Source organism: Toxotes jaculatrix, chromosome 14 (genome assembly GCF_017976425.1).
Source record: "Toxotes jaculatrix isolate fToxJac2 chromosome 14, fToxJac2.pri, whole genome shotgun sequence".
In the NCBI taxonomy this organism is placed as follows: domain Eukaryota; kingdom Metazoa; phylum Chordata; class Actinopteri; family Toxotidae; genus Toxotes; species Toxotes jaculatrix.
The window spans coordinates 3,330,054-3,402,142 of record NC_054407.1 but is presented as its reverse complement, the minus strand read 5'-3'; the positions used below and the strand labels follow the sequence as shown (position 1 = coordinate 3,402,142).

The 72,089-nt window shown below is 38.7% G+C and overlaps 4 protein-coding genes across 5 annotated transcripts; 1 reads left to right on the top strand and 3 right to left on the bottom strand.

Annotated features, from left to right (window-relative positions):
* Window positions 1–33,157: 33,157 nt before the first annotated feature.
* Window positions 33,158–39,575, top strand: bpnt2 (3'(2'), 5'-bisphosphate nucleotidase 2). The gene is made up of 8 exons (XM_041055521.1): window positions 33,158–33,756; window positions 34,662–34,734; window positions 35,183–35,329; window positions 36,068–36,227; window positions 36,422–36,517; window positions 36,755–36,913; window positions 37,609–37,743; window positions 38,052–39,575. Exons 1-8 carry the CDS (start codon window positions 33,638–33,640, stop codon window positions 38,192–38,194), a joined length of 1,032 nt encoding a protein of 343 aa, XP_040911455.1. The 5' UTR covers window positions 33,158–33,637; the 3' UTR covers window positions 38,195–39,575.
* Window positions 37,679–43,146, bottom strand: ankrd45 (ankyrin repeat domain 45). Of its 2 annotated transcripts, XM_041055524.1 has the most exons (6): window positions 42,492–43,146; window positions 42,201–42,368; window positions 42,011–42,096; window positions 41,738–41,870; window positions 40,541–40,619; window positions 37,704–37,808 (listed from the first exon to the last, which is right to left on the bottom strand). In XM_041055524.1, the coding sequence occupies exons 1-5, from the start codon at window positions 42,724–42,726 to the stop codon at window positions 40,588–40,590; spliced, it is 654 nt and encodes a 217-aa protein (XP_040911458.1). In that variant the 5' UTR covers window positions 42,727–43,146; the 3' UTR covers window positions 37,704–37,808; window positions 40,541–40,587. The 2 variants fall into 2 exon arrangements, with proteins under 2 accessions (XP_040911457.1, XP_040911458.1); XM_041055523.1 differs by lacking the exon at window positions 40,541–40,619 and having other exon boundaries at window positions 37,679–37,808.
* A 107-nt stretch (window positions 43,147–43,253) lies between these two features.
* On the bottom strand, window positions 43,254–45,645 carry tmem70 (transmembrane protein 70). The gene is made up of 3 exons (XM_041055522.1): window positions 45,383–45,645; window positions 44,391–44,484; window positions 43,254–43,873 (listed from the first exon to the last, which is right to left on the bottom strand). Exons 1-3 carry the CDS (start codon window positions 45,557–45,559, stop codon window positions 43,428–43,430), a joined length of 717 nt encoding a protein of 238 aa, XP_040911456.1. The 5' UTR covers window positions 45,560–45,645; the 3' UTR covers window positions 43,254–43,427.
* Window positions 45,646–51,311: 5,666 nt separating this feature from the next.
* On the bottom strand, window positions 51,312–59,461 carry LOC121193744 (cytochrome P450 7A1). The gene is made up of 8 exons (XM_041056197.1): window positions 59,104–59,461; window positions 57,579–57,819; window positions 57,245–57,454; window positions 56,785–56,979; window positions 56,413–56,612; window positions 55,165–55,295; window positions 54,822–55,000; window positions 51,312–54,712 (listed from the first exon to the last, which is right to left on the bottom strand). The coding sequence occupies exons 1-8, from the start codon at window positions 59,184–59,186 to the stop codon at window positions 54,410–54,412; spliced, it is 1,542 nt and encodes a 513-aa protein (XP_040912131.1). The 5' UTR covers window positions 59,187–59,461; the 3' UTR covers window positions 51,312–54,409.
* Between the last annotated feature and the right edge of the window lie 12,628 nt (window positions 59,462–72,089).

The window sequence follows — 72,089 nt, the reverse complement described above, 5'->3', positions numbered from 1 at the left end:
GTATGACTTTTTTTGGCCCATTTTGACGCCATACTATACTATGACGTTTTTTGGCACATTTTGAGGCCATACTAAAGTATGACTTTTTTTGGCCCATTTTGACGCCATACTATACTATGACGTTTTTTGGCACATTTTGAGGCCATACTAAAGTATGACTTTTTTTGGCCCATTTTGACGCCATACTATACTATGAAGTTTTTTGCCACATTTTGAGGCCATACTAAAGTATGACTTTTTTTGGCCCATTTTGACGCCATACTATACTATGACGTTTTTTGGCACATTTTGAGGCCATACTAAAGTATGACTTTTTTTGGCCCATTTTGACGCCATACTATACTATGACGTTTTTTGGCACATTTTGAGGCCATACTAAAGTATGACTTTTTTTGGCCCATTTTGACGCCATACTATACTATGACGTTTTTTATGACATTTTGAGGCCATACTAAAGTATGACTTTTTTTGGCCCATTTTGACGCCATACTATACTATGACGTTTTTTATGACATTTTGAGACCATACTAAAGTATGACTTTTTTTGGCCCATTTTGACGCCATACTATACTATGACGTTTTTTGGCACATTTTGAGGCCATACTAAAGTATGACTTTTTTTGGCCCATTTTGACGCCATACTATACTATGACGTTTTTTATGACATTTTGAGGCCATACTAAAGTATGACTTTTTTTGGCCCATTTTGACGCCATACTATACTATGACGTTTTTTATGACATTTTGAGACCATACTAAAGTATGACTTTTTTGGCCCATTTTGACGCCATACTATACTATGACGTTTTTTGGCACATTTTGAGGCCATACTAAAGTATGACTTTTTTTGGCCCATTTTGACGCCATACTATACTATGACGTTTTTTGGCACATTTTGAGGCCATACTAAAGTATGACTTTTTTTGGCCCATTTTGACGCCATACTATACTATGACGTTTTTTGGCACATTTTGAGGGCCATACTAAAGTATGACTTTTTTTGGCCCATTTTGACGCCATACTATACTATGACGTTTTTTGGCACATTTTGAGGCCATACTAAAGTATGACTTTTTTTGGCCCATTTTGACGCCATACTATACTATGACGTTTTTTATGACATTTTGAGGCCATACTAAAGTATGACTTTTTTTGGCCCATTTTGACGCCATACTATACTATGACGTTTTTTATGACATTTTGAGACCATACTAAAGTATGACTTTTTTTGGCCCATTTTGACGCCATACTATACTATGACGTTTTTTGGCACATTTTGAGGCCATACTAAAGTATGACTTTTTTTGGCCCATTTTGACGCCATACTATACTATGACGTTTTTTATGACATTTTGAGGCCATACTAAAGTATGACTTTTTTTGGCCCATTTTGACGCCATACTATACTATGACGTTTTTTATGACATTTTGAGACCATACTAAAGTATGACTTATTTTGGCCCATTTTGACGCCATACTATACTATGACGTTTTTTGGCACATTTTGAGGCCATACTAAAGTATGACTTTTTTTGGCCCATTTTGACGCCATACTATACTATGACGTTTTTTATGACATTTTGACGCCATACTATACTATGACGTTTTTTGGCACATTTTGAGGCCATACTAAAGTATGACTTTTTTTGGCCCATTTTGACGCCATACTATACTATGACGTTTTTTATGACATTTTGAGGCCATACTAAAGTATGACTTTTTTTGGCCCATTTTGACGCCATACTATACTATGACGTTTTATGGCACATTTTGAGGCCATACTAAAGTATGACTTTTTTTGGCCGATTTTGACGCCATACTATACTATGACGTTTTTTATGACATTTTGAGGCCATACTAAAGTATGACTTTTTTTGGCCCATTTTGACGCCATACTATACTATGACGTTTTTTGGCACATTTTGAGGCCATACTAAAGTATGACTTTTTTTGGCCCATTTTGACGCCATACTATACTATGACGTTTTTTACGACATTTTGAGGCCATACTAAAGTATGACTTTTTTTGGCCCATTTTGACGCCATACTATACTATGACCTTTTTTGGCAAATTTTGAGGCCATACTAAAGTATGATTTTTTTGGCCCATTTTGACGCCATACTATACTATGACGTTTTTTATGACATTTTGAGGCCATACTGAGGTATGACTTTTTTTGGCCCATTTTGACGCCATACTATACTATGACGTTTTTTATGACATTTTGAAGCCATACTAAAGTATGACTTTTTTTGGCCCATTTTGACGCCATACTATACTATGACGTTTTTTGGCACATTTTGAGGCCATACTAAAGTATGACTTTTTTTGGCCCATTTTAACGCCATACTATACTATGACGTTTTTTATGACATTTTGAGGCCAAACTAAAGTATGACTTTTTTTGGCCCATTTTGACGCCATACTATACTATGACGTTTTTTGGCACATTTTGAGGCCATACTAAAGTATGACTTTTTTTGGCCCATTTTGACGCCATACTATACTATGACGTTTTTTGGCACATTTTGAGGCCATACTAAAGTATGACTTTTTTTGGCCCATTTTGACGCCATACTATACTATGACGTTTTTTATGACATTTTGAGGCCATACTAAAGTATGACTTTTTTTGGCCCATTTTGACGCCATACTATACTATGACGTTTTTTGGCACATTTTGAGGCCATACTAAAGTATGACTTTTTTTGGCCCATTTTGACGCCATACTATACTATGACATTTTTTATGACATTTTGAGGCCATACTAAAGTATGACTTTTTTTGGCCCATTTTGACGCCATACTATACTATGACGTTTTTTATGACATTTTGAGGCCATACTAAAGTATGACTTTTTTTGGCCCATTTTGACGCCATACTATACTATGACGTTTTTTTGGCACATTTTGAGGCCATACTAAAGTATGACTTTTTTTGGCCAATTTTGACGCCATACTATACTATGACGTTTTTTATGACATTTTGAGGCCATACTAAAGTATGACTTTTTTTGGCCCATTTTGACGCCATACTATACTATGACGTTTTTTATGACATTTTGAGGCCATACTAAAGTATGATTTTTTTTGGCCCATTTTGACGCCATACTATACTATGACGTTTTTTGGCACATTTTGAGGCCATACTAAAGTATGATTTTTTTTGGCCCATTTTGACGCCATACTATACTATGACGTTTTTTATGACATTTTGAGGCCAAACTAAAGTATGACTTTTTTTGGCCCATTTTGACGCCATACTATACTATGACGTTTTTTGGCACATTTTGAGGCCATACTAAAGTATGACTTTTTTTGGCCCATTTTGACGCCATACTATACTATGACGTTTTTTGGCACATTTTGAGGCCATACTAAAGTATGACTTTTTTTGGCCCATTTTGACGCCATACTATACTATGACGTTTTTTATGACATTTTGAGGCCATACTAAAGTATGACTTTTTTTGGCCCATTTTGACGCCATACTATACTATGACGTTTTTTGGCACATTTTGAGGCCATACTAAAGTATGACTTTTTTTGGCCCATTTTGACGCCATACTATACTATGACGTTTTTTATGACATTTTGAGGCCATACTAAAGTATGACTTTTTTTGGCCCATTTTGACGCCATACTATACTATGACGTTTTTTGGCACATTTTGAGGCCATACTAAAGTATGACTTTTTTTGGCCCATTTTGACGCCATACTATACTATGACGTTTTTTATGACATTTTGAGGCCATACTAAAGTATGACTTTTTTTGGCCCATTTTGACGCCATACTATACTATGACGTTTTTTGGCACATTTTGAGGCCATACTAAAGTATGACTTTTTTTGGCCCATTTTGACGCCATACTATACTATGACGTTTTTTATGACATTTTGAGGCCATACTAAAGTATGACTTTTTTTGGCCCATTTTGACGCCATACTATACTATGACGTTTTTTGGCACATTTTGAGGCCATACTAAAGTATGACTTTTTTTGGCCCATTTTGACGCCATACTATACTATGACGTTTTTTATGACATTTTGAGGCCATACTAAAGTATGACTTTTTTTGGCCCATTTTGACGCCATACTATACTATGACGTTTTTTATGACATTTTGAGGCCATACTAAAGTATGACTTTTTTTGGCCCATTTTGACGCCATACTATACTATGACGTTTTTTATGACATTTTGACGCCATACTATACTATGACGTTTTTTGGCACATTTTGAGGCCATACTAAAGTATGACTTTTTTTGGCCCATTTTGACGCCATACTATACTATGACGTTTTTTGGCACATTTTGAGGCCATACTAAAGTATGACTTTTTTTGGCCCATTTTGACGCCATACTATACTATGATGTTTTTTATGACATTTTGACGCCATACTATACTATGACGTTTTTTGGCACATTTTGAGGCCATACTAAAGTATGACTTTTTTTGGCCCATTTTGACGCCATACTATACTATGATGTTTTTTATGACATTTTGACGCCATACTATACTATGACGTTTTTTGGCACATTTTGAGGCCATACTAAAGTATGACTTTTTTTGGCCCATTTTGACGCCATACTATACTATGACGTTTTTTATGACATTTTGAGGCCATACTAAAGTATGACTTTTTTTGGCCCATTTTGACGCCATACTATACTATGACGTTTTTTATGACATTTTGAGGCCATACTGAGGTATGACTTTTTTTGGCCCATTTTGACGCCATACCATACTATGACGTTTTTTATGACATTTTGAAGCCATACTAAAGTATGACTTTTTTTGGCCCATTTTGACGCCATACTATACTATGACGTTTTTTGGCACATTTTGAGGCCATACTAAAGTATGACTTTTTTTGGCCCATTTTGACGCCATACTATACTATGACGTTTTTTGGCACATTTTGAGGCCATACTAAAGTATGACTTTTTTTGGCCCATTTTGACGCCATACTATACTATGACGTTTTTTATGACATTATGAGGCCATACTAAAGTATGATTTTTTTTGGCCCATTTTGACGCCATACTATACTATGACGTTTTTTATGACATTTTGAGGCCATACTAAAGTATGACTTTTTTTGGCCCATTTTGACGCCATACTATACTATGACGTTTTTTATGACATTTTGAGGCCATACTAAAGTATGACATTTTTTGGCCCATTTTGACGCCATACTATACTATGACGTTTTTTGGCACATTTTGAGGCCATACTAAAGTATGACTTTTTTTGGCCCATTTTGACGCCATACTATACTATGACGTTTTTTATGACATTTTGAGGCCATACTAAAGTATGACTTTTTTTGGCCCATTTTGACGCCATACTATACTATGACGTTTTTTATGACATTTTGAGGCCATACTAAAGTATGACTTTTTTTGGCCCATTTTGACGCCATACTATACTATGACGTTTTATGGCACATTTTGAGGCCATACTAAAGTATGACTTTTTTTGGCCCATTTTGACGCCATACTATACTATGACGTTTTTTATGACATTTTGAGGCCATACTAAAGTATGACTTTTTTTGGCCCATTTTGACGCCATACTATACTATGACGTTTTTTGGCACATTTTGAGGCCATACTAAAGTATGACTTTTTTTGGCCCATTTTGACGCCATACTATACTATGACGTTTTTTGGCACATTTTGAGGCCATACTAAAGTATGACTTTTTTTGGCCCATTTTGACGCCATACTATACTATGACGTTTTTTGGCACATTTTGAGGCCATACTAAAGTATGACTTTTTTTGGCCCATTTTGACGCCATACTATACTATGACGTTTTTTGGCACATTTTGAGGCCATACTAAAGTATGACTTTTTTTGGCCCATTTTGACGCCATACTATACTATGACGTTTTTTATGACATTTTGAGGCCATACTAAAGTATGATTTTTTTTGGCCCATTTTGACGCCATACTATACTATGACGTTTTTTGGCACATTTTGAGGCCATACTAAAGTATGACTTTTTTTGGCCCATTTTGACGCCATACTATACTATGACGTTTTTTATGACATTTTGAGGCCAAACTAAAGTATGACTTTTTTTGGCCCATTTTGACGCCATACTATACTATGACGTTTTTTGGCACATTTTGAGGCCATACTAAAGTATGACTTTTTTTGGCCCATTTTGACGCCATACTATACTATGACGTTTTTTGGCACATTTTGAGGCCATACTAAAGTATGACTTTTTTTGGCCCATTTTGACGCCATACTATACTATGACGTTTTTTGGCACATTTTGAGGCCATACTAAAGTATGACTTTTTTTGGCCCATTTTGACGCCATACTATACTATGACGTTTTTTGGCACATTTTGAGGCCATACTAAAGTATGACTTTTTTTGGCCCATTTTGACGCCATACTATACTATGACGTTTTTTATGACATTTTGAGGCCATACTAAAGTATGACTTTTTTTGGCCCATTTTGACGCCATACTATACTATGACGTTTTTTATGACATTTTGAGACCATACTAAAGTATGACTTTTTTTGGCCCATTTTGACGCCATACTATACTATGACGTTTTTTGGCACATTTTGAGGCCATACTAAAGTATGACTTTTTTTGGCCCATTTTGACGCCATACTATACTATGACGTTTTTTATGACATTTTGAGGCCATACTAAAGTATGACTTTTTTTGGCCCATTTTGACGCCATACTATACTATGACGTTTTATGGCACATTTTGAGGCCATACTAAAGTATGACTTTTTTTGGCCGATTTTGACGCCATACTATACTATGACGTTTTTTATGACATTTTGAGGCCATACTAAAGTATGACTTTTTTTGGCCCATTTTGACGCCATACTATACTATGACGTTTTTTGGCACATTTTGAGGCCATACTAAAGTATGACTTTTTTTGGCCCATTTTGACGCCATACTATACTATGACGTTTTTTATGACATTTTGACGCCATACTATACTATGACCTTTTTTGGCACATTTTGAGGCCATACTAAAGTATGACTTTTTTTGGCCCATTTTGACGCCATACTATACTATGACGTTTTTTATGACATTTTGAGGCCATACTAAAGTATGACTTTTTTTGGCCCATTTTGACGCCATACTATACTATGACGTTTTTTATGACATTTTGACGCCATACTATACTATGACGTTTTTTGGCACATTTTGAGGCCATACTAAAGTATGACTTTTTTTGGCCCATTTTGACGCCATACTATACTATGACGTTTTTTATGACATTTTGAGGCCATACTAAAGTATGACTTTTTTTGGCCCATTTTGACGCCATACTATACTATGACGTTTTTTGGCACATTTTGAGGCCATACTAAAGTATGACTTTTTTTGGCCCATTTTGACGCCATACTATACTATGACGTTTTTTATGACATTTTGAGGCCATACTAAAGTATGATTTTTTTTGGCCCATTTTGACGCCATACTATACTATGACGTTTTTTGGCACATTTTGAGGCCATACTAAAGTATGACTTTTTTTGGCCCATTTTGACGCCATACTATACTATGACGTTTTTTATGACATTTTGACGCCATACTATACTATGACCTTTTTTGGCACATTTTGAGGCCATACTAAAGTATGACTTTTTTTGGCCCATTTTGACGCCATACTATACTATGACGTTTTTTATGACATTTTGAGGCCATACTAAAGTATGACTTTTTTTGGCCCATTTTGACGCCATACTATACTATGACGTTTTTTATGACATTTTGACGCCATACTATACTATGACGTTTTTTGGCACATTTTGAGGCCATACTAAAGTATGACTTTTTTTGGCCCATTTTGACGCCATACTATACTATGACGTTTTTTATGACATTTTGAGGCCATACTGAGGTATGACTTTTTTTGGCCCATTTTGACGCCATACTATACTATGACGTTTTTTATGACATTTTGAAGCCATACTAAAGTATGACTTTTTTTGGCCCATTTTGACGCCATACTATACTATGACGTTTTTTGGCACATTTTGAGGCCATACTAAAGTATGACTTTTTTTGGCCCATTTTGACGCCATACTATACTATGACGTTTTTTGGCACATTTTGAGGCCATACTAAAGTATGACTTTTTTTGGCCCATTTTGACGCCATACTATACTATGACGTTTTTTATGACATTTTGAGGCCATACTAAAGTATGATTTTTTTTGGCCCATTTTGACGCCATACTATACTATGACGTTTTTTGGCACATTTTGAGGCCATACTAAAGTATGACTTTTTTTGGCCCATTTTGACGCCATACTATACTATGACGTTTTTTATGACATTTTGAGGCCAAACTAAAGTATGACTTTTTTTGGCCCATTTTGACGCCATACTATACTATGACGTTTTTTGGCACATTTTGAGGCCATACTAAAGTATGACTTTTTTTGGCCCATTTTGACGCCATACTATACTATGACGTTTTTTGGCACATTTTGAGGCCATACTAAAGTATGACTTTTTTTGGCCCATTTTGACGCCATACTATACTATGAAGTTTTTTGCCACATTTTGAGGCCATACTAAAGTATGACTTTTTTTGGCCCATTTTGACGCCATACTATACTATGACGTTTTTTGGCACATTTTGAGGCCATACTAAAGTATGACTTTTTTTGGCCCATTTTGACGCCATACTATACTATGACGTTTTTTGGCACATTTTGAGGCCATACTAAAGTATGACTTTTTTTGGCCCATTTTGACGCCATACTATACTATGACGTTTTTTATGACATTTTGAGGCCATACTAAAGTATGACTTTTTTTGGCCCATTTTGACGCCATACTATACTATGACGTTTTTTATGACATTTTGAGACCATACTAAAGTATGACTTTTTTTGGCCCATTTTGACGCCATACTATACTATGACGTTTTTTGGCACATTTTGAGGCCATACTAAAGTATGACTTTTTTTGGCCCATTTTGACGCCATACTATACTATGACGTTTTTTATGACATTTTGAGGCCATACTAAAGTATGACTTTTTTTGGCCCATTTTGACGCCATACTATACTATGACGTTTTTTATGACATTTTGAGACCATACTAAAGTATGACTTTTTTGGCCCATTTTGACGCCATACTATACTATGACGTTTTTTGGCACATTTTGAGGCCATACTAAAGTATGACTTTTTTTGGCCCATTTTGACGCCATACTATACTATGACGTTTTTTGGCACATTTTGAGGCCATACTAAAGTATGACTTTTTTTGGCCCATTTTGACGCCATACTATACTATGACGTTTTTTGGCACATTTTGAGGCCATACTAAAGTATGACTTTTTTTGGCCCATTTTGACGCCATACTATACTATGACCTTTTTTGGCAAATTTTGAGGCCATACTAAAGTATGATTTTTTTGGCCCATTTTGACGCCATACTATACTATGACGTTTTTTATGACATTTTGAGGCCATACTGAGGTATGACTTTTTTTGGCCCATTTTGACGCCATACTATACTATGACGTTTTTTATGACATTTTGAAGCCATACTAAAGTATGACTTTTTTTGGCCCATTTTGACGCCATACTATACTATGACGTTTTTTGGCACATTTTGAGGCCATACTAAAGTATGACTTTTTTTGGCCCATTTTGACGCCATACTATACTATGACGTTTTTTATGACATTTTGAGGCCAAACTAAAGTATGACTTTTTTTGGCCCATTTTGACGCCATACTATACTATGACGTTTTTTGGCACATTTTGAGGCCATACTAAAGTATGACTTTTTTTGGCCCATTTTGACGCCATACTATACTATGACGTTTTTTTGGCACATTTTGAGGCCATACTAAAGTATGACTTTTTTTGGCCCATTTTGACGCCATACTATACTATGACGTTTTTTATGACATTTTGAGGCCATACTAAAGTATGACTTTTTTTGGCCCATTTTGACGCCATACTATACTATGACGTTTTTTGGCACATTTTGAGGCCATACTAAAGTATGACTTTTTTTGGCCCATTTTGACGCCATACTATACTATGACGTTTTTTATGACATTTTGAGGCCATACTAAAGTATGACTTTTTTTGGCCCATTTTGACGCCATACTATACTATGACGTTTTTTATGACATTTTGAGGCCATACTAAAGTATGACTTTTTTTGGCCCATTTTGACGCCATACTATACTATGACGTTTTTTGGCACATTTTGAGGCCATACTAAAGTATGACTTTTTTTGGCCAATTTTGACGCCATACTATACTATGACGTTTTTTATGACATTTTGAGGCCATACTAAAGTATGACTTTTTTTGGCCCATTTTGACGCCATACTATACTATGACGTTTTTTATGACATTTTGAGGCCATACTAAAGTATGATTTTTTTTGGCCCATTTTGACGCCATACTATACTATGACGTTTTTTGGCACATTTTGAGGCCATACTAAAGTATGATTTTTTTTGGCCCATTTTGACGCCATACTATACTATGACGTTTTTTATGACATTTTGAGGCCAAACTAAAGTATGACTTTTTTTGGCCCATTTTGACGCCATACTATACTATGACGTTTTTTGGCACATTTTGAGGCCATACTAAAGTATGACTTTTTTTGGCCCATTTTGACGCCATACTATACTATGACGTTTTTTGGCACATTTTGAGGCCATACTAAAGTATGACTTTTTTTGGCCCATTTTGACGCCATACTATACTATGACGTTTTTTATGACATTTTGAGGCCATACTAAAGTATGACTTTTTTTGGCCCATTTTGACGCCATACTATACTATGACGTTTTTTGGCACATTTTGAGGCCATACTAAAGTATGACTTTTTTTGGCCCATTTTGACGCCATACTATACTATGACGTTTTTTATGACATTTTGAGGCCATACTAAAGTATGACTTTTTTTGGCCCATTTTGACGCCATACTATACTATGACGTTTTTTGGCACATTTTGAGGCCATACTAAAGTATGACTTTTTTTGGCCCATTTTGACGCCATACTATACTATGACGTTTTTTATGACATTTTGAGGCCATACTAAAGTATGACTTTTTTTGGCCCATTTTGACGCCATACTATACTATGACGTTTTTTGGCACATTTTGAGGCCATACTAAAGTATGACTTTTTTTGGCCCATTTTGACGCCATACTATACTATGACGTTTTTTATGACATTTTGAGGCCATACTAAAGTATGACTTTTTTTGGCCCATTTTGACGCCATACTATACTATGACGTTTTTTGGCACATTTTGAGGCCATACTAAAGTATGACTTTTTTTGGCCCATTTTGACGCCATACTATACTATGACGTTTTTTATGACATTTTGAGGCCATACTAAAGTATGACTTTTTTTGGCCCATTTTGACGCCATACTATACTATGACGTTTTTTATGACATTTTGAGGCCATACTAAAGTATGACTTTTTTTGGCCCATTTTGACGCCATACTATACTATGACGTTTTTTATGACATTTTGACGCCATACTATACTATGACGTTTTTTGGCACATTTTGAGGCCATACTAAAGTATGACTTTTTTTGGCCCATTTTGACGCCATACTATACTATGACGTTTTTTGGCACATTTTGAGGCCATACTAAAGTATGACTTTTTTTGGCCCATTTTGACGCCATACTATACTATGATGTTTTTTATGACATTTTGACGCCATACTATACTATGACGTTTTTTGGCACATTTTGAGGCCATACTAAAGTATGACTTTTTTTGGCCCATTTTGACGCCATACTATACTATGATGTTTTTTATGACATTTTGACGCCATACTATACTATGACGTTTTTTGGCACATTTTGAGGCCATACTAAAGTATGACTTTTTTTGGCCCATTTTGACGCCATACTATACTATGACGTTTTTTATGACATTTTGAGGCCATACTAAAGTATGACTTTTTTTGGCCCATTTTGACGCCATACTATACTATGACGTTTTTTATGACATTTTGAGGCCATACTGAGGTATGACTTTTTTTGGCCCATTTTGACGCCATACCATACTATGACGTTTTTTATGACATTTTGAAGCCATACTAAAGTATGACTTTTTTTGGCCCATTTTGACGCCATACTATACTATGACGTTTTTTGGCACATTTTGAGGCCATACTAAAGTATGACTTTTTTTGGCCCATTTTGACGCCATACTATACTATGACGTTTTTTGGCACATTTTGAGGCCATACTAAAGTATGACTTTTTTTGGCCCATTTTGACGCCATACTATACTATGACGTTTTTTATGACATTATGAGGCCATACTAAAGTATGATTTTTTTTGGCCCATTTTGACGCCATACTATACTATGACGTTTTTTATGACATTTTGAGGCCATACTAAAGTATGACTTTTTTTGGCCCATTTTGACGCCATACTATACTATGACGTTTTTTATGACATTTTGAGGCCATACTAAAGTATGACATTTTTTGGCCCATTTTGACGCCATACTATACTATGACGTTTTTTGGCACATTTTGAGGCCATACTAAAGTATGACTTTTTTTGGCCCATTTTGACGCCATACTATACTATGACGTTTTTTATGACATTTTGAGGCCATACTAAAGTATGACTTTTTTTGGCCCATTTTGACGCCATACTATACTATGACGTTTTTTATGACATTTTGAGGCCATACTAAAGTATGACTTTTTTTGGCCCATTTTGACGCCATACTATACTATGACGTTTTATGGCACATTTTGAGGCCATACTAAAGTATGACTTTTTTTGGCCCATTTTGACGCCATACTATACTATGACGTTTTTTATGACATTTTGAGGCCATACTAAAGTATGACTTTTTTTGGCCCATTTTGACGCCATACTATACTATGACGTTTTTTGGCACATTTTGAGGCCATACTAAAGTATGACTTTTTTTGGCCCATTTTGACGCCATACTATACTATGACGTTTTTTGGCACATTTTGAGGCCATACTAAAGTATGACTTTTTTTGGCCCATTTTGACGCCATACTATACTATGACGTTTTTTGGCACATTTTGAGGCCATACTAAAGTATGACTTTTTTTGGCCCATTTTGACGCCATACTATACTATGACGTTTTTTGGCACATTTTGAGGCCATACTAAAGTATGACTTTTTTTGGCCCATTTTGACGCCATACTATACTATGACGTTTTTTATGACATTTTGAGGCCATACTAAAGTATGATTTTTTTTGGCCCATTTTGACGCCATACTATACTATGACGTTTTTTGGCACATTTTGAGGCCATACTAAAGTATGACTTTTTTTGGCCCATTTTGACGCCATACTATACTATGACGTTTTTTATGACATTTTGAGGCCAAACTAAAGTATGACTTTTTTTGGCCCATTTTGACGCCATACTATACTATGACGTTTTTTGGCACATTTTGAGGCCATACTAAAGTATGACTTTTTTTGGCCCATTTTGACGCCATACTATACTATGACGTTTTTTGGCACATTTTGAGGCCATACTAAAGTATGACTTTTTTTGGCCCATTTTGACGCCATACTATACTATGACGTTTTTTGGCACATTTTGAGGCCATACTAAAGTATGACTTTTTTTGGCCCATTTTGACGCCATACTATACTATGACGTTTTTTGGCACATTTTGAGGCCATACTAAAGTATGACTTTTTTTGGCCCATTTTGACGCCATACTATACTATGACGTTTTTTATGACATTTTGAGGCCATACTAAAGTATGACTTTTTTTGGCCCATTTTGACGCCATACTATACTATGACGTTTTTTATGACATTTTGAGACCATACTAAAGTATGACTTTTTTTGGCCCATTTTGACGCCATACTATACTATGACGTTTTTTGGCACATTTTGAGGCCATACTAAAGTATGACTTTTTTTGGCCCATTTTGACGCCATACTATACTATGACGTTTTTTATGACATTTTGAGGCCATACTAAAGTATGACTTTTTTTGGCCCATTTTGACGCCATACTATACTATGACGTTTTATGGCACATTTTGAGGCCATACTAAAGTATGACTTTTTTTGGCCGATTTTGACGCCATACTATACTATGATGTTTTTTATGACATTTTGAGGCCATACTAAAGTATGACTTTTTTTGGCCCATTTTGACGCCATACTATACTATGACGTTTTATGGCACATTTTGAGGCCATACTAAAGTATGACTTTTTTTGGCCGATTTTGACGCCATACTATACTATGACGTTTTTTATGATATTTTGAGGCCATACTAAAGTATGACTTTTTTTGGCCCATTTTGACGCCATACTATACTATGACGTTTTTTATGACATTTTGAGGCCATACTAAAGTATGACTTTTTTTGGCCCATTTTGACGCCATACTATACTATGACGTTTTTTGGCACATTTTGAGGCCATACTAAAGTATGACTTTTTTTGGCCCATTTTGACGCCATACTATACTATGACGTTTTTTATGACATTTTGAGGCCATACTAAAGTATGACTTTTTTTGGCCCATTTTGACGCCATACTATACTATGACGTTTTATGGCACATTTTGAGGCCATACTAAAGTATGACTTTTTTTGGCCCATTTTGACGCCATACTATACTATGACGTTTTTTATGACATTTTGAGGCCATACTAAAGTATGACTTTTTTTGGCCCATTTTGACGCCATACTATACTATGACGTTTTTTATGACATTTTGACGCCATACTATACTAAGACGTTTTTTGGCACATTTTGAGGCCATACTAAAGTATGACTTTTTTTGGCCCATTTTGACGCCATACTATACTATGACGTTTTTTATGACATTTTGAGGCCATACTAAAGTATGACTTTTTTTGGCCCATTTTGACGCCATACTATACTATGACGTTTTTTGGCACATTTTGAGGCCATACTAAAGTATGACTTTTTTTGGCCCATTTTGACGCCATACTATACTATGACGTTTTTTATGACATTTTAAGGCCATACTAAAGTGTGACTTTTTTTGGCCCATTTTGACGCCATACTATACTATGACGTTTTTTGGCACATTTTGAGGCCATACTAAAGTATGACTTTTTTTGGCCCATTTTGACGCCATACTATACTATGACGATTTTTGGCACATTTTGAGGCCATACTAAAGTATGACTTTTTTTGGCCCATTTTGACGCCATACTATACTATGACGTTTTTTGGCACATTTTGAGGCCATACTAAAGTATGACTTTTTTTGGCCCATTTTGACGCCATACTATACTATGACGTTTTTTATGACATTTTGAGGCCATACTAAAGTATGACGTTTTTTGGCACATTTTGAGGCCATACTAAAGTATGACTTTTTTTGGCCCATTTTGACGCCATACTATACTATGACGTTTTTTATGACATTTTGAGGCCATACTAAAGTATGACTTTTTTTGGCGCATTTTGACGCCATACTATACTATGACGTTTTTTGGCACATTTTGAGGCCATACTAAAGTATGACTTTTTTTGGCCCATTTTGATGCCATACTATACTATGACGTTTTTTATGACATTTTGACGCCATACTATACTATGACGTTTTTTGGCACATTTTGAGGCCATACTAAAGTATGACTTTTTTTGGCCCATTTTGACGCCATACTATACTATGACGTTTTTTATGACATTTTGAGGCCATACTAAAGTATGACTTTTTTTGACCCATTTTGACGCCATACTATACTATGACGTTTTTTGGCACATTTTGAGGCCATACTAAAGTATGACTTTTTTTGGCCCATTTTGACGCCATACTATACTATGACGTTTTTTATGACATTTTGAGGCCATACTAAAGTATGACTTTTTTTGGCCCATTTTGACGCCATACTATACTATGACGTTTTTTATGACATTTTGAGGCCATACTAAAGTATGACTTTTTTTGGCCCATTGTGACGCCATACTATACTATGACGTTTTTTATGACATTTTGAGGCCATACTGAAGTATGACTTTTTTTGGCCCATTTTGACGCCATACTATACTATGACGTTTTTTATGACATTTTGAGGCCATACTGAAGTATGACTTTTTTTGGCCCATTTTGACGCCATACTATACTATGACGTTTTTTGGCACATTTTGAGGCCATACTAAAGTATGACTTTTTTTGGCCCATTTTGACGCCATACTATACTATGACGTTTTTTGGCACATTTTGAGGCCATACTAAAGTATGACTTTTTTTGGCCCATTTTGACGCCATACTATACTATGACGTTTTTTATGACATTTTGAGGCCATACTGAAGTATGACTTTTTTTGGCCCATTTTGACGCCATACTATACTATGACGTTTTTTGGCACATTTTGAGGCCATACTAAAGTATGACTTTTTTTGGCCCATTTTGACGCCATACTATACTATGACGTTTTTTGGCACATTTTGAGGCCATACTAAAGTATGACTTTTTTTGGCCCATTTTGACGCCATACTATACTATGACGTTTTTTGGCACATTTTGAGGCCATACTAAAGTATGACTTTTTTTGGCCCATTTTGACGCCATACTATACTATGACGTTTTTTGGCACATTTTGAGGCCATACTAAAGTATGACTTTTTTTGGCCCATTTTGACGCCATACTATACTATGACGTTTTTTATGACATTTTGACGCCATACTATACTATGACGTTTTTTGGCACATTTTGAGGCCATACTAAAGTATGACGTTTTTTATGACATTTTGAGGCCATACTAAAGTATGACTTTTTTTGGCCCATTGTGACGCCATACTATACTATGACGTTTTTTGGCACATTTTGAGGCCATACTGAAGTATGACTTTTTTTGGCCCATTTTGACGCCATACTATACTATGACGTTTTTTATGACATTTTGAGGCCATACTAAAGTATGATTTTTTTTGGCCCATTTTGACGCCATACTATACTATGACGTTTTTTGGCACATTTTGAGGCCATACTAAAGTATGACTTTTTTTGGCCCATTTTGACGCCATACTATACTATGACGTTTTTTGGCACAATTTGAGGCCATACTAAAGTATGACTTTTTTTGGCCCATTTTGACGCCATACTATACTATGACGTTTTTTATGACATTTTGAGGCCATACTAAAGTATGACTTTTTTTGGCCCATTTTGACGCCATACTATACTATGACGATTTTTGGCACATTTTGAGGCCATACTAAATTATGACTTTTTTTGGCCCATTTTGACGCCATACTATACTATGATGTTTTTTGGCACATTTTGAGGCCATACTAAAGTATGACTTTTTTTGGCCCATTTTGACGCCATACTATACTATGACGTTTTTTGGCACATTTTGAGGCCATACTAAAGTATGACTTTTTTTGGCCCATTTTGACGCCATACTATACTATGACGTTTTTTATGACATTTTGACGCCATACTATACTATGACGTTTTTTGGCACATTTTGAGGCCATACTAAAGTATGACTTTTTTTTGGCCCATTTTGACGCCATACTATACTATGACGTTTTTTATGACATTTTGAGGCCATACTAAAGTATGACTTTTTTTGGCCCATTTTGACGCCATACTATACTATGACGTTTTTTTGGCACATTTTGAGGCCATACTAAAGTATGACTTTTTTTGGCCCATTTTGACGCCATACTATACTATGACGTTTTTTATGACATTTTGAGGCCATACTAAAGTATGACTTTTTTTGGCCCATTTTGACGCCATACTATACTATGATGTTTTTTGGCACATTTTGAGGCCATACTAAAGTATGACTTTTTTTGGCCCATTTTGACGCCATACTATACTATGACGTTTTTTGGCACATTTTGAGGCCATACTAAAGTATGACTTTTTTTGGCCCATTTTGACGCCATACTATACTATGGCGTTTTTTGGCACATTTTGAGGCCATACTACAGTATGACTTTTTTTGGCCCATTTTGACGCCATACTATACTATGACGTTTTTTATGACATTTTGAGGCCATACTAAAGTATGACTTTTTTTGGCCCATTTTGACGCCATACTATACTATGACGTTTTTTGGCACATTTTGAGGCCATACTAAAGTATGACTTTTTTTGGCCCATTTTGACGCCATACTATACTATGACGTTTTTTATGACATTTTGAGGCCATACTAAAGTATGACTTTTTTTGGCCCATTTTGACGCCATACTATACTATGACGTTTTTTGGCACATTTTGAGGCCATACTAAAGTATGACTTTTTTTGGCCCATTTTGACGCCATACTATACTATGACGTTTTTTGGCACATTTTGAGGCCATACTAAAGTATGACTTTTTTTGGCCCATTTTGACGCCATACTATACTATGACGATTTTTGGCACATTTTGAGGCCATACTAAAGTATGACTTTTTTTGGCCCATTTTGACGCCATACTATACTATGACGTTTTTTTGGCACATTTTGAGGCCATACTAAAGTATGACTTTTTTTGGCCCATTTTGACGCCATACTATACTATGACGTTTTTTATGACATTTTGACGCCATACTATACTATGGCGTTTTTTGGCACATTTTGAGGCCATACTAAAGTATGACTTTTTTTGGCCCATTTTGACGCCATACTATACTATGACGTTTTTTATGACATTTTGAGGCCATACTAAAGTATGACTTTTTTTGACCCATTTTGACGCCATACTATACTATGACGTTTTTTGGCACATTTTGAGGCCATACTAAAGTATGACTTTTTTTGACCCATTTTGACGCCATACTATACTATGACGTTTTTTGGCACATTTTGAGGCCATACTAAAGTATGACTTTTTTTGGCCCATTTTGACGCCATACTATACTATGACGTTTTTTATGACATTTTGAGGCCATACTAAAGTATGACTTTTTTTGGCCCATTTTGACGCCATGCTATACTATGACGTTTTTTGGCACATTTTGAGGCCATACTAAAGTATGACTTTTTTTGGCCCATTTTGACGCCATGCTATACTATGACGTTTTTTATGACATTTTGAGGCCATACTAAAGTATGACTTTTTTTGGCCCATTTTGACGCCATACTATACTATGACGTTTTTTGGCACATTTTGAGGCCGTACTAAAGTATGACTTTTTTTGGCCCATTTTGACGCCATACTATACTATGACGTTTTTTGGCACATTTTGAGGCCATACTAAAGTATGACTTTTTTTGGCCCATTTTGACGCCATACTATACTATGACGTTTTTTATGACATTTTGAGGCCATACTAAAGTATGACTTTTTTTGGCCCATTTTGACGCCACACTATACTATGACGTTTTTTATGACATTTTGAGACCATACTAAAGTATGACTTTTTTTGGCCCATTTTGACGCCATACTATACTACGATGTTTTTTGGCACATTTTGAGGCCATACTAAAGTATGACTTTTTTTGGCCCATTTTGACGCCATGCTATACTATGACGTTTTTTGGCACATTTTGAGGCCATACTAAAGTATGACTTTTTTTGGCCCATTTTGACGCCATGCTATACTATGACGTTTTTTATGACATTTTGAGGCCATACTAAAGTATGACTTTTTTTGGCCCATTTTGACGCCATACTATACTATGACGTTTTTTATGACATTTTGAGGCCATACTAAAGTATGACTTTTTTTGGCCCATTTTGACGCCATACTATACTATGATGTTTTTTGGCACATTTTGAGGCCATACTAAAGTATGACTTTTTTTGGCCCATTTTGACGCCATACTATACTATGACGTTTTTTGGCACATTTTGAGGCCATACTAAAGTATGACTTTTTTTGGCCCATTTTGACGCCATACTATACTATGACGTTTTTTGGCACATTTTGAGGCCATACTAAAGTATGACTTTTTTTGGCCCATTTTGACGCCATACTATACTATGACGTTTTTTGGCACAATTTGAGGCCATACTAAAGTATGACTTTTTTTGGCCCATTTTGACGCCATACTATACTATGACGTTTTTTATGACATTTTGAGGCCATACTAAAGTATGACTTTTTTTGGCCCATTTTGACGCCATACTATACTATGACGTTTTTTATGACATTTTGAGACCATACTAAAGTATGACTTTTTTTGGCCCATTTTGACGCCATACTATACTATGACGTTTTTTATGACATTTTGAGGCCATACTAAAGTATGACTTTTTTTGGCCCATTTTGACGCCATACTATACTATGATGTTTTTTGGCACAATTTGAGGCCATACTAAAGTATGACTTTTTTTGGCCCATTTTGACGCCATACTATACTATGACGTTTTTTATGACATTTTGAGGCCATACTAAAGTATGACTTTTTTTGGCCCATTTTGACGCCATACTATACTATGACGTTTTTTGGCACATTTTGAGGCCATACTAAAGTATGACTTTTTTTGGCCCATTTTGACGCCATACTATACTATGACGTTTTTTATGACATTTTGAGGCCATACTAAAGTATGACTTTCTTTGGCCGATTTTGAAGCCTTACTATATTATGACGTTTTTTGGCACGTTTTGAGGCCATACTAAAGTATGGCTTTTTTTGGCCGATTTTGAAGCCTTACTATACTATGACGTTTTTTGGCACATTTTGAGGCCATACTAAAGTATGACTTTTTTTGGCCCATTTTGACGCCATACTATACTATGACGTTTTTTATGACATTTTGAGGCCATACTAAAGTATGACTTTTTTTGGCCCATTTTGACGCCATACTATACTATGACGTTTTTTGGCACATTTTGAGGCCATACTAAAGTATGACTTTTTTTGGCCCATTTTGACGCCATACTATACTATGACGTTTTTTGGCACATTTTGAGGCCATACTAAAGTATGACTTTTTTTGGCCCATTTTGACGCCATACTATACTATGACGTTTTTTATGACATTTTGAGGCCATACTAAAGTATGTCTTTTTTTGGCCCATTTTGACGCCATACTATACTATGACGTTTTTTGGCACATTTTGAGGCCATACTAAAGTATGACTTTTTTTGGCCCATTTTGACGCCATACTATACTATGACGTTTTTTGGCACATTTTGAGGCCATACTAAAGTATGACTTTTTTTGGCCCATTTTGACGCCATACTATACTATGACGATTTTTGGCACATTTTGAGGCCATACTAAAGTATGACTTTTTTTGGCCCATTTTGACGCCATACTATACTATGACGTTTTTTGGCACATTTTGAGGCCATACTAAAGTATGACTTTTTTTGGCCCATTTTGACGCCATACTATACTATGACGTTTTTTGGCACATTTTGAGGCCATACTAAAGTATGACTTTTTTTGGCCCATTTTGACGCCATACTATACTATGACGTTTTTTGGCACAATTTGAGGCCATACTAAAGTATGACTTTTTTTGGCCCATTTTGACGCCATACTATACTATGACGTTTTTTATGACATTTTGAGGCCATACTAAAGTATGACTTTTTTTGGCCCATTTTGACGCCATACTATACTATGACGTTTTTTGGCACATTTTGAGGCCATACTAAAGTATGACTTTTTTTGGCCCATTTTGACGCCATACCTATGACGTTTTTTATGACATTTTGAGGCCATACTAAAGTATGACTTTTTTTGGCCCATTTTGACGCCATACTATACTATGACGTTTTTTGGCACATTTTGAGGCCATACTAAAGTATGACTTTTTTTGGCCCATTTTGACGCCATACTATACTATGACGTTTTTTGGCACATTTTGAGGCCATACTAAAGTATGACTTTTTTTGGCCCATTTTGACGCCATACTATACTATGACGTTTTTTATGACATTTTGAGGCCATACTAAAGTATGACTTTTTTTGGCCCATTTTGACGCCATACTATACTATGACGTTTTTTGGCACATTTTGAGGCCATACTAAAGTATGACTTTTTTTGGCCCATTTTGACGCCATACTATACTATGACGTTTTTTGGCACATTTTGAGGCCATACTAAAGTATGACTTTTTTTGGCCCATTTTGACGCCATACTATACTATGACGATTTTTGGCACATTTTGAGGCCATACTAAAGTATGACTTTTTTTGGCCCATTTTGACGCCATACTATACTATGACGTTTTTTGGCACATTTTGAGGCCATACTAAAGTATGACTTTTTTTGGCCCATTTTGACGCCATACTATACTATGACGTTTTTTATGACATTTTGAGGCCATACTAAAGTATGACTTTTTTTGGCCCATTTTGACGCCATACTATACTATGACGTTTTTTATGACATTTTGACGCCATACTATACCATGACGTTTTTTGGCACATTTTGAGGCCATACTAAAGTATGACTTTTTTTGGCCCATTTTGACGCCATACTATACTATGACGTTTTTTATGACATTTTGAGGCCATACTAAAGTATGACTTTTTTTGGCCGATTTTGACGCCATACTATACTATGACGTTTTTTATGACATTTTGAGGCCATACTAAAGTATGACTTTTTTTGGCCCATTTTGACGCCATACTATACTATGACGTTTTTTGGCACATTTTGAGGCCATACTAAAGTATGACTTTTTTTGGCCCATTTTGACGCCATACTATACTATGACGTTTTTTATGACATTTTGACGCCATACTATACTATGACGTTTTTTATGACATTTTGAGGCTATGCTAAATTATGACTTTTTTTGGCCCATTTTGACGCCATACTATACTATGACGTTTTTTATGACATTTTGACGCTATACTATACTATGACGTTTTTTGGCACATTTTGACGCCATACTATACTATGACGTTTTTTGGCACATTTTGAGGCCATACTAAAGTATGACTTTTTTTGGCCCATTTTGACGCCATACTATACTATGACGTTTTTTATGACATTTTGACGCTATACTATACTATGACGTTTTTTGGCACATTTTGAGGCCATACTAAAGTATGACTTTTTTTGGCCCATTTTGACGCCATACTATACTATGACGTTTTTTATGACATTTTGAGGCCATACTAAAGTATGACTTTTTTTGGCCCATTTTGACGCCATACTATACTATGACGTTTTTTGGCACATTTTGAGGCCATACTAAAGTATGACTTTTTTTTGGCCCATTTTGACGCCATACTATACTATGACGTTTTTTATGACATTTTGACGCCATACTATACTATGACGTTTTTTGGCACATTTTGAGGCCATACTAAAGTATGACTTTTTTTGGCCCATTTTGACGCCATACTATACTATGACGTTTTTTATGACATTTTGAGGCCATACTAAAGTATGACTTTTTTTGGCCCATTTTGACGCCATACTATACTATGACGTTTTTTGGCACATTTTGAGGCCATACTAAAGTATGACTTTTTTTGGCCCATTTTGATGCTATACTATACTATGACGTTTTTTATGACATTTTGAGGCCATACTAAAGTATGACTTTTTTTGGCCCATTTTGACGCCATACTATACTATGATGTTTTTTGGCACATTTTGAGGCCATACTAAAGTATGACTTTTTTTGGCCCATTTTGACGCCATACTATACTATGACGTTTTTTGGCACATTTTGAGGCCATACTAAAGTATGACTTTTTTTGGCCCATTTTGACGCCATACTATACTATGACGTTTTTTGGCACATTTTGAGGCCATACTAAAGTATGACTTTTTTTGGCCCATTTTGACGCCATACTATACTATGACGTTTTTTATGACATTTTGAGGCCATACTAAAGTATGACTTTTTTTGGCCCATTTTGACGCCATACTATACTATGACGTTTTTTGGCACATTTTGAGGCCATACTAAAGTATGACTTTTTTTGGCCCATTTTGACGCCATACTATACTATGACGTTTTTTATGACATTTTGAGGCCATACTAAAGTATGACTTTTTTTGGCCCATTTTGACGCCATACTATACTATGACGTTTTTTGGCACATTTTGAGGCCATACTAAAGTATGACTTTTTTTGGCCCATTTTGACGCCATACTATACTATGACGTTTTTTATGACATTTTGAGGCCATACTAAAGTATGACTTTTTTTGGCCCATTTTGACGCCATACTATACTATGACGTTTTTTGGCACATTTTGAGGCCATACTAAAGTATGACTTTTTTTGGCCCATTTTGACGCCATACTATACTATGACGTTTTTTGGCACATTTTGAGGCCATACTAAAGTATGACTTTTTTTGGCCCATTTTGACGCCATACTATACTATGACGTTTTTTATGACATTTTGAGGCCATACTAAAGTATGACTTTTTTTGGCCCATTTTGACGCCATACTATACTATGACGTTTTTTGGCACATTTTGAGGCCATACTAAAGTATGACTTTTTTTGGCCCATTTTGACGCCATACTATACTATGACGTTTTTTGGCACATTTTGAGGCCATACTAAAGTATGACTTTTTTTGGCCCATTTTGACGCCATACTATACTATGACGATTTTTGGCACATTTTGAGGCCATACTAAAGTATGACTTTTTTTGGCCCATTTTGACGCCATACTATACTATGACGTTTTTTGGCACATTTTGAGGCCATACTAAAGTATGACTTTTTTTGGCCCATTTTGACGCCATACTATACTATGACGTTTTTTGGCACATTTTGAGGCCATACTAAAGTATGACTTTTTTTGGCCCATTTTGACGCCATACTATACTATGACGTTTTTTATGACATTTTGACGCCATACTATACTATGACGTTTTTTGGCACATTTTGAGGCCATACTAAAGTATGACTTTTTTTGGCCCATTTTGACGCCATACTATACTATGACGTTTTTTATGACATTTTGAGGCCATACTAAAGTATGACTTTTTTTGGCCCATTTTGACGCCATACTATACTATGATGTTTTTTGGCACATTTTGAGGCCATACTAAAGTATGACTTTTTTTGGCCCATTTTGACGCCATACTATACTATGACGTTTTTTATGACATTTTGAAGCCATACTAAAGTATGACTTTTTTTGGCCCATTTTGACGCCATACTATACTATGACGTTTTTTGGCACATTTTGAGGCCATACTAAAGTATGACTTTTTTTGGCCCATTTTGACGCCATACTATACTATGACGTTTTTTGGCACATTTTGAGGCCATACTAAAGTATGACTTTTTTTGGCCCATTTTGACGCCATACTATACTATGACGTTTTTTATGACATTTTGAGGCCATTCTAAAGTATGACTTTTTTTGGCCCATTTTGACCCCATACTATACTATGACGTTTTTTATGACATTTTGAGGCCATACTAAAGTATGACTTTTTTTGGCCGATTTTGACGCCATACTATACTATGACGTTTTTTATGACATTTTGAGGCCATACTAAAGTATGACTTTTTTTGGCCCATTTTGACGCCATACTATACTATGACGTTTTTTGGCACATTTTGAGGCCATACTAAAGTATGACTTTTTTTGGCCCATTTTGACGCCATACTATACTATGACGTTTTTTATGACATTTTGACGCCATACTATACTATGACGTTTTTTGGCACATTTTGAGGCCATACTAAAGTATGACTTTTTTTGGCCCATTTTGACGCCATACTATACTATGACGTTTTTTATGACATTTTGAGGCCATACTAAAGTATGACTTTTTTTGGCCCATTTTGACGCCATACTATACTATGACGTTTTTTATGACATTTTGAGGCCATTCTAAAGTATGACTTTTTTTGGCCCATTTTGACCCCATACTATACTATGACGTTTTTTATGACATTTTGAGGCCATACTAAAGTATGACTTTTTTTGGCCCATTTTGACGCCATACTATACTATGACGTTTTTTATGACATTTTGAGGCCATACTAAAGTATGACTTTTTTTGGCCCATTTTGACGCCATACTATACTATGACGTTTTTTGGCACATTTTGAGGCCATACTAAAGTATGACTTTTTTTGGCCCATTTTGACGCCATACTATACTATGACGTTTTTTATGACATTTTGAGGCTATGCTAAATTATGACTTTTTTTGGCCCATTTTGACGCCATACTATACTATGACGTTTTTTGGCACATTTTGAGGCCATACTAAAGTATAACTTTTTTTGGCCCATTTTGACGCCATACTATACTATGACGTTTTTTGGCACATTTTGAGGCCATACTAAAGTATGACTTTTTTTGGCCCATTTTGACGCCATACTATACTATGACGTTTTTTATGACATTTTGACGCTATACTATACTATGACGTTTTTTGGCACATTTTGAGGCCATACTAAAGTATGACTTTTTTTGGCCCATTTTGACGCCATACTATACTATGACGTTTTTTATGACATTTTGAGGCCATACTAAAGTATGACTTTTTTTGGCCCATTTTGACGCCATACTATACTATGACGTTTTTTGGCACATTTTGAGGCCATACTAAAGTATGACTTTTTTTTGGCCCATTTTGACGCCATACTATACTATGACGTTTTTTATGACATTTTGACGCCATACTATACTATGACGTTTTTTGGCACATTTTGAGGCCATACTAAAGTATGACTTTTTTTGGCCCATTTTGACGCCATACTATACTATGACGTTTTTTGGCACATTTTGAGGCCATACTAAAGTATGACTTTTTTTGGCCCATTTTGATGCCATACTATACTATGACGTTTTTTATGACATTTTGAGGCCATACTAAAGTATGACTTTTTTTGGCCCATTTTGACGCCATACTATACTATGATGTTTTTTGGCACATTTTGAGGCCATACTAAAGTATGACTTTTTTTGGCCCATTTTGACGCCATACTATACTATGACGTTTTTTGGCACATTTTGAGGCCATACTAAAGTATGACTTTTTTTGGCCCATTTTGACGCCATACTATACTATGACGTTTTTTGGCACATTTTGAGGCCATACTAAAGTATGACTTTTTTTGGCCCATTTTGACGCCATACTATACTATGACGTTTTTTATGACATTTTGAGGCCATACTAAAGTATGACTTTTTTTGGCCCATTTTGACGCCATACTATACTATGACGTTTTTTGGCACATTTTGAGGCCATACTAAAGTATGACTTTTTTTGGCCCATTTTGACGCCATACTATACTATGACGTTTTTTATGACATTTTGAGGCCATACTAAAGTATGACTTTTTTTGGCCCATTTTGACGCCATACTATACTATGACGTTTTTTGGCACATTTTGAGGCCATACTAAAGTATGACTTTTTTTGGCCCATTTTGACGCCATACTATACTATGACGTTTTTTATGACATTTTGAGGCCATACTAAAGTATGATTTTTTTTGGCCCATTTTGACGCCATACTATACTATGACGTTTTTTGGCACATTTTGAGGCCATACTAAAGTATGACTTTTTTTGGCCCATTTTGACGCCATACCTATGACGTTTTTTATGACATTTTGAGGCCATACTAAAGTATGACTTTTTTTGGCCCATTTTGACGCCATACTATACTATGACGTTTTTTGGCACATTTTGAGGCCATACTAAAGTATGACTTTTTTTTGGCCCATTTTGACGCCATACTATACTATGACGTTTTTTGGCACATTTTGAGGCCATACTAAAGTATGACTTTTTTTGGCCCATTTTGACGCCATACTATACTATGACGTTTTTTGGCACATTTTGAGGCCATACTAAAGTATGACTTTTTTTGGCCCATTTTGACGCCATACTATACTATGACGTTTTTTGGCACATTTTGAGGCCATACTAAAGTATGACTTTTTTTGGCCCATTTTGACGCCATACTATACTATGACGTTTTTTGGCACATTTTGAGGCCATACTAAAGTATGACTTTTTTTGGCCCATTTTGACGCCATACTATACTATGACGTTTTTTATGACATTTTGAGGCCATACTAAAGTATGACTTTTTTTGGCCCATTTTGACGCCATACTATACTATGACGTTTTTTATGACATTTTGAGGCCATTCTAAAGTATGACTTTTTTTGGCCCATTTTGACCCCATACTATACTATGACGTTTTTTATGACATTTTGAGGCCATACTAAAGTATGACTTTTTTTGGCCCATTTTGACGCCATACTATACTATGACGTTTTTTATGACATTTTGAGGCCATACTAAAGTATGACTTTTTTTGGCCCATTTTGACGCCATACTATACTATGACGTTTTTTGGCACATTTTGAGGCCATACTAAAGTATGACTTTTTTTGGCCCATTTTGACGCCATACTATACTATGACGTTTTTTATGACATTTTGACGCCATACTATACTATGACGTTTTTTGGCACATTTTGAGGCCATACTAAAGTATGACTTTTTTTGGCCCATTTTGACGCCATACTATACTATGACGTTTTTTATGACATTTTGAGGCCATACTAAAGTATGACTTTTTTTGGCCCATTTTGACGCCATACTATACTATGACGTTTTTTATGACATTTTGAGGCCATTCTAAAGTATGACTTTTTTTGGCCCATTTTGACCCCATACTATACTATGACGTTTTTTATGACATTTTGAGGCCATACTAAAGTATGACTTTTTTTGGCCCATTTTGACGCCATACTATACTATGACGTTTTTTATGACATTTTGAGGCCATACTAAAGTATGACTTTTTTTGGCCCATTTTGACGCCATACTATACTATGACGTTTTTTGGCACATTTTGAGGCCATACTAAAGTATGACTTTTTTTGGCCCATTTTGACGCCATACTATACTATGACGTTTTTTATGACATTTTGACGCCATACTATACTATGACGTTTTTTATGACATTTTGAGGCTATGCTAAAGTATGACTTTTTTTGGCCGATTTTGACGCCATACTATACTATGACGTTTTTTGGCACATTTTGAGGCCATACTAAAGTATGACTTTTTTTGGCCCATTTTGACGCCATACTATACTATGACGTTTTTTATGACATTTTGAAGCCATACTAAAGTATGACTTTTTTTGGCCCATTTTGACGCCATACTATACTATGACGTTTTTTGGCACATTTTGAGGCCATACTAAAGTATGACTTTTTTTGGCCCATTTTGACGCCATACTATACTATGACGTTTTTTATGACATTTTGAGGCCATACTAAAGTATGACTTTTTTTGGCCCATTTTGACGCCATACTATACTATGACGTTTTTTGGCACATTTTGAGGCCATACTAAAGTATGACTTTTTTTGGCCCATTTTGATGCCATACTATACTATGACGTTTTTTATGACATTTTGAGGCCATACTAAAGTATGACTTTTTTTGGCCCATTTTGACGCCATACTATACTATGATGTTTTTTGGCACATTTTGAGGCCATACTAAAGTATGACTTTTTTTGGCCCATTTTGACGCCATACTATACTATGACGTTTTTTGGCACATTTTGAGGCCATACTAAAGTATGACTTTTTTTGGCCCATTTTGACGCCATACTATACTATGACGTTTTTTGGCACATTTTGAGGCCATACTAAAGTATGACTTTTTTTGGCCCATTTTGACGCCATACTATACTATGACGTTTTTTATGACATTTTGAGGCCATACTAAAGTATGACTTTTTTTGGCCCATTTTGACGCCATACTATACTATGACGTTTTTTGGCACATTTTGAGGCCATACTAAAGTATGACTTTTTTTGGCCCATTTTGACGCCATACTATACTATGACGTTTTTTATGACATTTTGAGGCCATACTAAAGTATGACTTTTTTTGGCCCATTTTGACGCCATACTATACTATGACGTTTTTTGGCACATTTTGAGGCCATACTAAAGTATGACTTTTTTTGGCCCATTTTGACGCCATACTATACTATGACGTTTTTTATGACATTTTGACGCCATACTATACTATGACGTTTTTTATGACATTTTGAGGCTATGCTAAAGTATGACTTTTTTTGGCCGATTTTGACGCCATACTATACTATGACGTTTTTTGGCACATTTTGAGGCCATACTAAAGTATGACTTTTTTTGGCCCATTTTGACGCCATACTATACTATGACGTTTTTTATGACATTTTGAAGCCATACTAAAGTATGACTTTTTTTGGCCCATTTTGACGCCATACTATACTATGACGTTTTTTGGCACATTTTGAGGCCATACTAAAGTATGACTTTTTTTGGCCCATTTTGACGCCATACTATACTATGACGTTTTTTATGACATTTTGAGGCCATACTAAAGTATGACTTTTTTTGGCCCATTTTGACGCCATACTATACTATGACGTTTTTTATGACATTTTGAGGCCATACTAAAGTATGACTTTTTTTGGCCCATTTTGACGCCATACTATACTATGACGTTTTTTGGCACATTTTGAGGCCATACTAAAGTATGACTTTTTTTGGCCCATTTTGACGCCATACTATACTATGACGTTTTTTATGACATTTTGAGGCCATACTAAAGTATGACTTTTTTTGGCCCATTTTGAGGCCATACTATACTATGACGTTTTTTGGCACATTTTGAGGCCATACTAAAGTATGACTTTTTTTGGCCCATTTTGACGCCGTACTATACTATGACGTTTTTTATGACAGTTTGAGGCCATACTAAAGTATGACTTATTTTGGCCGATTTTGACGCCATACTATACGATGACGTTTTTTATGACATTTTGAGGCCATACTAAAGTATGACTTTCTTTGGCCGATTTTGAAGCCTTACTATATTATGACGTTTTTTGGCACGTTTTGAGGCCATACTAAAGTATGGCTTTTTTTGGCCGATTTTGAAGCCTTACTATACTATGACGTTTTTTTTTTTTTGCATATTTTGAGGCCATACTAAAGTATGACTTTTTTTGGCCGATTTTGAAGCCTTACTATACTATGACGTTTTTTATGACATTTTGAGGCCATACTAAAGTATGACTTTTTTTGGCCCATTTTGACGCCATACTATACTATGACGTTTTTTATGACATTTTGACGCCATACTATACTATGACGTTTTTTGGCACATTTTGAGGCCATACTAAAGTATGACTTTTTTTGGCCCATTTTGACGCCATACTATACTATGACGTTTTTTATGACATTTTGAGGCCATACTAAAGTATGACTTTTTTTGACCCATTTTGACGCCATACTATACTATGACGTTTTTTGGCACATTTTGAGGCCATACTAAAGTATGACTTTTTTTGGCCCATTTTGACGCCATACTATACTATGACGTTTTTTATGACATTTTGAGGCCATACTAAAGTATGACTTTTTTTGGCCCATTGTGACGCCATACTATACTATGACATTTTTTATGACATTTTGAGGCCATACTGAAGTATGACTTTTTTTGGCCGATTTTGACGCCATACTATACTATGACGTTTTTTGGCACATTTTGAGGCCATACTAAAGTATGACTTTTTTTGGCCGATTTTAACGCCATACTATACTATGACGTTTTTTGGCACATTTTGAGGCCATACTAAAGTATGACTTTTTTTGGCCCATTTTGACGCCATACTATACTATGACGTTTTTTGGCACATTTTGAGGCCATACTAAAGTATGACTTTTTTTGGCCCATTTTGACGCCATACTATACTATGACGTTTTTTGGCACATTTTGAGGCCATACTAAAGTATGACTTTTTTTGGCCGATTTTGACGCCATACTATACTATGACGTTTTTTATGACATTTTGAGGCCATACTAAAGTATGATTTTTTTTTGGCCGATTTTGACGCCATACTATACTATGACGTTTTTTATGACATTTTGAGGCCATACTAAAGTATGACTTCTTTTGGCCGATTTTGAAGCCTTACTATACTATGACGTTTTTTGGCATATTTTGAGGCCATACTAAAGTATGACTTTCTTTGGCCGATTTTGAAGCCTTACTATACTATGACGTTTTTTGGCACGTTTTGAGGCCATACTAAAGTATGGCTTTTTTTGGCTGATTTTGAAGCCTTACTATACTATGACGTTTTTTTTTGCATATTTTGAGGCCATACTAAAGTATGACTTTTTTTGGCCGATTTTGAAGCCTTACTATACTATGACGTTTTTTATGACATTTTGAGGCCATACTAAAGTATGACTTTTTTTTTTTTACCTATTTTGAAGCCTTACCATACGATGACATTTTTTATGACATTTTGAGGCCATACTAAAGTATGACTTTTTTTGGCCGATTTTGAAGCCTTACTATAGTATGACGTTTTTTATGACATTTTGAGGCCATACTAAAGTATGAGTTTTTTTTTTTTTTACCTATTTTGAAGCCTTACTATACTATGACGTTTTTTATGACATTTTGAGGCCATACTAAAGTATGACTTCTTTTGGCCGATTTTGATGCTTTACTATACTATGACATTTTTTATGATATTTTGAGGCCATACTAAAGTATGACTTTTTTTGGCAGATTTTTAAGCCTTACTATACTATGACGTTTTTTATGACATTTTGAGGCCATAATAAAAGTATGACTTTTTTGGCCGATTTTGAAACTTTACTATACTATGACGTTTTTCATGACTTTTTGAGGCCATAATAAAGTATGACCTTTTTTGGCCGATTTGGACGCCTAACTATACTATGATGTTTTTTATGACATTTTGAGGCCATACTAAAGTATGACTTTTTTTAGCCGATTTTGACGCCATACTACACTATGTGCATTTTTGGCACATTTTGAGGCCATACTAAAGTATAACTTTTTTTGGCGTATTTTGATACCTTACTATACTATGACGTTTTTTGGCACATTTTGAGGCCATACTAAAGAATGACTTTTTTTGGCCTATTTTGGATCTCTCTGCCCCTCCTGCCCTCCTGTTCATGTGCTACTGCTGCTGGCCCTCCCCCCTCTACTCAGCGCAAACACAGGCCGCAAACACATATTGATCAATCACGTTTGGCTGGAAGAAAAAAGAGAAAATTAAAAAAAAAACGGCTCCCAATCAGGATCCGGCTCCCGTCGTTCACTTGAAAGAGCCGGCTCTAAGAGCCGTTTCATTCGTGTCCAACACATCACTAATGATGATGATGATGATAACCCGGAAGTGAAGCGCTGAGCGCAGTGACCTCTGAGCTGTGCACGTAGAGAGGAGAGATGACTTAACAGAGGTGTGATTGTTTCGTTCTGCCTTCGACAGCCGTGAACACTCGGCTCGTTTCGTCGAGTTAACCAGGAGCAGGAGGACCAGTCAGACTGTCCAAAGAGACGTAATGTCTTTACAAACAGAGGCGACAGTCTGTTACTGCGCGAAGACGTCGGACGATGCTAAACGGCCCGTCCACTAACCGAAATTAGCCCGTGTGTGTGTGGCCCCAGTGGCGGCTCCTTTCTGTCCGCCGTTCGGCTGCTCGCTTGGTGACAGTCGACCTTTTTTATCCGGAACTCAGAAGCCGGGTGAGCAGCAGCCTGTTAGCTGTTTTTTCTGGGACTCCTCGGTGTCGGTGACAGCCACGTCAGCTAGCTTATATCTCTGTAGTGTGTCGTGTTGCGAGCACTGCTGAGCTCCGGACTTTGCGTGTTCTAAGTATTTAACTTAGAGGGTCTTTCTGCGGCCATGGCTCCGATGGGTATCCGGCTGTCACCGCTCGGTGTGGCGGTGTTTTGCCTTCTTGGAGTCGGTGTCATCTATCACCTGTACGCCGGGGTCATCTCCAGCCGCTTGGCTGCTTTCAGGTCAGACTCTGGTCTCATTATCTGGATTAGGAAATACTCACTTGAGAAACAGGTTGAAGATCTTATTATTATTATTTTTTTTTTTTATCACGGAGGATTGTAAGGAGAGTTGCTGACAGTTGTGAGAATACCTTCAAAACAGCAGGAAGCATTTTTTTGCTCTATAATCTCTGAATAAAAGTCAGTGGCTGCTGAATCAGAACTAGCTATTTAACCTCCATAGTTTTTCCAGCTTAGATGTGTCCCAAGTATCAAAGTATAAAGTACACAAAGCTGCCACTGGATGCCTGGTTAGATTTGTCATTTTTTTTGCTTATATTTGATCAGATTCTTCCTGATTTAACCCTGTGAGCCCGTACGTATCATATATGATACCCACATTTCTGGGACTCATTGCATCACCATCAAGCATAAACTTTGCATTTAACCCTTTTAGATGAACTCTTATGCTCGTATACTGACTCCTGGTAGACACTCCTCACTTTTCTAAATGTTTTGACATGTGTGATACAAACAAAAAATATACTTAGAATTTTTTTTTTTTAATTTTTTTTTTTTACATTTTGTCAAAGGGACAAATAAAGAGTTCATATTTGAAAAATTAGAATTTTCTGACCATTCTTTCATAGTTCAGGTCTCACAGGGTTAAAAACATTTTACCACTGAAAACTCTGACTTCTTTTATTAAATAAAAATAATGGGTTTAGAAAGATATCTCAGGTGATACTAAGCCTTACTGCTGACCTCATAAGATCACCATTATCTGGTTTTGTCCAAAACTTGCCTTCTCACTCAGCTTCCAAAGGCTGATAACAGTGTCATCGTGTTCAGTGTGAAGAAAGGTTTTTTCAGTCAGGGCTGTTTAGAACCAAACACATTCTTCTTCTGTTCCTCCGTCCCTGCAGACAGAGGAGAAAAGTGGACCTGAGGGACCTGCTGGCGGTCTCAGTGGAGGCTGCAGTTCTTGGAGGTAGAGAGGTAAAAACATCTTTGTCAGCTCAGTGATCACACGTTAAATCAGCTCTCCATTGTATTATCTTTACTGTTGCTTTTGAAATCTTAGCAAAAATAGAAAATTATCTTTTCTACCCAGGGTCATGAGAACATCCGGGATGTGTGTGTTTTCAGTTTATCCTTTAAACTATACTAATGTTAATCATGCCACCTCTAACACCCTGTTTCTTATTACCACAGAAACAGCTGTCACATGACTTAATTAAGGGTCATTTCAACTGGATCACAAATAACACATTTCTCATCTCACTTTCCTGTATTAACCACAAAGACTCCTGAGAGTAATCTGCTGGTGTCTTTGTGAGAAAGTGAAACTACTTTCAGAAATAGAAATAGATGATATAGTTATTAACCTGTGCTGTGTTATGTCTTATATACAAACCTCTGACATTGTCGTGTCTTTCCTCCCCAGGTGAAGAAGGTGCGTGATGAAAATGGCCTGAAGGAGAAGTCGAAGGGCAAGACGAAGGAGGGAGCCACTGAGCTTCTGACCATGGGAGACCTGAAGTCTCACAGAAAGATGTACAACCTGATAAAGAGCACCTTCCCTGACATCGTGGTGAGCGTGACCTCTGTAGCTGTTGTACAAGTTTCTGAGATTCTGCACATTGTATTGTTGCTGCAGTGGTCCTGCTCTTTTTCAGTCATTAATATTCTGTTGTGGATGTTACTGAGTATTTGTTTGCGAGGTGCAGATATCAGAGTCCTGCCACGGTTCAGTTTTGGAGGCCCGTAAACACCCTGTTTGAAACTGACCCATTAAACTCAATTATCTCTAAATCAAATCCTGACCTGTTTATAAGTCCCGTAACCAGACCATTTCAAACTCATCCACACTATATTCATGCAGGGCTTCTGACCATGAGTCATAGTTTGTATTTGGAGTGTGACTTTGTTGGTGCTGTTCTTCCTCCCTGCCTGAGGGCGGTGCTGTTCTCCTGTTGTGTGTATGTCCTCTCAGGATGCTGAGTTGGACATGGTGGCTTCTGATTGGACAGATATTGATGGCGCTTACTTTAAATTCCCAACCAGACCATGCTGTACTTATAAGTATCTTGTAAATGAGCTGTACTGGTAGCTGATGGTGTGTTAGAGGTCGTCCTTGGGAGTGTGGAAGCAACATGTAGTTCATTTGTACCTGTCCCTGTGAATTTACAGAACCAAAGCTTTAGTCTGTGATGTTAGAGGTGGATGCAGAGGAAAGCTGCAGTGCAAAACGCCACCACACATTGTTTAAAGTTTAAAGTAAGCCTGAGGCACAGGCCGTATAATTCTGTCTGCATGTGTTTGTTTTCAGGTGAACAGTGAGGAACATGACAACGTTGTGGAGGAGCCAGCAGTCTGGAGCCGGGACATTCCAGCAGACATACTAGACAAGATAGAGGGACACAAGGATGTTCCTGCTGAGAGCCTCACAGTGTGGATCGATCCTCTAGATGCCACACAGGAATATACAGGTGTGCATGTTACCTAAGGTCCACCATCTTAATTTCAGTGGTTAGGCTAATGGCAAATAGTTATCAACAAGCTGTAAGGAAGGTTGGCTGTATGTTGCACTCCTATTGCTACTGTATTTGTCCTCTGACTGTCTCTGTCCTTTTCCATCTGTCTTCTCCACCCTGCCCATCTGCTCATCCCTCTCTCTCCGTAGAGAACCTCTTGAAGTATGTGACTACAATGGTATGTGTGGCTGTAGATGGTAAACCAGTCATCGGGGTCATACACCAGCCTTTCTCTGGGTTCACTGGTAAGCATGTGTGGCTCCACAGCTTTTGCTTGTTAAACAAGATCTAATGTCTCTCCTGTATCTTGGTGTAAATGGATCGTAATACTGCTCTCCTTACATTCCTATATATGGGAACAAAGTGTTAAGTTGGCTTAGCCGAGCTTTACTAGTTAAAATGTTGGAAAAATATTGGATTTTTCTGCCTCTGTAACCCCGTCTTCCCTTTGTCTCTCTGCTTCTCTGTCATATCTCCTCCAGCCTGGGCGTTTGTGGGCCAGGGGTCAAATATGCATCCGCGGTCGTCCTATAGTCTCAGCCCTCCGAACGTGATTGTATCACGTTCCCACTCTGGAAAAGTCAAAAGTTTTGTTCATAATGCTTTTGGAAATAATACAATCATAGAGGCAGGTGGAGCAGGTGAGTAGAGCATTCTTTTACACTTATGTATTTATGTGCATCTAAATGTTATACAAGTACACCTGAAGCTCAGATGCTGTTTATAACTATAATATCAAGTAAAAACTAATTTTTCCTCTCAGTAATTGTACACACATGCATAACTGGAACTTCTCATACAATCTTCACTGTGGACCACTGGGCCAATGGGAATCATTTAGCAAGAGGACAGAGTTTCTTTGTCTTTGTCTTAGAGAAGTCAGAGTGTGAAATTAGACCTTAAAGGCTGCTTCACTCCTTTTTTTTCCACTCCTTATTTTTATAATTTCTTCAGTGGTTTCATGGTGTATTTACCATGTTTAGCCATAATGATCTGTTATTTCTCACCTGACTTGCACTAGCTGGTTAAATGTTGCATCATACTTGCTGCACCTACAGTCTGATAAAGAATAACTGAGCATCAGTACCTGGCTTTGCATTAGTAAAATGTAGGAGGTTTAAAGGATGAAAAGGAGCTCACAGTATGATAGTACGTTTCTCACAGTATCACACTTTACATGTCAAACACAGGAGCTGCTGATAGGTGAGACCTGGCAGGGCAGCCAGCCTGCAAAGAGGTTTATGCAAAATGCCTGGCTGAATTCACAGGATGATGTGTGATTAAGAGGCAACCAGTCGTACCAAGCATGGTTTAATTCTCCCTCTCCCTCTCTCAGGATATAAGGTGCTGTCACTCTTGGAGATGCCGGCGACTGAAACGGGTTCCATGGAGCAGGCAGATGTTTACATCCACATCACCTTCATTAAGAAGTGGGACATCTGTGCTGGAGCGGCGCTGCTGAATGCAATGGGTAATGCGACGTGGATTATTTTCCGCTGTTTGGTGTCATATTCAGTTTCATACTCTCCATTTTTCCTGTTGAGAAAAGCACAAACAGAAATGATGTTCCACACACTGTGTTCCTGTAGAGAGAGTAAATACAGTCTTAGTAAGAAGCTGATGGAAAAGAAAACAGGTTCTCTATATTCTTTCAGCTAAATACTAGTACATCATTGATACGTGTTGGAAAAATACTGAGAGACATCTCTTAGTCCAGAGGCAGTTTTTTTTGTGTGTAGTGCACTGTACCAATGACAGGTAATCCACTGTGTTTTGCAGGGGGCCATATGACAACCCTAAAGGGAGAGGACATTGACTACAGCGGGACACCTCTCAACAAAGGAGGACTGGTGGCCACTGTGGGGGTGGACCACAAGGCCATCCTGGAGAGACTACCAAACTGGGACCCTGAAAAACACTGAAGGACCCAAACACAGAGCCATTGGTTGTGTGGTCAGTGGTTGTGATAAGGGCATCATGTGGCAGCCCCTTCTCTATAACTAAGAGTAGTGTGCAGACATCACCAGGCCTGCATGACGTCATCATCGTGGGACGCCAGACATCTGTCAGTCAGATGGATTGGATTCACTGTCACTGGCGTCGGCCCCTGAGCAGGACTGTGGAACCAACATAGCTGCAAACTGGAAACTGCGATGGCTGACTTAATGGCTCTGACTACACACTGTGGGAGAAATGGTACATCTCCCTCTTCATGTGTATATATACACACGCTCACAGTGAACACTGGACAACAGCTGCCACGCCTGAATCCCCTTCCTTCATCTTCAGAGCACAACCGGATAACTCTAATGTGAAATGCTATAAACTGAGGAGCACAACTCTGAGCGTTACAGTGAAAACCCGCAGAGCGACTGGCATCGTTTACTTTCATCATCTCAAGTCCCATCTTCATCACACAACGTTCCTAACATCAGCTTAGCACAGTTAGTGAAAGATCATCATCGTCATTTGCCACTTGATTTAACAACAAACCCTCTATTCACCAGCATCATTATACCACAGTGGCTCACTTCACACTGTCTGACTTCAAAGTTGTCATCTGAGGTGGCTCTGAGATGGAGCAGTTCAGCTCTGGATTAGCACTACATACTCTAAGAATGGAGCCTCAGCTCCACTACAAAGCACGGCACTGTCATTTACACTTCCATACGGGCGCTCTTCATTTCTGTTCTGGGACTTCATTGGCCTTTGCTCACACTGTACACGCTCATCTCTCAAACTCTGGGTCAGGACTCCAGTAGTGTATTTTAAAGAGCCAGGGCTTCAGTGTAAGTACACTGATTTGGTCTTTGCTTGAAAAAAGGTAAGAAAACCTCCTTTTTTTTTTTTTAAATCTTATTTGGCTCCAAAATTGAGGCAAATGAAAGATTTTTGTAAAGCAGTCCCACCTCAGTGAACACAGCAGTGTTTGCCAAGAAGAACTCACCACATATTTCATTTCTGTTGACGTGTTAGTCTGAGGAAGTAATTGCAAAAAGGTGAACTGCAAAAATTATGCAAATTAACTCAACTACAGTAAGGGGGCGATCAGGGGGCGATCAGATTTACTGAAGTACTAATTAACTTGTTACTAACAGCCCCCCTGCAACAAAATGTTTTCTTACAAATTCATTAAGATTAAATGAAATAGGAAAACTGAGGGAATATTTAAGGAAAAGTTGTTTGTTTTCCCATGTAGTGATGAGATGATGTGTTGTTTTCTTTTCTTGATTCAGTATATGATATGTGGTTTGGATTCCATCATGATACAATTAAAAGTTCAATGACGAACAGTTGATGATTTCAGAATACTTGTACTTTATGTCTTTTTCCCCTTTCTTGTATTGGTTTGAGTTAATATAAATTCATTAAAAATTGATATAATATAAAATAAATTCTCAAAACAAATAGAATCTGTACTTACACAAGACAAAACTGAAAATGAGAAACAAATGGTCTAAACTCCACTTTCAAAACATAGCTGCCAGTTAGTCATGCGTTTTCAAACTGATCCAGTGCAGGCTTTACAAAACAGCTGAGCCGAACAATTAAAACTGCGTCTCTGTATCTGTGCCCTCTTTAAGAAAAGTCAGTTCCATGTTGTGCATGATGAAGGCAGCTGCGCCCTCTGCAGAACAAAGTGAGGAACGGGTGAGGAGTAACATGCATGGCTGGCTACAGATGGCTAATGACTATTTCATGATGTTTTATATCACAATATATCAAAGTTACAACCTATTAGCTGAGAGAACTTTGGCTGATTAAATCTACTCTCAGGTGACTGATGCTTCCCTGACTCTCCCGTTATAAGAGGTGATACACATGCAAACACAGCACAATATAATAACTTAGGAAGAACAGAAGCAGCAAAGCTGAAGGGATGCTGCGTGGCAAAGTGTTTCATGAACAAGCATGACATTTCCATTTGCCGTTGATCAAATGCGACATCATGTAAATACACCATTCATGAGCCGGACCTGAAACAACTTCACAGTCTGGTACTCCACATACCACCACCACCCCCACCACCACCTCTCCAGTACAAACAGTATTGGTTGGACTATGAGGTTTCTCAGTGAATTAAGATCAAAGGATCTCTTACAGGTCCTGTGGCAGTGTGGTCTCCCATCCAACACATTCAGTCTCAGACTTTAAAAAAGACCAGAAGAAAATCATCTGTGTTTCAGAACACTAAGACCTGGATTAAGTAAAACCAAGTCCAAGGGACACGACATGTTAAGGACTGACAAATCTGGAATGAATCTGACCTGAGCTGGACTGGTACGTTTCTCGTCTCTGTTGCCAACTTTTTGTGCTACTGAATAACGTACTGTGTGCTGTCACAACCTGTAAAAAACAAAACAAAACAAAAAAAAAAAACAGCGAAAAATATGAACTCAGCCTCTTGAAGACAGATGTGACCTGTTTTATGTTCTGTTTGTCTCTGCAGCCTTCGTCTTGTTGATAACCTTGTATAGATTAAAAAATAAATAAATAAATAAACATGTATACAACATGTTCTGCCACAGACTGAAGACAGTAATAGAAGATAATGATTAGGAGGAGCTGTTAGAGGGTTAAAGGCCTGTACGGATGATGTGCTGATGACATTAATGAGGCAGCTCAGTTGTCAGTCTTAAAGCTTAGAGCTGTTATACATTTTAGGGGTCAGGCCTTCGTGTGCTGCATTTCAGCTTTATGATTTGAGTTAGTTTAATCTGCACAAGACAACATTTTCAATGGATGATAGACCACAGCACTCAGCATGATTTCTGTGTGACAACGATGCCTGATATGCAGCAGTGATGCTGTAATAGAAATGAAACTGATTACAGTAACATGGAAGTCACATACTATTGTTTGAATGGACATTTGAATGCTCTGGTATAAAAGAACATTTTTAAGTGAATTTGAGTAAGAAGTAATGATTAAAGGGAAATCCACCTATTTTACACATCACAGTCTGTTTACAGGTTTTGCTGAGTACTAAAGCTGGACTAAAGGTTTTGTGTCTGATAAATATCCTACAAGTACAAGTTTGTAAACGAATAAATAAATAAAGTCTGATGTTAGAGAAAAAAAAAAGGTTGCCAGACCTCTGCAGACTGAGTGCAACAATATTTTAGGAAGTCTTTACTAAATCTCACTTGAAGGGTAAAGATGGTTAAAACTACCTTTTTTTTTATTTATTAAAAACCTCTGCTTTAAACCTTTGTTGCTGGTTTAACTTTTTCAGCTGCTGCAAAGAGAAATACGACGATCCGTTGGTATAATAAAAAAAATGCAGTTACACGCTTAACAAACCATACACGACGATACAAGAGATTCAGCCCAGCATCTCAAATATAGTTTTATGTAAACCCAAAGACGACTACACCTGCAGTGGTACACATTTACAGTTATCTGCGTTCCCCAGAAAAACTGCAGCCTTATGCCACAATAACAACACTAACACTCACACTGACCTGACAGCTTGTTGAGGATAGGCTGGAGAGAGTCCTCTGTGTCTTTCCTCTGGGCTGTGACGTCTGAGACCGTTGGGTTTTTGACAGTCTGGATCCAGTCTGACTTGGCAGAGCACACACGCATACAGATGTTCTGTGAAGAGATTTACAGAAGAGACAGAGGAGTTAGGAGCACTAGACGCAACATTTTCTACATGACATTTATCATTTATTTACCCTTTAACAAATAGTCTTTAACTTCAATGTCAGTCCTGATGTAAAGAAATGCGTTACCTTGTCCTCCTTGGTGAGATTCTTCTCTGAATCAGAAATAAAGTCTTTCACGAAGGCCAGATAAGACATTAAGTCCTGCTTAGCTTCTGTATGGACAGAAACATACATACAGGTTAGCAAATACAGGATATGGATCTCTACTAATAGGTTACTGAAGACAATGCTATAACATCCATTATATCAGCCACACCTGCCTGCATGAGACACTCAACACAGTCTGTCTTGGAGTATCTCCTGGCCAGGTCTACAGGTCTCTCCCCTCTGAAGGTCTTAGCTTGTATGTCAGCTTCCAGTTCGAGCAGAGTCCTCACTGTCTCCAAGTGGCCCCAGCAAGCAGCGAGGTGCAGCGGTGAATAACCTGGGCAACAGAGAGTCTCAGGGACAGGTGGGACAGCAGCTGAAGACACATACATCCTACTGTGAGAGTATTTAAATTGCCATTAAAATCCGTCTTAGGTCTCATAATGTCCAGCACACTCACCCCTGACAGTCTGCTCGTTGACCGGCGCCCCGTGTCGGACCAGCTCTCGGGCGATGGCGCTCCTTCCCAGCATGCAGGCGGTCAACAAGGCGCTTCTCCCAAACCCGTCCTTCTTTCCGAAGAAATCCTCTTCCCTCGACTCCTCTGAGACAAGCTCGTCTTCAAAGCGCTGCTTCATGGTCTCCACGTCCCCAGACAACACGCACCTGAACACTTCCTCCTGTATCGATGCCATTTTGCTCGCACTATCTTTGCCGTCCGTCTCGCGCAGACGGGAAGTGGACGGTTGCCATGGTTACAGCGTCACCCGCTCTGAGCAGGTCGTTGAAGGTCATTTAAACTTCAATGTAAACTGTTACAGCCTAAATTTCTTTAGCTTTGTGAATATAAAGACCATTAATAAAACACCCAGTGTGCTCCTCTGTAATTTAACTCATCGCGCCAGTACCAGGCGCCTCATTACATTTAACACTTTCTTATACTAGACTACCCCATCATCTGCAAAGAGAGAACAACCCCTCACATCCTCCATATTCAAGAACACATCATTCGTCATAACAGAAAATAGTAAAGGCTTCGCTATGAGGTGTTACATTTTCAACAAGCAAAGTTCTTATACTGCTGCTTGTGTTTTTTGAACGGAGTTTGGTTCATGGTCCTGAAAGCGAGAGAGTGACTGCATTTTTGCGGCTTGTCACTGTGCACAGTCATGACACCAACAACCATGCGGCCAAAAAAAGGAAACTGCTTCAAACAAAAAGGTCATGATAATGAAGTTATTTTAATAATATTCACAAAACATCCAGAGAAGTACTAAAAAAAAAAATCTAATCTATTTAAGTCCTTGGTGGATGTTCCACCCTGGTAGAAACAGAGTTTGGAGTTGTGGATGTCATTCATGTGCTAACAGCACATTTAACCTGCCCAGTCAGTCTTTCAGCTCTTATCAGGTCTGTCCATGTCATCAATGTCAAAGCTAAAGGGCTTGTCGTAGCCCATCAGGTGATTGTAGTCGTGTGGGACGGCGAACAGATCCGGGTTCACCAGCAGCCCCGTGTTGTTGACGTAGAAGGAGGTGAACATCTTGCTGATGGCTGGGATCCTGACCTGGCTCTGGTGGAACACCATCTTTTTTTCCGTGAGGAAGACACTGCAGGTGACGGCTGTGTAGGTGTTTCTGTCCGGGTTGTGATACAGGCGCATCACGTAGCCCTTCGTAATGAGGTGGAGGAGGACAGGGGTGAGGAAGGTGAAGAAGCCGATGACTCCACAGAAAGCGACCTGTGTGGCGAAGCTCTGGACTCCTAGTCCAGTCTTCAAGAGGATGTGGGGCATGAGGAAGAGGCTGGCCCCGCTGGTGCTGTAAGAGAACATCTTCACCCCTGAAATAAAGAGAAGATTCAGAGAGTACTGGTTACTGAATGAAGGGCTTATGAAGGACAGTCAAACATTTGGGTTCATACATTTCAGGCATGGAGCTAATTGTCTGTGTGTTTGTTTTACAGTGTATTTGTTTGCTAATGGTGCTTTGTATTTGTAAACCACAGTGTTTGTTGGTGAATCATGTTTTGTTTGTTACGTTTTAGCAGGATATTAGCTTCACGATCAAGGCGACAACATCATCTGCTCAAATTTGTTTTGAGCAGATGTTCTTACTGTCCCTCAGCAGCCACAGAGCCAGCACCTGTACCTGTGCCTGGTTCACTCATACAGTGACCAGAGTGACTGTTTGTTTAGCTCATAGTTGAAAAATAGAGTAGCTGGAATATTTGGTAAACAGGATGCACTGTTTTGTTTTGTTTTGTTTGACTTTCAGTTCCACTTCTAATGTGCAACTGAGAAAGTTATTAGATGATCAGGTGTTTTTCTTTCGGATGTAAGGAGCTGAAAGTATCTCACCTCGAACAGCAGTGCTCAGGCTGCCAGTGTAAATGAGGTTCCCATCCTCAGAGTGAGCCGACGCAGAGAGAAAACGTATGGACGGACAGTGGGACTGTAAAAACACACAATTAAAGCTGGTTTTCGACAGGGTTTGGCAGCCAAAAGTCTGTTGTGATGTCCTGTAACATATTCATTATCAGTCTAAATGGCTTCCAATCAATGCTATCTATCTAAAAATATACATACAAAAAACACATTTATCACCCATACCCCATCTGGTCACAGATACAGGACACTTACAAGGAAAAAGCATGCTTCAGTTAAACTTTTGTCAGTCCTGCTAATCACAAGACGGCACTATGCATTAGTTTTGTTTTTTGTCTGTATGTATATATTTAGTGATGCAACAGCACTTTTTGTGTAAGGGTATGTACTGTTCTGCCATAAAGTCTAATTTTATGTCTATTAGTCTATTTTATAAATATAACCTCACTGATAAACATATAAATGTATTTACACATTTCACACAATGTCACCACAAGCTGTATATAAGCTGTTACAAAAAGTAAAATGCTCATAGTTAATGTTATAAATATTATAATCAAGCAAATTAACCCAGAGCGAGGCTAATGACACGGTAACACAACACGTTTTTATGTTAATTTTTATATATTGATGCAACAATTTCAGCAAAAGCAGACACATTCTAAAATGGCTGATATTAAGCATACAACAGTTCCCCTACCAAAACTTCCTGCATGACAATATCTTGTACCTGCGTAGTGTAAGTCCTGCAGGACACACTCCTGGGTGAATGCAGGACGTCAGACAGTCCTGCAGACACGAGCAGTCGATTCCAGACACACTGATCTTAGCGGCTAATGCTAATTGAGCTCATCTAAGCTAGCTTTGTTTACTTTAGCCACGTAGACGTGCCCAGTAAAGTGTTAGCTTGCTTACAACAACATGTATCTGTCACGAAAACACGGTGTCAGTTCCGAGTTAAATACCTTGTTGTTTAGTTTGAGGAATGACCTTCTGTCAGCCTGTAGCTGTTTGCCTCTGGCTCCTCTGAAACAGGACACGGGAAACGTTGCACCATGTCGAGCGGCCGAAACGTGAATGTACCCGAACGACTGAGAAACAATACATGGTCGTAATCTACGCAGGATATTTACAGAAATCATCGTTTGCTTGTTTGCCACCTTAACTGATTCATTGACTTCTGATGAATTTCACACACGCTGGAAACACCTTCTGCTTCTTCTTCTTCTTCTGCTTCTTCTTCTTCGTGTAATCGGGTCACAAACCATCTCGAAGGTTGCATGTCGCCACCTACTGTACCAGAATGTGTACAACATCATCACCAAATCTCTGCCTTTAGTATCCCTACCACACATTACACATTTCCTGCTGCCAAGATTTTGTTATAAGAGAGCGTATAAGAGATTTTGCTTCATAAATTCTAAGAAATAATTGCCCCTGTGATTTAAAGCTCTTTTTTGCCAGTTTATCAGCTGCCCCCTGCTACTCCACCCAGAGCTGAAATCCAAATCAACTGTCTGTCACTTCCTAGTTGCTTAAGATTTGTAAGACTCACATAAATTTTGGTGAATTCATTTTCATCTCTGATGGTTTGTGCTAGATTTAAATTGTACTCTACATCTGAATAAACAGCCCAATAAATACAAAGCAATGTTTTTTTTTATCAGCTCCCCAGCAACACATCTTGCATATATATCTTGAACATAAATCAACAACATCCTGATCACTGACAGCAGCGTACAGCATAGATCTATTACCACACACTATGTATTATGTATATTTACAGCTGATGGTTGCGACCACAGCACGAGTGGTGATTAAATCTCTGCTTTGACTGCTTAACCACAAGTCTGTATCTTTACAGCTAATTTTAAAACAGGGGGCAGAGGCTGGTTAACTGAGTCCTCCACACTGTGTTATACCTGGCTGATGCCACAGCAGTGACTGTGAAGTTGGCTCTAGCTCTGATATGAATATATAGCCTTCTATAGCAAGTATGGATTGCATGTTGCCCCAGTGTACACAAGTGCAGCATGTCCAGTCATCCAGCAGATGGCAGCACAGCACTATGTAAGAATTTTCTCAGGCTGGTAAACCAGTCAAGAGCTCACAAAACGCTGCAAACCTTCAAAGATGCAATAATCTATGGAATTAGTCATTGTATTGGAGATAGAAGCTGTAGCAGCAGCAGTAACCTGATATTGGCACAAGTGAAATGTTCTTAGTCAGAGAGTGTGAATGAGCACATCAAATGTGATTTGTCAATGCTTTCATTTGTTTAGTTATTTCCACTCTTCAGACAGTTACAGTCACCAAACAGGTTGGAGAAATTCAGAACCAAAAGTCAAGCCAAAGTTAATGTGGAGAGTTGTGTGATGAGTTGCTGTTACTGCTTTGTTCTACATTATATAGATTTACACTATCACTATATGTGTTAATAAAAAATAAGTGTACAAATTAGAATATTATATTTATTGGACTTTGTTATTTCTGGTTTGGTGCCATGACAGTGAGAGTTGGCAGTCTGCAGTGTGTTTTGTAGCTGCCCCCTCTGCCTGCACTTGACACCTTGTCTCGGTTGATAAACTCATCCTGTCTCATGCTGCCAGTCACTCTATACTGTCATGTTTCTACTATATATCTCACACGTGGGCTGCTGTAACTTCTCAGAGACAGGGCCTGACCAAACACAACTTAGTCATCACAGTAATCGCGGCCCATTGTTTTGAAGTTGACCTCAGATTGACAGATGTGGCATCTCTTTTACTTTCCTGAGTTCCTGAAAGCCTCCATTTCTGGAAGAATCACAAACTTTCAAAGGATCCGTTTTGGAAGACGTGGTACCTCTTTCCTCTTCTCCAGCTGCTGTCACAGCACTTTGAAGCTCAGGAATACATCCAGTTGGACAGGCTGTATTAAGCTTCTGGGAAGGTACATCAACAGTTAGATGTTCTGGCTTCCTAAGTTTGAAATTTGGCCAGGAAAAAACACTCGCACGTTTACAGCTGCAAGGTTGAGGCAAGCTGGAGAAATAAGGTGATTTTTTTGGACTCCCCCCCTTCAATCCTCGTCTCTCTCTCTCTCCCCTCAACCCAACTGGCCCAGGCATGAACCATAAAGAATCATATAGAAAAGAAATGTACTTTATTCATCCAATGCAAAGTTGTTAAAAAAATGAAAAGGAAATAAAACTACAGTGTGTGTCTCAGTGAGGTCTCTGGAGCACAGTTTATCTTTGGCTGTTCATGAAAACTCCCTTGAAAATGAAAGAGTACCTGCATCCTCAGTCTTTTTGTTGTTGTTATCGACAAGAATCATTTACTTTCATGAGCAGGGAGATGGTTATCTACTCCTCACATACTTATTAGCCACCTCCCGATGAGCTCAGACCTTTGTAGAGAGTGGATGGGTTGAGCTTCTTCTGTATTTGACCAGTAGGAACCTGTTAGCTGCTGTTAGCGGCACACTCGTCTGTGGAGGCTTTTCCAGGTCAAACGGATCATTTTCAATAACATGTTTGCTCTCGCACACTGTTTATACAGAGGTTCTGCTGAAGGGTGGGGGGCATTTACAGCTGCATGTCCTTTGTCTCCTGCCACACACACTGTGGTAGGAGACAAAGGTTATACTGAATGTGTCCTCATGTTGATAGGAAAGTGCTTTATTAACCATGACCTCCTCCTATCCCTGTGACCCTGTGACCTTAATGGCACAATAACATGTTTTTAATAGTCCTGCTCACATGTATCAAGATAAAACTCTTCACATGCTCCACACGCCTGCTACAGTGACACACTTCATTATTATATCAGGATTTGTTAACACTTCAGCTCGCTGGAGTCAGATGTGGACAGCATAATGACTCAAAGATTACACATCAAAGCCGTGCCATGTATATGATTAAAGATAGGCAAGTGAGTCATGGAGTTATGTGATGGTTTAAATTTTCACAGTCTCTCACAATACATACACACAGCTGCAGGGCCATAATGGTATTTACACATACATTAATGCCAATGAAAAGCCATTGTCTTTCTGACTCACACTGTCACGGTATCACCTGCAGTAACCTCTCCTGAAGTTACCGCAAGTCAGGGCCGATGTGTTGTCAGTATTTATGCCTGTCATGCTTAAAGGACCCCGGGCCTTTGTTTTTTTTCTTTTTGTTTTTTTTTGTTAGGGGCACAAAGGTTTATCTGGAGAATTTAACACACAGTGACAAAATCATTCCTGCGTAAAAAGGTGGAACTAATCCTAATAATGAGCTGTGGTGAACAGGTAAACAAGTCTTTTCTGTTTCTGTTCCACTTTTTAAAAAAGGTTTTTAATGCAGAAGAACGTTAATAACACATCAGACATATTGTTTCTTGTTTGTTACTGTGAAAGGAGCCAAAAAGACTTATTCAGTATTTTTTTACATGTATATGGAACATATGACGGCGACCGAGCTTCGTCTCTGAAAGGTGACATCTGCAGGTACACAGCCCAGAGTTACACAGTAAAAGGAGGTAAAACAGAGAAAAGCAGTAAATCAATGCTCTGCAGAATCTGCAACCAGCCAGTATTTGGACGCAACATTTAATTAAAATTAATATTTAATTATTTAATCAATTACCTGTCCAGTGATTTCCTGTCCACCGAGTGGCAGCTGGTGATTTGAGTCAAACACACTCCATCTACCAGCTCAGTTCAGCCACTCTAACAACTGAACAACTGTTCACAGGAAGAAGCTGAATGAAGTCAGCTTAGAGCGCTGCAGCTTGTCCACCTCGTACTGACAAAACAAATATTAGACCTAAAACTTTATTTTTTTTTAAAAGAGCAGACCAGAGTGGCTAAAATTCACTACCTCTCTGATGACAGTGTGAGAAATACAAACAGGGACAACCTGCTTTGATTGGCAGCATTGGTTTTAGAGCGCTGTGTTCTTCTCCCTCGACCACACCCATTTACTTGTATTAGATGGAGACAGAATCAGGAGGAAGCTGCTTAATGATGTATTAAGCTTTCTAACTCTGAATTACATTTTGTGGCTTACTGGGACAGTACAGGTGTGCCCTCAGCTGATCAGGACAGGAGAAGAAACAGTAGTTCTCTGACACTTCACACACTTGAAGATGCGAGATGGACAGAGTGTTAATGAGAGAGAAAAGCTCATGAAGCTTCACAGAAAGATGAGACCACTGGATCCCTTTTCATTTCTTTCATTTTCCTGGACTTTGTTCATCAGGAGAGCGTGTTCCCGCGGTACAGCTGACATCTGGGCAGTGTTAGTCTTAGTGGTGTATTTAGTCACTGTGAAGAAAGTGTTTAATTCATCTGTCATTCAGGTGCACACATACTTTGATTCAGGTTGAATTCTGTCCTAGTTCCATCCTAATTCTGTCCTGCACACATCTACACTCATGCAACCCTGAACATTTGTGGACATCACCTGAAGGAGCGGACATTAAACAGACTTTACCCTGCCACCTGCCTGGTACAAAGTCTGTGTAATGTCACAGCAAGTGAATGGGAGTGTTGATGACTTTTCTATCCTACCCCCTGCACGCTGTCTCCAGGTGCCATCCCTCACCTAAACCAAACTCCATTTGTGACTGGATTATTACACTAGTGTATTTGATTAGTATTAATTGATGATTAATGTGAACTGTTTTAGTAAATTGTTTTTAATAAACTGCTGTCCTGTCTGTTTTTGCTGCAATAGTCACTAGAACCATCCTCTGCAAAGCAAAGTACTGCTACTGCTTTCACTATAGTGTTATTTACCTAGCTGTAACTTAATATAATTATTTTATATATTAACACTAATAATTTATTTATTGAGATCATTTTAATTGTCTGATATTTTATGGTTAATCATTTGTGAGACTGATAATTTATGAGACTGATTTTATAACCCTGTTGCACATACACTGTCATTGGCCTTGTCCTGTATTTGATAAACCTCTGGGTGCTTATTCTACACAATCTCAAACACACATTCTGTGTGTTTGAGATTGTGTAGTTCCCCTTTCATGTAAACAAACATACACACGCACATCTGTGAAGGGTGATTGATAAGTTTGTGGCCTGAGGTAGAAGGAGACGAGGTGTACAGCTCTTGTTATGTGCAGTACAGCTCTCTGAGTGACTGTGCACAAAGTAAATGTATGAGGGGACTATATGGTAAAATACCAAAACTGACTCCTTCTACATGAGGCTATCAACTTATCACCCCTGTCTTACAGTCATTTCCTTAAGGCTTATCCTGACTCTCACCATAACTGCTCCAAGCACCGTTCACAACATATGCCAAACTGAGCCTAGCCCTTGCCACCCTCAATGTGACATTAAACCAAGTCAAATGAAATGACAAGACCTTCATTGAACGGCTTTTCAGTCTGCATGTGATAGCTGAGCCTTTGCAATGTGACTGAGAAATAACATCATTGTCTCTAGAGTGTGAGGAATACCACACATACACATGTATGTGCAGCTGGCCTTGACCAGAAAAACTCTGTTATCAGTAATGCACATCATCCCTGTCTTACTCATTAATTTAGTTAGGTGCATTACTCCGCCCGCATCCTCCCCATCCACTGTGGAGTCAGTTGTTTGTGTCTGGACTGCAGAGGTTACTTCAGGCTAACAGGGTTATCGAAGGTCACAGAGGCTGAACTCAGTTGAGCTCTAACGGCCAGATACTTGTGAAATATTGTTAGACTGGCCTTCATATAAACTAACAAAATCACATTTTGGGAAACTGTTTAACAACTTGCTCATGCTGAGAAAACGGAGACATATAACATTTTGGATTCCTACTAAGCTTTGTTGTGCAGTCATGTGACAAAGTAACATGGAAAGTTTGGAAGATTTGTTTATTTGCTCACTCCCACAGCAACAATAGCAACATTCATTAAACCTGCAGCGGCTGATTTTTTGGGGGGCAGCATAAACAATAATCTATGAATACACTCTAACCTATAGTATCGCTGTTTAAGCTGTTAGCATACAGTTGTTTTACAGTGTTCTGTCTACCTGGAGAAGACACAAACACAGTGCAATATTTTCTCCCCTTCATCTCTATTTTTGGTCTCTGTTAAATCCTGTGGGAAATATCTGAGTCTTTAGCTGTTAAACGCTCCGCTGTGTGTCTGTCTGCTGTTTGGTGCAGAGCAGGTAGTGCACGCTGGAGAGCTCTGTAAAGCCGAGGGGAGCTGGAGATACAGGCGATGAATGTCTGTGGATTCATCACTACAAATGACCCATTTCACACTGTCAGATTGTTTTTACATTGTAGCTTTCAACTACATCTCATGGTCATGCTCCTCATGAGTAGTGTGTTCACAAATGTGGAAAGATGTAAACATTATTGTGTTTAACCTCTACACTGGCCTGAATATGACCCCAGGGGTCAATGTGGTTATCAAACAACACAGTAAAACACAAGTAACAGTCTGCAATGCAGCTGAGTTTCTAGTGTTTCTTTTACAGGACAAGATCCATGTAACACAACTTGAAAATAATCACAGTTGGTTAGTGTCAGTAAATAGACTTTAGGCTTGAAAGCTGAAAATGAAGACAACATGCACAGAACGATTAGAGTCAATGTATATCCTCGAGATGGTATCATGATATTTTCATTCATTATACTATTTTCACTTTCTATTTGCATTTTTCTGCATTTTTTTGAACGTCTTTTACAGAGGTATATGCTTTTTTGTCAGTTTGTGGAAAAGCAAAGCCACAGTGAATCATGACATCAGGTCATATGTGCTCCCCTTCCTGTTCTACCGGTGACTACACCCATCAGTGTGTACTGCATCATTGCACAATCCATTATGAACAGGGTGTGAACAGGGCACGCAGCAAGTGCTCTTGGAGCGTGCAGCCCAGGCAGGATTTTCAGCCTCCAAGACAAACAAACATCATTTGCATATATTTGGCTAGTTTAACCAATTCTCAAACCTTTTGTGTGATGCAGAAAAAGTGTAATGCCCCTCATCCCCCCGCATCCAGCCTTACCAACTGAGTTAAGGTTTGCACCTACACTATCCTCTTCTAAGAATAAATTCAAGACAGTTTAGTTTAGTTTAGCTTTGAATTAGTTGTATGAGTTTTCACATCATGGGGCAAAAATGTGATCTCTGTGACTATGACCGTGGTGCGATTGTTGAACAGCGTCTCAAAATGAACAACATGTTCAACCTTGAGGTGGATGGACTACGACAGACCATGTCAGGTATATACATATATATACACATATACATATATATACACATATACACATATATACACATATACACATATATGTGTTGAGGTTCTTGGAAGAGAAAAGGTTTCTGTTCTGTGAGATCAGAACATGGCACACAGACAGGTGTACAAATATATTGATTTATTATCTGTTTGTTCAGCATCTACATGTCAATACACACACACACACACACACACACACACACACACACACACACACACACACACACGTGGGTCGCTGTACATGGTTACAATGGTGCTCTGACTTCACTTCCAGGTTCATCACAGTTACTCACAGAGCATGTAAACATGTAAGTTGGAAGGCAAACGCATATAAATATTAATGTGGAGTTTTCCCATGTGACAACAATAACATCAATAATTGGATTACCTTCCCTCTCACTGCAGGCGGACTATGGCTGAACCTGACAAATGCAAATACACACTGTTGTCTGCGTCTATATGCTGTCAGTATTTAATTATCTGTATAATTATCATGTTTAAAAAAAAATCAAGAGTGCTGTTTGAAAAGTGGACATACCTGTTGGGTCAGCACTTAAAAACACCTCCTTCGGAGAAGATGTTCAACCAGTTGTGCGTCATAAATGTCCTCCTGACTCGTGCAAATTAGCATTCCTTCATTTTTTTGATGCACCTGAATTAACCCTATTTCCTCATAAGCTCACACCTCTGTGCACAGCCTGCTGAACTGAAATGTCAGTATGCATGTACTCTATGCTCATTAAATAAACTGCAGTTAATGTTATTCTTAAGCAGCACATCTTGCGATAATGATACTGAGAGGCCAACTATCAAACACGTCCTCAGTGACTCCCGTGTCTGACAGTGAGACTGCCAGAGAGAGAGCAAGCTCCAAGGTCGATGGGCTATCTTCTACTACAAGGTGAAGGTGAAGTCAGTAAATCGTACTGATTGCAGAAATGCATTCATTGATAAAAAAGAAAAAAAAAAGAGTTTGATCATGCTGCCCTCTGAAATTTCACCTCACAGCTGACATGAAAGTACCAAACACTTGATTTTTGTGTTTAGTATCTATCTGTGAAATTACAGTGGCCCAAGAACTTAAAGGAGCACACCGATGTCTTTGCATGTTTGGCCCATTTACTTTAAGTCATGTATGCTTTGCTTTACTGATGATTTTTTCCCAAGAATATTCCATATTTAGGCTGACATTCTAAAAAAACTACTCTTGGCAAAAGGTAAAAGGCTTTGAAAGAGGATTTAGACTTTCCTCTTATTGCGACAGGTAATTGAATTAAAAACATGATAAGGTGATATCCTGTCGGACTGTCAGTCACACTGTTTTTTTATTTTTATTTTTATTGTTTTATTGTTTTATTGTTCTCATTGTATAATACTCATTTATTGATAATTGCAGATTGATTTTGGTCTACAAGTAGAAAAACTCTGCCTCTTACTTTGAAAATAAGTTGGCAGTACTGTAACTCTACAAGATTTTTTACTAAATTACCTACATATGCAAAAACATATGGCTCCAGGTCTGTCTTTCTGAAACTCTGAAGGCCTGGTCCAACAGAGACAGTGTTGGGCACGGCACTACCTGATACACTGAAGGTCTGAATGTGCAGAATACATGTTCTTCAGCAGCAAATTAAAGCAACAAAAATGTGTAATTCAATCTATATACATATGCCACGAGGGATCTTCATTAACACTGTTAAATATTTACTATATACAATATGTACTTCAGTCACTTTGCCTGACAAAGACAGAACTCAGTGGTTCGATTTCAGCTTGTACCTGAAGTCCACGTCATAGGTAGGCTGGAGGATTCCCAGGCCCGCACGAGACTGGTCAAGAGGTGGGACTTTAATAGCAGGGTCCAATAGTTCCATGTCAAAGTAGGACAGCACCAGAGAAAGGAACTGCTTGATCTCATACACAGCAAAGAATCTGCCAGGGCATTTGGTAACACCGGAGCCGAAGGGCATGTAGAAATAACGCAGCCGGCGTCCGTTGCAGTAGAAATTTGTTTTCTCCTGACCCTTCTCATCCAGAAAACGGTCATACTTATACTCCTGTGGGGTGAAGAGGGAGAAAGGAAGTTGAGTTTCACAAATTACAGTCATTTCCTGAAGAAGAAGAAGTTTTCTCATTCGATAAGCAGTCACTACATATGAGTCTTACATAGGGATCCTCAAAGATTTCTGGATCGTAATGCAGCATGGGTGGATATAGGGCAATAACATCATCCTTCCTTATACGGTAAGCTTCTTGGTTGTCAAGGTGAAGCAGGAAGTCTTCCTTGGCAACACGCACATTCATGGAGGCACTGGAAAGACGCATGGCCTCTTTTATGATGCTGTCTATAGACAGAAAGTAGACAGGAAGGGACACAAAAGAAATTAGCTTCATAACATTTCTTTACTGCAGTTTAAAGTGGTCTGTATTGTGCCATGAAGGCACCACCAGGTTTAAATTTAGCAATACAGGTAACTTCTGTTTTCTAGTAATCCAGTGGAAATCCTACCCAAAACAGGCATGTTGTCCAGCTGGTCCCTGGTAAGGTTCAGTGTGGGGTCGCTGGGGTCAACTACCAGACCTGAGTCCTCCAGAACTTTCTGCACTTCCTCACGAGCTGCTTTCATAGCATCTGGACTCCTGAGCACAGATACGGGAGCCTGTTAGTTACATTAACTGTCGCTGTTTGAGATGCACTGTTGTTTTGGATGAACATTGTTCTGGATGAACAATGCAGCGTTAAAGCAGCACTTTAATCTCTGTCACTGTTTCATTCCATTTCTAACGTGCAGGACTACACAGACAAAACTATGAAAAGTTGTTCTAAATGTTAACTGGTTGTGTCGTGTGAATTAAGTCACTGTGCACTTAGCACTCAGCACATTCCTACATTGTTGTGCTCTACACTCTCATATGAGCTCAGTTGAGCTCAGCTGAGATGACTTCATGGTCAGGCTTGTTGCAACACCACAATGAAACAATACGACACCCACAATCAGCTGTCTGAAAACTGATAAATCTGCAGTAATGTGATGTAACTGTGGCTGTACAGTACATAGGGTAATGGGTGACAGACAAGGGAAAGATGTGTGTGATGTTTCACAAGCACTTTGGTGGATTTGTCTCATAAAAAAGTACTTCAGCTCTCGGTCCAAGCATCAGTGAGGGCTGTAAGCTCACCTATGAGTGGCCTGATTGCATCATTAGCTATCTAGATAAATCTAACTAATTTAGCAATGTAGCCTTTGATAAGCCGACAAGAGTGTTACCTACAAGGGCTTTAGTTTCACAAATACACAATGCTATGTTGCCCTGGGCCACTGAGTCAGACCAGCCAGACTGGTTTAATGTAGGTTATATATAGACATAAACATAAATAAACATATGATATATATATGATTAATTTTAAGTAGATAATGTTAGTCACCCTAACCCAGGGTGTATACTATTATTGTGCTTTCACAGTAATAATTAATCATTCCTGACAGTAACTGATCACAGCTCAGTTTGTGACTTGCTAACACTGGTAACGAGCAGAGACATTTACCAGCATCTAATCAAAGATTGACTTCATTGTTTAAATGATTAACTCACATTCTAGACTACCATAGAAATTAACCGCATCTAGATTTGTGTTCAGACAGTGCAGAACACCCAACCACAACTGCAAGGTGAACTGAACCATCAGCTGTGGCTTCCCTCCCCTTTCATTTCACGGAGCCCGTACAATACAGGACAAAACAACTTATCGCCTTACCTAATCATATAGAAGAGACTCCAGAAGGTAGCAGGCAGGGTGTTTGCCTGCGAAGCCCAAAGCAGAGCGACGTGAGTTCTTGCCTTGCTCACGTCATTGAAGGTAGATAAGGAATCATTCAGGATCATCCTCATAGAGATCAGATCAGACACGTTCTCCCTCTTGGATAAGTTTTCAGCATGCATGGTCTTTGCTAGGTTCTATGCATTCGAAAGAATAAGCACAAAAAGAAAGGAATATATATGAGTTTTCTGTTAAGTTTATATTCCTAAGAATGGTTAGAAATGGCAGCACAGAGGGATTGTGGCAACAGGACAAGGAATTGTATGTAGTCGCTTTCTCCCTTGATAATCGCAGGAAAAACCCACTAACCTCTCTGGCACTGTAGGCACTCTTGAAGACATGGATGGGCAGACCAGCCACCAACGCTGGGAAGATCTTGTCAAACTCTTTGAAGTTCTCCAAAGCATTGAGCACCAAGGCTTTCTGGGCTGCCTGCCTCGCCTGACACTTATCTTCACCGAGCTCTTTACCAAACAGCGTCAGGTAGCCAGACTCAAACATCACCTGGAGGAGAGTAGGGCATGCGGAGACCTGTTAGAGCTGTTAGGACTTGAACAAACTGTTCAAATTCAAATGTAGTGCACTGAGGCTATGGAAAGGTAAATTGATAATACAAACATTTCCAAACATTGTCACTACATGTCTAGTCCCTCAGGGCGTACTTTTCATGTATGAGTTGCAGCCATGATAACACTTGCTGGATAAAAAGTTAATTCTGTGAGTCAAACTACCAGTTCAGTTCAGTTCAGGCTCTAGACTAAAGTCTGACCTTGTAGCAGAAAGCAAAGATGCCATCCACCTCCCAGCGTTCCTTGCTGGGGCTGAGCGTGTCCGACCGCAGCATGACGTCCTGGAGGTGGCCCATCATAGTCTCTATCAGGGACGGTAGAGCCTCACCCTGCAGGGTCTTCAGAAAGGTTTGGTGGAGGTTCTCTGTGGTGTGGCCATGGCGAGGGTCGAAGCTGTCGTGGCCAAACGCCTGGTGAGGGAAGGAAGAAGAGGTTCAGGACCCCTGAAGGACTCACTGGTAGCATGAAAGTGGAAGAACATAATATATCCTGACAGAACAAGGCATAAATAAGATGAAATCAAAATAAACTTACCTTGACAGATGTGGCAAAGTGGAACTTCCTCCAATCCAGGTGCCTCCCCTGTCTGATGACTGAGTGGTAAGAGAAGGGGTCGCACAGGAAATGAATGTACTGGCCAGCGATCTTGCAGGTGAAAATATGGCCGTACTTTTTCTGGCGGCTGCGGAGGAACTGGAGAGGGTTGGCCCCGAACTGCAAAGCACAGCCTAGGTACGGGATGAAGCCATTTTCAACTGCAGGCTCACCGGGTTGCCTGTGAGCATCGACAAGAAAGAGATGGCAGACAACAGTCAGTACAAAGCCAAAACAAACTGCCACTGATGGAAGGTCAGTGTTCGTCTAGATTATAAGAACTGTATTCATTCAAACTAATGATCCCTAACATTTTTATAGGAGTTTGTTACTTATTAGTACTGGCTGAGCAACAGGAGGACTCAACCTGTTGCCAACTCATGGAAGATAATATAGTAATGCATGATTTGCTCTGGAATGCAGCCCCACTGACAAAATTATTATTAATGAATTCATTAGAAAGGGCGACTGGGGCAACCTGCTGGGTTTTTTTTTTGTTTTTCTGTTAGTTTGAACATTTTTATAACCTTTTATAACCCTTAGGGGAGAGAAACAGAAAATGACATGCAATGAAGGCCCCCAGCTGGTTGCAAACCACAGACAGCACCTTAAACCTTAGACCAACAGGGCACCCTGTGGCTTGGGGTTTTTGGGTGCTGAGCATGTAATTACAGTTCCAGCCAAGATCTTGTGCTCCATCTTCTTCTCCCTTCATTTTTGTCACCATTCTACTTTTGACTCTCAAAAGTGTAACACCTTCCAAAATACCATCTAAATAAAAGGATCTACTGCTTGATGCTTTTTTTTCCACTGGCAAAAGGTGTTGATGTCTGTATTCACTGAAACTCATTCCAGATATTGTCAGTGAGCCCAGTTTCCCCGAAGCATGGTCCTCCCAACAACCACAACATTTCCAAAACACTACAAAGCAGTTACCAGGGTTGTTGTATTTGCATACCAGCCTTAATGCCATTATGAAACTCTTGTAAACAAGTAAACTCTTTATAACACATCTCTTTATATTAAAAGCTTTTCTCTGATTTTGTAGGAATGATCATTACAACAGAGAGGAGGACCTAGCTGCTGACTACACAACACAGGGTTTGACAACAACAGCCAGGCACTGACAGCAAATCAGTGACACTGTTTGTGAATCAACAGCATGCCAAACAAATTCCATCATCTCTACGAAACCTTTAGCTTGATTTGCACTGACTGGATGCACTTATGTCATTCACAGTGGTGTGGTTACATAAGTGGCACAGTGTTGTTGCATGCCTGGAATCAAGCATGTCAATGTTGATCTGTGTGCAGTCAACTAAAAATCAGTGTAGTTCAGGAAAGCCCTATTCATATTTAATGTTCTAGACACACTGGGTAAGTAAAATATTGGAGCTTAAACAGTAGACAAAACAGAACAAATGTCTAATACATTGCATCACATGTGTCCTGTCTCCGGTCTTACCTGTGTCGTGTCCCCACGGCGAGCCACAGAAGGCAGCACAATCCCACCACTACAGCCCAGATCAGAGCGATGCTTATTATCATGGTGATGGTGATGATGATGAGTGGAAGATCCAAACACAGCAGGAGGTTCTGTAACAGCTACTAATGCTCACACAGATTACACTGACAGGAACTGTGACTAACTGTTGCTGTTGCTTGCTTCATTAAAGTCAACAGTCCTCAGGAGGATATGTTTTAAAGATGCCTCCCCAGTTTCCTGGAGTTTTCCAACCCAGAGACAATGAATGAAAAGTGACACCTCCTGTCACTGCAGATATTTGGAAGCAATCTGTGTGTGTGTGTGTCAGTAAGCAGTGTAGGTTCAACCTAGTGTGATGACAAGGCAGCATGTGGGAGGCTTTTATACCTGCTTTGCAGCTTAGGGTGGACCCAAGGACGGCAGTTTTTTTTTTTTTCATCATTTGTGCAACAGAATGAGTATTATTACCCTATCTGCAATGTTGTTCTCTGAGACAAAGGATAAGGTGAAAAGAATTTCTACATGTCCTGATGGTGATTAATGTTCAAAACCTGTAACTAGGATTTTGAGATGTTATCCCTTTTAAAATTATTATTATTAATCATTGGGAAAAAAATGATTTCACATCAACAAATATATCTGTTTAATTTTGTTTTTTAATTTTTTTATTCCAGATTGTAGATGCAAATGATTTTTTGCAGAGTAAAAATTTAAAAGGTGTGTTCTTGTGTTTTTCATTTGAAAATCACTTAAGGTATAAACTGATCTACCCTGTTATGTCACTGGGATTTCTCTAGGAACCCGGATTCCATGCAAGTCTTCTCTCTCTCTCTCTCTGTGTGTATGTGTGTGTGTGTGTGTGTGTGTGTGTGTGTGTGTGTGTGTGAGAGAGAGAGAGAGAGAGAGACAGAGATGGCCTTGACTGTTGTCCATGGACAGTGTTACCTGAAAAGCATCCAGGTTGGTAAACAGATTCAAGGTCTCACATGCGTGTGCAGGTAGGAGCAGGGACGAGCATGCCTGTGGTACAGTATGTGACACGCGTGAGCTGTTGAGACTTGCCATTGTGCAGGTGGAGGTAAAATCTAGTTCATCAAGAGAGTACGAAACACTGTGTCAAAGATTGGTGGATGGATGAGTTTGAGTGATAGTGAGTCATGCATCTACCTGAAGTCACAATTCTGCAAACACAATGCTTTCACACATCTGAAGTAAGTGAACGATGATAGTGGTGGGAGTGCCGGCTGTAGTGAAACACTGGTCAAAGTTTAAGCCCAAAGAAAGAATTTTCTCATGTTTACAGGTCTGATCTGTGGAAGCTGGTTATTATCAGGCCAGGTGCAAGGGTAAAATCACTGTGGGAGGGGGGCATCTGGTTGTACCTGCACTGCAGACTGTGTGAACAGATCAGGACAACCAACAATAATAAGTGTCCACAGCTTGTGAGGCACAGAGGTCCTTTGAGGAAAATGTTAATGTCAGCATGGTGATGTTTCCTCCTGGACATCAAGCTTGTATGGTTGTGAGACATGATTTAATTTTGATGTGCTGCGCTGAACGCTGTGAATTCTCAAAGTTATAAAAAGATGGTATTGTTCCCCATGGCCACCATCATAGTTTAGCATGTTAGCATACTGACATTTGCTAATTAGAACATGATAAATAGAGTACAAATACATGTACACCACTACAAGTACAAGTACAACAGAAACTGGTGGGGACACCATTAGTTGTGCAGGCATAAACCAAAATAGTGGACAAATTTGTGGCACTGGATGAAAAGTCTGGGATCACCAAAGTCAAAGTTTCTTGGCCATGCAACAAATAGCTGTAGTGATACTTTTGTTTGGAGCAACACTATTATCCCTAGAGACAGGCTGGCAGCATGACAGAAAGAGTTGACGGGCTGGTAAAGCAACAGCCAATCACATTAACTGTCCCTCACTGTTCTCTCCTGTTTTTCTTGATTGACAGATTAATACTTTTTAATGAAACATAATGTGATGAAACAACCATCGAGTCATTGATTGAGCAATGACAGAATGCAAAGTTACCCAAGGAACAATGAGATGTTACCTTTAACCAAATAGTTCGCTCTGACTCTGTCAGAGTCGGGGGCGGCCGTCTTCTTTCTACCTGCTGAGTGTTAAGGTCATCCGATCGTTCATTTACCGTTTGGTGTAACCCAGAGGGATTTGAGGTGATGCCACAGCTGTGGTAAAGATTTACTCTCTGCTCTGTGATAAAAGAAGCTATTAGAACTTGGTCAATAAGATTAAGACGTTGAAGTTAAAGGGTCATTTTACCCAAATCCGGAAAAAAAAATAAAACCAAACCATTTCTTATCATGTTTATCAGATTTTAACTAAAACACTTAAAACTGATATTTCTTATTCATGTGTTTTTACGCAGAGTAATTGTTATTATTCTAATTCAGCTTTTCTAAGGGGAAGAATGCTTCTGCTTAGACGGTTAAAGTGGTTATCTCAAACACTCAATCTCTCTTAAAGACAAATAAATGTCTGTGAAGTCACTGTCTATCGCTGAATGAGGTAATACAATGGTGATTGTGCCTGTGGCCCCCACTGATGAAAGTGTTGCAGTGTTTATATATTTGCAGTAGTACGAACCGGGTGTCTGTAGTGACATGCCGAGAAAAAAATGCTGTTAAGTGAAGTTACTGCTAATGCAAACAGAATTTCTACTACTGCTGCAGCTACACATTGAAAGCACTCACCTGGCAAAACATGAGTTGACTCTGTAGGCTTTGTGTTTGTCAGTGAGCTCAGCACTTACTACTATGATTCATCAAAAATGTGTCTACTAACACTGCAGGCAGTAATGGAACAAAGAGGAGCAGCCACAGTGAGCTGAGGAGGAGGGGGCGACAGGCTGCACACCTTCGACTGGTGTATGGAACTAATATTCTAAAATGAATCCAGACTCACTACAGATGCAGTCCAGCTCAAAATGTGAGGAAGCATGGCGGGTAATAAAATTCAAATCAGAATATTTGATTGCCACAAACTCGCCATTATTTTGTCTTTAAGAGACACAACATAACAAACTGAAGAGAAAGGATTGTAAATCTGTTTCGACATTAATAAACTACTACGCTACCAGCTTTGTGCTGTGACTCCTGAGGTCTTGAGTTAATGGGACTGTATGTTGTTTTTCACACTCTAAAGCATGACTGCGTCCAGTGAAACTGTGGAACCTCCACAGTCAGCTCGGGCAAACAGACATTCTCTGGATCACTGGCTGGAAATCTGACATGGTGGTCGGGTCGGGCAGGAAGGGGGCACGATGAGGTCATGTGGTCCATCAATGTGCCATAGGTAGAAGACAGCAGACAGTGGTTTGTGTACTGTAGTTTCTACTAATAAGAATTAATAAGATGGTTCTATACATATAATAGTAAAAGATGTAGTTTAATGAAAGCTGCTTCATTAAAGCTGTATTCTAATAGTCACCTGAGGATGTGCATATCTGACTTCCTTCACTAGAAATTGATTTGCTGCGTTATAAATGCTGATAAAGAGCGATATGTATTATCCTGGACAATGGCAGCTAAGCTGACTGTGTCAAGGTCAAGGTTTAGGGTGACTGAGGAGCTGCTGTATTAGTTTGTGAGTTTTCAGTGTCTTATCTGACAGTAGTCTGAGCTTTGCACCCTTGACAGAAAACAGCTGAGTGCTAAACCTTGAAAAATGGCTTTGCGCGCATTATTTAGGGTTGAAGGGCTGAATGGTGGAAAAAGTCACTAAGAAAAAGTATGGTTTCTTCATCACAAAACCAGTGGGAGCCTCTTCTTTCTTTTACTTTTCACTAAGTTATAGCAGCTGGGCAGACAGTTGAAGACGAAGGTTCCAGGATGCTAAATCATTTCACGAGTAGGTTTTAGTCCTTTGCTTTGGTGATTACTATTACAGTGATTTTATGACTGTAAACAACCTTGTTAATGCCCATAGTGGCACCTCATTCTTTCTAATCATGCAGTCATTTTACACATCATACAAAACTAAAGATTCCAATTAACTGAATTAATTCAATATGTTTTCAAGCCCTACTCTGTTCAGTCAGTTGTTGTCCGGTTCATATTAGTTCATACTGCAGTAACCTGGAACTCCCACATCCCCAAAGGTCACTACTGGCTAAAAGACATCTGGTATCTCTGTCTGTCTGTCTGTCTGTCTGTCTGTCTGTCTCTCTCTCTCTCTCTCTCACACACACACACACACACACATATATATATATATATATATATATATATATATATATTTACAGACAGTGTGTGTAAGTTTTAAGTTTGGTTTCATGCATGTTGGTTTATGCATAATACAGTATGCATACAAATGACTCTACTTCATTGACTATGTGCACAAAGGCACATGAGCGCTTGAGGAATTTTTTGTGATTTCAACATTTCCTCTTTTGGATTTTCGTAGATGAGACCATGCTTGTTCTGCTTTTACATGCCTCGCATCCACTCATCCACACACACACACTCTGACTCCATGCCAGCACCATCTGTGGGAGCAAAAGGAGTGGCTTTTCTGCTGCTGTAAATCAACTACAGCCAAGTAAACTGGCACGTTTTCTCGGGAAGACGATGATGAAAAGACAGTGAATGAACACAGAAGGAGGTGCAATAGGCCTCCAACATTTCACCATGATGATACAAGGGCAACTTTCAATGTCAGAAAGATTGTGTGAGACAAAATGACTCAGTGGTTAATACCGCTCCCTCGTCAGGGCTCCATGTTAGGTTGGAGGGTTGAGAGTTTGAGCACATCACACACATGAGCCATACAAGCAAAAACATCGGTTCCTTTTCTGGGGAAATTTTGTAATCAGTGTTTTGATGAGTTGAGCTGGTTGACTGGAAATAACTTTCACAAGACTGTCTGGTTGACACAAATATACGGGTTTGGGTTAAAGCCCCATTCACTGTCCCTTGGCAGTGCTGACATGGCAGTTGCTCATGTTGTCACTGCTGCTTCTACCTGTTTTCTACTTCACTTACATAAAAAAAACTGTTGGCCTAAAGCTTCTTTAACTTTCCCTTTGTTTTATTTACAGACTGTTGTCCAGTTCATGTTAGTTCATACTGCAGTAACCTGGAGCTTCTCTCCCCCTCTCAGGTCACTACTGGCTAAAAGACATCTGGTATCTCTCTCTTTTCTCTCTGTCTCTCTCTAACACATATATACAGTATGCCCATGTTTGCAACTGTACTTCATGAGTATGTGCACACTTATGAAGCACCTTATGCTCAAACACAATGTTTGTTATGGTCAGTCCTTGGCTAGTCAGAGCCTTGCAGTCGCATTGAGGCGACCCTCTCTTTCTCTGGGGAGAACACCAACACAGTGGCTCTCAATATCCCCACACCTGCCATGTATATCACCCTGGGCAAATCTAGAAACTGAGACAGTCCAGCCAGTCCAGGAGGTTGGTTCCAGAGCCATTGTGAGGTGAACACAGCTGTATCTAATCTGCTCCATGTCCAGCCCCAGCTCTGGCTCCTTCCCTCACATTCCACATCCTTATAGCTAGTCTGTGATGCCAAGAAGCCAAGAATTGGCTCCTGACCTGGCCTGCTGCGCAGCTCACAGTGCACCCAAACCCAATGCCTATCTCAGCAGGTGGTGGGCCCACAGGGTGGTCTCTCCATGCAATTTCTTTCGAGTTCTGCTTGGCAGGGCCCAATGAGCCCAGACCTGATCACTGGACATTTTGCCGGAGAGCTCCCCTCCCAGGTCAGGGAAATGATAGCTTCTCCTGTCATTTCCCATGGGACCAGTTTGCCTTGGAAGTCCTTGAATGTCTGTACAAAACTTTTATGGCAATCCATCCGATGGCTACTGAGATATTTTAAGTTTGGAATAAAGTGGTGGATTGACCAACCGACCAGCACTGCCATCCCTAGAGCCATGTGGCTGCACGTGGCACATGACTATTGTAAATTTAGGGTTATTAGGGAAATGGTTAAAGGTCTTGGATAAAGTCAAACTTTTGGACAAACAGAAAGAACCAACTAATCTTCGCTGAGTCCAATGTCCCACAACACTGGACAGCTAAAAGCATTCCTGCGTCATCATGCTTGATGACCTGCAGTTGCTACTATTCAACAGTTACACGTCCCCAGACACTTTATTTATATTGGATCATAAAACAGATACCGATATCAAATATTTGTTGGCCTGGTGACATGCCGGTATTGTCTGACAGGCATGTGGAAATGGTTCAGGTTTGATCCACTTCCATATTGGCAGGAATCAGTGGGCTGATATGGCCTTAACCTAGAGTCAACTTTTAGAGGTGTAGATGAAGGCCAACAGAAAGAGAGAGAGAGAGAACGAGAGAGGGTGAGAGAGAGAGAGAGACAGACAGGAAGAGATAAAAAAAAAAGATCAAGAGAGCAAAGAAACTGAATGATAATCACTAAGCTGCACTAAACAAACACTTCCCAATAATCAACTGTTCAGTCTGCATGACCTTGAAACTCCTGATAAACTGTAGTAACTCTAGTAATGCAGTGATACCACCACATGCTGCAGCAACACTGATAACCTTATGATTTTATTTAGGATACACACACAGAGTATACATCTTTTAATGCTTGGAATAGTTTAGTTTGGTTTAACTATTTAAGGTAGCACACAAATAATACAGAACTACTAAAAAAAAGTGCAGCATATTGCATCAGGGGACACGTGAAGTCCTACATATAGACCTTAGCTCCAGGGTCAGTTGATAAGCTGTTTTTTTATAATGCATTTCTGCTATTAAATGATTACTTTTGTTGTCATACACTAGTGGGAAATGCCAACTTCCACATGTGCTTCTAAACTTCTGCAGTCACGTGGCATTCTGCTGGAAAGTGCCTCTTTGGAAAACTGGTCCAGGTTGACAGAGATTTTTTTTCTTTTTCAGGTGCCTGTTTGTCACTGTTGAGTCAACCACCTCCTGAAGAAAGCAACACACGCTCAAATATTAATACATGGAGTTTAAGGTAAGGAAACTACATTCGAGTTTGGAGTGTGCAGCTTTCCCCATTTTCATTCGATGTAAACCACCTTCACCTTATGAAAACTTTTACATCATATAACCAGTGTGGGAATGTTGAAGTGCTCTATCCTTAGAGGAGCTTTCACAGTTACAGCTGTGAAAGTCAACTAAAGATGGGCAGATATTGAACTTCAGTACTGCATTGTGTGTTATGTCCTCTGACAATTTCAATTATGTTTATTCAAACAAAATAACTGCAGCCTCAACAATGTCGACCAGAAAAGAGAAAGGCAGTGTTATTGTACAATTCAGCTATGAACCGAAAGTTAGAAGAAGAATGGAGCAAATTTATGGAACCACAGATGGCTGGAAGATGTAATACGTGGAATCAGTGGAATCAATCAATTTCCAACCTGCCAGAAATCTAACCAGCAGACACTGACTGTCCAGGCAATTAATCAGCCAACCGTCAGCCAGTCTGACGGTAGATATGAGATTAACGACATGATCAGAGCTGATGACAAGTCTGCTCTAAACCATTCATGCATTAGACATATTGAGAAACACACCCTAGACCTGCAGTGATAAAACAGAGCCCAACCACCTAATATAATTTATGGTCAGGCTGGGGACAGTCTTGGTAACTAGGAAACAATGAAGACATCTACAACTCATCCGTCCCACAGCATCACTTACTGTAAACTGTCTTATATCCTTTTCAATTCAGTTTTATTTATATAAACCCTCCACACACACACACACACACACACACACACACACACACACACACACACACACACACACACACACACACACACACACACACACACACACACACACACACACACACACACAGCATTCAGATTACAGAACAGTTAGTGGATACTGTGCTCAGCAGATTACAGTTATGATAGGAAACAGAGCACAGAAGCAAAAAGCTGTCATGACTGGTGATTATTTATGTTACAGTCTGCACAGAATATTAATCCAAAATGTATCTGTAGCAGAGTGGAACATTAAATATAGTAATGTGTTATAAATGGATAATTGTAGACAATAAACAGCAGCAGGTGGGTGGAGCCAGGACCACAGACAGAGAACATGCAGCTCCGGAGCCAGAGACACCTGCAGAAAGGTACAGAGAAAGAGAGACCAGAGAGAAACAAGCACAGGACTACGGGACAGAGAGGACACAGAGTTAATGACATGGAATAAAGGCTAATAAATGTGAGAGTGGGTCTTAAGAGAGAAAGAGAGAGGAGGAGAGGTGTGCAGAGCATTTAGGAACGATCAGAACACCTCCAAACGATTTTTCCTAAAAAAGTTTGCAAAACTCTGGCAGGATTTCTCTCCCATGTACTGAACCTTTGGCAACCCGATTCAAGTGTTGTTTGACTTGGATGTGTATTCAGCACATGTCTGAAACCCATCAGATATATGAAAGAACACACATCTCTAACTGGACTGAGTGGACTGACACAGATCTCATTCTACAGTACATGTGCTACATACTGCTGACCTTGACACCTGTGTACCTTCCAATGCTCTTCCTCCTTATCTTATCCTGATATCGTCACTTTCAATACAGTGTTCTGTTCTATGTGTTGTCCTTGTAAGTCCAGCATGATGTGCAGCAGTGAAGTCTAAATGGAACAGCAAAACAGAATAAAAGTAGCATTGATAACAGCTGCTTAAACTCACAAACTTAATTTAAAAAAAAAAAAGTTTGTGAACTCACTTGAAAAGTCAACCTTTATTTTTTGGACACAATAGTTTTAGCTAACACTGTAAGCAAAATAGCTTTAATTCATGCTGAATTAGGATTAGCATGATCAGCGTAAGGAACAGGTGGGGTTGAGTTGCATGCGGTTCAAAAGTGGCCTTGGACTCTGTGATGTAACGTGTCTGTCCACCATAAACTCAAACAATGTAGTAGTTTATTCTTCCTATATTTGTGTAGCGTTCATGTGATGACAAATTAACTATTAACTGGTGCAGTTTAATGCTAATCAAGTGCATTTCTTTCTTTGTCATTTGAACAAACTGAATTAAGAACAGTTCTGACTTGTATGATCTGGGAATCTTTTTGCTTTATCTTAAAGGTGCTGTACTGAGTTTTCTTGTAAACAAACGAACACTATATTATTCAGTCATTTTATATTGCTGCTAATTCCCCCTACAGGTGTTATTGTTTTTCACTTTACTTTATTTTACACATTTGTTTTGTGCTTTTGAAGGGGAGCAAATTTGTAAAATAACATCATTATTATATAGCTACTATTTGTAACTCCAAATAGCCTATATCCATGGACAGACTATGAGACGACAGGACATGTAAAAAGAGATGCAAACGAAGCAGCCACATCTCTTTATGGTTGCTTTGCGTCTCTTGGTGGTGATTTTATGTCTCTTTGTGGTTGTTTTGCGACTCTTAGTTATTATTTTGAGTTTCTTTGTGGTTGTTTTGTGTCTCTCAGTTGTCACTTGATTGAATCTTCAACAAAAAATGTTGTCACTTCACAGGGATCTTCTGATATGGGAACAGCCAAATATGTATCACCTTCTTACACTAGTGTGGATGCATGGGTCTGACATTCTCTGCATTTATTTAGTGATATGTGTTGAGATTAGAATCGACCTCAGAACCACTGACAATAATATGTGAAAATCATTTTCTAATCATCGTCCTTGAACTCAGACACAAACTGTTAATAGTTTTATCTTGACCAATCAAATAGAAAATCCAAGGCAGCGTATCAGCATTAATAATCCTTTCTACTGCAATCACACTGGGACACCACGCATGTGATTAGAGTTAACCTGTTCAGCAGATATTTACAGATGTCCTTGACAGGATGCATACCTGCTGATCTCATGTCAGATTACAGACACTTTAATCTGTAGAGTGAACACTGACAATGAAGAAGCTGCTCATTCCTGGTTGCATTTCTATGTGCATTTGATCTAAAGACACCAAGACCAAATAAAACAGCAAACAACACTGAGACCAGTCTAACCTGTGGCAGAAACTCAATCTGTACCGGAGAAACCGCACACCGGAGGGTGTAGTTCTGCTATCAGTCCACTAGATGGTGCTAACTAATTCTCAAATGCAGACAGACAAGCTGTACAAGAGGCTCATGGAGGAATTTGTGTTGATCTGCTTGATAAGCTCTGCCACAGTTGTCACCCACATCAGCTTTCTTCAGGTGAAAAACTGCACCTTTCCAGCAGTAGATCAACTTGGTTCCTAAGTATAAAGCATACCTGAAAAAATGTCTGAAAAAATCTCTTTTGTCATGTGTACCTGCGTGCCTTCAGTTTGCCGTAGAATAAAACAAAGAAGCTGTGAAAAGAGTTGAATTCTTGCTTATTCTACAAAGATTTCCTAAATGTGATATTTCAAACAGACTATTGTCTTTGATTTATGTCACGGGTCTTCAATCTTATAACCAGTCATTTAGCCTAATTAAACTGAGAAAAGTCCTCATTGTGCTGTTTGGTGTCTTTGTGTGAACACAGACAAGAGAAAGAAAAGCAGAGCAGTCTGAGGAAACAAGGAAGAAAATAATTACCAGGCATGATCAATGTAAAGACTAAAATACCATCTCAGCTTGATGCTCTTGAGACCACAACTGCTGATACTAATGAGAGGTTTAAGGTCCACGGGACTGTAGCCAACCTCCCTGGATGTGGACACAAGAGGAAAACTGACTCCAGGTTGAACAGAATGACAGTCGCAATGGTGGAAAAAGCACCAAGGAAAACTTCAAAAAAGACACAAGGTGAGCTCTAAGATCAATGTGTGGCTTTCTGAATGAAAGTGGGCTCCATGGTAGAAAACACAGGAAGACCCCACTTTAGAAAGAGGAACAAAGCCCGACTGCAGTTTGCTAAAAGGCATGTTTCCTCTAACAGCACTCCTCCAACAGCATAATGACCCACAACGTACATCTAAAAACAGCCAAGAATAGGTGAGAAGAAAACACTGGACCACTCTGAGGTGACCTCCCATGAGTTCTGATCTTAATCCAACTGAATATCTGTGGAAAGAGCTGAAGGCCATAGTTGGGAGAAGGCACCCATCAAACCAGATGGAACTAGAGTAGTTTGTTCAAGGAAACTGTGCCAGACTACCTGCTGAGAAGTGCTGGAGTCTCCTAATAGAGCTACAAAAAGCACTTGATTATAGTGATTGTGTCAAAAAAGGATGAGCTACAATACATTATATTAAAGGTCCAAGTGTTTTTGTCCATGCCCTTTTCCTTTGTTGTATTATTTAAAACCATACAATAATATGTTACATCATAAATCAAAAGCAGGACATCTGTTCTATTAAATATGGAACCAGAGAATAGTGGATGCCAATAACTTTACAACCAAATTATCCCCAAATCTTTGTCCTTCCTGGCTGCTGTAGCTTCTCTGAACACTTGATGGCAGCATTCCCTCAAACAAATGTGGATTAGAGGTTTCTCCGAATCAGGCCAGCTGGAGGTTTCATCAGAAAACTACCAATCAAACATTGCATTACCTTCTGACTGGAGGTGTTAAGAGTATAGCACAGTGCCTTCCACGTATGCCGTCACACCATCACTAATGTGTACATGCCTTGCAACAACAAGATAAGCTACAGTATGTTTCTCTTTCCTGATATGCTCTAAAACATATCTCAGTGAGGAGAGGTGCTGTCAGATGGGGGTGGGGGGTGGAATGGTTTACCTTTCAGTCTAATTCTAGCAATTGCAATTGAGCTAATCCAAACAGTAGACTGAATAAAATGGGGAGTCACACCCTAATACCATTAATATGGATGTCACTGAAACACATTTTAACTAAGAAAGGAGAAACCATCAGTCACATGAACCTTTCTGGTTGTTTTTCATGGAGTAGGACATGCCAGTGGATTCATTATTTGGCCAGGGGCAAATGTCTGCCTCTCCATTACCACCATGGTGATTTTTCTTCACCTTTTATTTGTCAGTGTGGTCAGTCAGTGGGTTTAATCACTGTTGCAGGGGCGGTATTCTGTAAACTATGAAATTAAACCAGCCTCAGTGTACCTTAAAGCTACATCTATTTATTTTTTTTACATCCAATCAATCAAATGATGTATGCAATAGAAGAGATGTCACTGCCAAACCCACAGAGAATCATTATTAGACGCTTCTGTTAACAGCCGTCAGCTTTTGCTCTTTGCCCCGTCTTGCTCTTTTTAAAAATGTATTTATTTATTTATTTTAATGGATCGCTAGCTCGGCTGTCATCAACCTGGCCTCCAGCAAGAGCAGACACTTATCACCCATTAACCCACTGTACACAGCCTGCCCACCATCAAACAGCAGACAAAGCCGAGACCAGCCGGTGGAGCATTTAGCCACTATATAGTCAGATATTTTCTGTCAGGAGTTGGTGGAGACCAAACCAGAGCTAACACGAGAATAAGTTGGCTCCTTTGATGATCAGATGTATCAGTGGCAGGTCAAAAATGTTTGGTCGACCGTCTCACAGTTGAGCAGTTCTATGATCCGATTTCACTTTTGGCTGCTGTCAAAAGATCTACAAAGGAGATAAACTGTAATGAGCTTGCTTAAATATAATTGACTTTGTAGTTTATATGTTCTTGGCTCTTTACTGCAGCTCCATGTTTTTTTTTATTTTTTTCCATCTTGCTTCCAGTTTAAGTAGAACTGCACTCAGTAACTCAGGAGTTGTTACACATATACTTTCAGTGTGACATTTTGATGGAATTATACAATGTGAGCTCAGAGGTCACACATTTTAGTTGTGCAGAAAAGATGATTAAACATGTTGAGTGCATTAACACAACATATAGAATGAATACCACTGTACTGATCTCCATCGCTCCTTTATCAATGGGCCATGTTTTTCTTCCTGGAGTACACGTATTCCCTGGGACCCCACTCACTTGATGGTCACCCACATTACTT

Excerpts from the sequence above, each read along its gene's own strand:
- LOC121193744 (XM_041056197.1), bottom strand. The coding sequence starts at position 59,186 with ATGATAATAAGCATCGCTCTGATCTGGGCTGTAGTGGTGGGATTGTGC. Across the intron at positions 57,820-59,103 it reads GCCGTGGGGACACGACACAG|GCAACCCGGTGAGCCTGCAG; the intron begins GTAAGACCGGAG and ends CGATGCTCACAG. Across the intron at positions 56,613-56,784 it reads GTGCCTACAGTGCCAGAGAG|AACCTAGCAAAGACCATGCA; the intron begins GTTAGTGGGTTT and ends TCGAATGCATAG.
- tmem70 (XM_041055522.1), bottom strand. The coding sequence starts at position 45,559 with ATGATTTCTGTAAATATCCTGCGTAGATTACGACCATGTATTGTTTCT. Across the intron at positions 44,485-45,382 it reads TCCTCAAACTAAACAACAAG|TCCCACTGTCCGTCCATACG; the intron begins GTATTTAACTCG and ends GTGTTTTTACAG. Across the intron at positions 43,874-44,390 it reads CCTGAGCACTGCTGTTCGAG|GGGTGAAGATGTTCTCTTAC; the intron begins GTGAGATACTTT and ends TCTTTATTTCAG.
- ankrd45 (XM_041055523.1), bottom strand. The coding sequence starts at position 42,726 with ATGGCATCGATACAGGAGGAAGTGTTCAGGTGCGTGTTGTCTGGGGAC. Across the intron at positions 42,369-42,491 it reads CAACGAGCAGACTGTCAGGG|GTTATTCACCGCTGCACCTC; the intron begins GTGAGTGTGCTG and ends TCTGTTGCCCAG. Across the intron at positions 41,871-42,010 it reads ATCTCACCAAGGAGGACAAG|AACATCTGTATGCGTGTGTG; the intron begins GTAACGCATTTC and ends ATCTCTTCACAG.
- bpnt2 (XM_041055521.1), top strand. The coding sequence starts at position 33,638 with ATGGCTCCGATGGGTATCCGGCTGTCACCGCTCGGTGTGGCGGTGTTT. Across the intron at positions 35,330-36,067 it reads GCACCTTCCCTGACATCGTG|GTGAACAGTGAGGAACATGA; the intron begins GTGAGCGTGACC and ends GTTTGTTTTCAG. Across the intron at positions 36,228-36,421 it reads TGCCACACAGGAATATACAG|AGAACCTCTTGAAGTATGTG; the intron begins GTGTGCATGTTA and ends CTCTCTCCGTAG.